General features: G+C 39.6%; 1 protein-coding gene across 1 annotated transcript; it reads left to right on the top strand.

Annotated features, from left to right (window-relative positions):
• Positions 1-4,257: 4,257 nt before the first annotated feature.
• Positions 4,258-31,814, top strand: LOC148163719 (acyl-CoA-binding domain-containing protein 5-like). Its single transcript, XM_088025707.1, has 11 exons — positions 4,258-4,302; positions 5,916-5,988; positions 10,975-11,089; positions 11,185-11,217; positions 15,138-15,272; positions 17,121-17,324; positions 18,953-18,963; positions 19,285-19,546; positions 22,974-23,173; positions 30,900-30,944; positions 31,268-31,814. The coding sequence occupies exons 2-11, from the start codon at positions 5,941-5,943 to the stop codon at positions 31,379-31,381; spliced, it is 1,167 nt and encodes a 388-aa protein (XP_087881833.1). The 5' UTR covers positions 4,258-4,302; positions 5,916-5,940; the 3' UTR covers positions 31,382-31,814.
• The last annotated feature ends 29,134 nt before the right edge of the window (positions 31,815-60,948 follow it).

The raw sequence follows: 60,948 nt of genomic DNA, 5'->3' as shown, positions 1-60,948 counted from the left end.
GGTCCTGGGATCGAACCCCCGCATCTGGCTCCCTGCTCAGTGGGGAAGGCTGCTTTTCCCCTCTCCCCCTGCTGCTCCCCCTGCTCCGGCTTTCTCTTGAGCTCTCTCCCACTATCTGTTGAATGGAGAAATAAAATCTTAAGAAAAAAAAAAAAGCAACTGCAAACGCAAGAAAACTAGAAGTGACCACACATGCCCAGGGAAAGGCTCTGAAAGGACTTGAGAAGAATTTTAGTTTTACCTCAGGCTGATCCTCCCACAGACAGTCTACAACAATCAACAAACCATAACAATAAACAAAAGCAATAACAAAAAACAGGAAACCCTGGGGACAGGGGAGAATCTGATATCCAGAGTTACCACATTATTAGATTCAAATGCCCAGTATTCCACAACAACAACCAAAAAATCACATGGCATACAAAAAACAGTAAATATGGACAATGAAAAAAACAAAACAATAGCAAATATCACTCATAAAGATCTAATTAATGGCACATATACTAGAAAAAGATGTTAAAACAACTGTTTTTAAAGATGCTCAAAGAACTAAAGAAGGATATGGAGAAAGTTAAGAAAGCATTGTGTGAACAAAATGAAAATATCAGTAAAGAAACAGAAAATCTAAAAAGAAACCAAAAACAACTCATTTGCATTTGCCTACTAGTTAGTGATGTTAAGGATCATTTAATGTACTTATTGTCCATTTTCATATCTTTTTTAGAGAACTCTCTATTCAAGCTTTTTGCCCATATTAAAATCTGATTGTTTTTTTGTTGTTGGGTTGTGGGAACTAGTATTTCAAATCAGGGGGAAAAGATGGATTGTTCAATAATGGAGGGCAACTGGGTAAAATTCTATAAAAAATTTAAAAATTGTCAGGCGCCTGGGTGGCTCAGATGGTTAAGCGTCTGCCGTCGGCTCGGGTCATGGTCCCGGGGTCCTGGGATCGAGTCCTGCATCGGGCTCCCTGCTCCTTGGGAGCCTGCTTCTCCCTCTGCTTCTCTCTCTCTCTCTCTCTCTCCCTCTGTCTCTCATGAATAAAAAAATAAAATCTTAAAAAAAATTTAAAAATTGTCACAACTTTCCATGTTTGTTTCTTAAAGGGAAATAAAATATTTGGATGAAAATGCAGACCTTTTATGCACCGTAACCAGTCCCTCTACCCATCAAGGCAATCACTAGCATAGATTTATTGTTTCTCTTTTTATTGAAAAATAACTTTATATACTAAGTTGGTATAAACAATTTGTAATTCTGTTTTGTGTATTTTATATATTCTAAAAATTTATTTTTTCACGTAACATTATCTTCTCAAGATTCATAGAGTCTAGTGTAATTTACTCCTTTTCGTTGCTATATAGTATTTCATCGTTCCTGCGTTCCATATTTCATTATGTACTCTCCATTTGAAGGTATTTTGGTTGTTTCAAACCGCTTAATACTACAAACGGCTCTCTGATGAATATCCTTATATCTGTCCCCATGCACACATGGGTGAAAGTTTCCTAGAATTTATGCTAACAACAGAAATTGCTTCATTAATAGGTATGTGTATTTTCATTTTTGGTAGAAAATACCAAATTGGTCTCCATTAGGTTGTATCAGTTTACATTCTCATCAGGAGTGTATGAGATCTCGGTGTGTGGGTGGCTGAGTCGGTCAAGCGGCTGCGTTCAGCTCAGGTCTTGATCCCTGGGTCCTGGGATCCAACCTGGCATCAGGCTCCTTGCTCAGCAGGGAGCCTGCTTCTCCCTCTGCCTGCCACTCCCCCTGCTTGTGCTCTCTCTCTCTCTCTCTGTCAAATGAATAAATAAAATCTTACAAAAGAAGTTAAAAAAAGGGAATGTATGAGCCTTCTGTATGTTCATATTCTCATCAGCATTTTATATTGTCAGACATAAGATCATTAGCAGGACTGAGGAATAAAAAGTGATATATCGTTGTTTTAATCTGCATTTCCCTGATTATTATAGAGCTTATCTTCCCATTTGTGTTTTTGACCATTTGTTATTCCTCTTCTGCTGTGTGCTAGTCTTTTCCCTGACCCATTTTTCTATGGAGTTTTTTGTCCTTTGGTATTAATTAACTGTAAGAATTCTTCATTCTGTACAAAAGGTTTTTTTGTCTATTACAGATTGCTTCAGTTAGAAATTCCATTTTGCTTCAAGCAATAAAACCCTACGGAAAGACAAATGTCTATATTTTTCTTGGATCAGATTTTGCACAGACCGTACCAGGCCGGTGCTGTTGTTCATGAAGCTACCAAGGACCGTGGCTCCTCTTCCCTTTCAGTTTTCACCAACTTGGTACATGGCTTTCATCACTGTGGGACAAGGCAGCTGCTATACTTCCATCTATTTCAGCATTTCAAGGATAAGAAGGATGCAAGTAAAAGGCAAAGGCTAAAAAGGGCAAAGGGGTGCTCCAGCTAAATCTTTACGCATTAAACACCTTCACGGAATCTTGCCATTTGCAATGATGTGGATGGAACTAAAGGGTATTATGCTGAGCGAAATAAGTCAATCAGAGAAAGACATGTATCATATGATCTCACTGATAGGAGGAATTCTTAATCTCAGGAAACAAACAGGGTTGCTGGAGTGGTGGGGGGTGGGAGGGATGGGGAGGCTGGCCGATGGACACTGGGGAGGGTGTGTGCTGTGGTGAGCGCTGTGAATTGTGTAAGACTGATGAATCACAGACCTGTACCCCTGAAACAAATAATACATTATATGTTAAAAGAAAAGTAGATAGTAGGAGGGGAAAAGGGAAGGGGTGGAAATCGGAGGGGGAGACGAACCATAAGAGACTATGGACTCTGAGAAACAAACCGAGGGTTCTAGAGAAGAGGGGGTGGGTGTTATTAAGTATTGCAACTTATACCACTCATGCATACAATTTGAATTTTTTTTAAAGATTTTATTTATTTATTTGAGAGAGACAGAGAGCACGAGCAGGGGGAAGGGGCAGAGGGAGAGGGAGAAGCAGACTTCCTGCTGAGCAGGGAGCCCGACATGGGACTCGATCCCAGGACCCCGGGACCATGACCCAAGCTGAAGGTTGATGCTTAGCTGGATGAGCCACCCAAGCACCCCACAATTTGAAATTTTTAACATAAAAAAAGTTATATATACACTAGGGACATATATGAAGACTAATTTTCAACGGAATTGATGTGTCCAAAATTACAGAGGTAGGAAGTGAGAAATGTCTTTTTTGTTTTTTAAGATTTTATTTATTTATTTGTCGGAGAGCACAATCGGGGAGCAGCAGGCAGAGGGAGAAGCAGACTCCCTGCTGAGCAGGGAGCCCCACACAGGACTCGGTCCCAAGACCCCGGGATCATGACCTGAGCTGAAGGCAGATGCCTAACCTACTGAGCCACCCAGGTGTCCCAAGAAATCGCTTTTATCTTGGATTAATTCTTTTTCTACCACAGCACACACTGGTTGATTTTAGCCAAACTTCCTTATTCATCAAGAAATTGAAATTTGGCCAAGAAAATTGAGTTTCTTTCTTCTTTTTAAAAATGTTTTATTTATTTATTTATTTGAGAGAAACAGAGATAATGAGAGAGAGCAGGAATGGGAAGAAGGGGGAGAAGCCGACTCCCTGCTGAGCAGGGAGCCCGACTGGGGGCTTGATCCCAGGACTCTGGGATCACGACCTAAGCCGAAGGCAGACGCTCAACCAACTGAGCACCCAGGCGCCCCGAGGAGTTGAATTTCTTAATATGGAAGTTCCGTTAAGCAGAGTGTACATTTAACTTTTTCATTTATGCTAGTCAGTTTGGTTTGTCACAATCTTTGAATAAAAAATACATTATTATAGTTGCATAATGCAGTTATTCTATATTTTCACGTATTGCTTTTTTTAAATGACATTTGCCAGTTATTTTAATAACACCTACGGCCTGTTTGTTCATTTATTCTTTTATTTACTGGACTATGTCAGGCATTGTTATTTAAGTGTAAAAATCTGAGTTCTTTTAAATCAAAAGAGTATAACAACTACCAGAGCCATAACGTTTGTTTCTGTAAGACAAAAATGAAAGGTTATCTGAACTATTGATGAAATATTTAAAAATCACTATTGGTATAGCTCAGCTGATTTCTAGCCTTAGATTATCAATTGTATTCTCCAGTGATCTGTATTTAATATGTTTCCAATAGGTTCATTTCAGCCAACAAATGAAATGATGCTCAAATTCTATGGCTTCTATAAGCAGGCAACTGAAGGACCCTGTCCCTGTAAACTTTCAAGGCCTGGATTCTGGGATCCTATTGGAAGATACAAATGGTAATTTCACATAGAGAGCTATGAAAGGGATTTTATTTTAGTGACATAATTATCATATGACTTATTTATGTGGTTATGTATTAGTCTGAGCAGAAGTGTTCTAATGTACTAGATCCAATTTTTATCTTCCATGTGCTTTTAACACAATTTCATACAAATAGAAAAGTCTTGGGGAAGAGAAGAAGATAAAACCAAAAGGTGTATCAAAGATTAAAAAATATCATTTTCAGTTAGTCTTTCCTTTGATAGAGTTTTTTTATTTATCGTAAGAAGAGCAACTCCCAAAATCAGTTAAACAAACAAACTCTTCTGCCTCTTGTACCTACCAAGAAAAATAATGACTTTACTTGCCAAGTGACACTGTTTGCCTTGAGCCTTTAGACGATAACTAGGCGTATGACTAAGGGACTGCTGTGCTAACTTTTTATCTAGGCTGTGTTCCTCCTGTCCCACTGTACTTGAATAGAAATTTGATTTTTAATATCCTTAAGAAAATCATAAAATAGCCGGAGATACCTCTGTAACATAGACTGTACGTTATGAACAGAGTATGCTAATTGGTGAAGCATGTCTTAAGAGCCACACATTTTGATGGCTTAATATCTTTCTTTTTTTTTAATTCCATTTATGTATTTGAGAGAGAGAGAGAGAGAGAGCATATGCAGGGTGAGGGGCAGAGAGAGAAGCAAGACTCCCTGCTGAGCAGGGAGCCCGATGCAGGGCTTGATCCTAGGTCTCCGGGATCAACCTGAGCTGAAGGCAGATGCCCAACTGACTGAGCCACACAGGTGCCCAATGGCTAAATTTCTTTACACTGCATTGGAAGTCCTTAAACTCTTTTGAGGATTTCTTAGTACTGTACTTTCCTCTAAGTTCTTTATGAATAGTCATAGATAATAGGTCAAATGTAATAGCAGTATGTTACCTAATCTGTTTTAGGAAAGTTGATTTACTTTATGATTTTTCCTCAGAAATGACCATTGGTTGATTTAAACTGCTTCTGGAAAAAATATGTAAAAAGAAAGGTTTTCATTTTAGGCAAAAATTTCAAAGGACTCTTCTCATCATCTAGGGGTTTAAAAATGTCCTCTGCCTCACATTTTTGGTTTTTTAGAAGTAGGAAACCACTTGTATTTTTTGAGTGTATAAGTTAGACTCCTGTTTAAATTAATGGAAACTTTTAAGCAAAACTTCTGTTCATTTAAAACATGGCTGTGATAGTTCATTTCATGTAGAGTTCTAAAATGTTCATTTATGTCACTGTTCTTTATAATATAAAATTTTTGAAGAGTTCCTAGCAAATATTTTTCAACAGTCTATAGTGTCTGCTCTATACTATATATAATATAGTCTCTGTAATCTATAGTCTATAATCTATAGATGGGCTGTGTATTTACTAGTTTTAAATACTATTCAATTTGACAGTTTATTTACTCTGATCCTTTTCTTTAAGATGGTACATTTAAAGTGATCCTTTGAGAGCATAATATCTTTGTGTAGGCTTTAAGTAGAGAGCCCGATTTAAATTAATGACCCTATAGCATTGACTACAAATTGTATTCTGAGCCATTGGAAAATGTGTCTTTTTGTTATTTGGATATTCTCATTTCTAGGGATGCTTGGAGTTCATTGGGTGATATGACCAAAGAGGAAGCCATGATTGCATATGTTGAAGAAATAAAAAAGGTAGGGGAAATAATTCACAGCAGAAAATGAAAATATTCATGGGGCACCTGGGTGGCTCAGTTGGTTAAGCATCTGATTCTTGATCTCAGCTCAGATCTTGATCTCAGGATCATGAGTTAAAGAAAAAAGGAAGAAAATGAAAATATTCAGAGCAGCTCTAATTTAATTTGTTATCAAGCAAATTAGCTGCTTTGTTTTAAGGAACAAAGAGATTATAATATATTAGGATATAACATCTAAGTTATTGAATTTATTAGTGCTTTATCTGTCTCCTCAATGTTCATCTTAAGGTCAATGTTTTTTCCTTAAGATCACATTGTAGTGATGTGATTTTTCTTTTTTTTCCATCTTCTCTCTCTTTCTCCGTTGTCAACTTCTTCAGAAAGTTTGGAAATAGGAATCTTTTGAAGTACTGAAATCCCTTTCTCAGGAATCTGGGAAGTACCTGGGCTGTCTTGAAACCATTTCTGCTTTGGAACTTTTTACTTAGGAGAAATAGTTAACAACCCTGCCCCTCAGTGTTCTCATCAAGTTTGACCCACAAATTGAGATATTCCTATCACAGGACTTCTTAGTAACAAGCCTTTTTCTGTGAATGCAGAGATCCTTCAGAAGCAGAATAAGATAAGGATTCTTTTAATGTCTCATAATTAAGAGGGAGAGCATTCCTTACTGTTGTCTGTTCAAGGGATTGTTTTGAGGAGCAAATTTATGAAGAAATCTTGGATTTTAAAGATACTCTTAGTGTCTGTTTATAAAGCACCGTTTCTATTTTGGAACTGGATCAGAAATTGTGAAATTTAGGTCTGTTTGATAATCTTAAATAAATTATCTGTGAACATAAAGAAAATCCGTAAAAAGGAATACTTCTTTTGCCAGATTGTTTGGCAGTGTTAATTTCTAGAAGTCATTTCTATTTGGTTGATTGAGCTTCATTTGTTTTGTTTTATTTTGTTTTCTTCTACACTGCTCAAAGTTGTGCCCTTTGTTAAATTTTCGCAGTTTATTTACTTAGTGGACCTGGTTTATCTATAACAGAAGGCAGAGTTTAGTCCTTTTGGCTGTTAACTATATCAGTAGCAAAATAACAAAGGCGCCTTTCAAAAGCAGAGAGAGCAACTCTGGCTCCCTTTTTGATTTGGTAACTATTCCTTTTCTTTCTTTAAATATCATTCTAATTTTTAGGACACACTGCTATCATGTAAAGTTGAATTGACACATTGGGTCAAATTTACCCATTTTCCCTATACGATTTGTTTAATTAATGATGTACCACAGTTTAAAGTGAGAGGGAGATGGATTTAAACTGTAACTGCTGCCATTTAGTTGTCTTAAGATACTTCAACTGTGCCTGTAGATTTCCGTAACTGCTTCTCTAATTGAAAGGATACGCCAGCTATTTCCATTCAGACTTTTAAAATTTCATTTTTCATATGGTGAATATAATAAAATTTATAGTAAACTTTTAGAGATAAATCTAGGAATGTTAGGATACCCATCAATTGAAAATTTGATTACTTTTTGAAAGTATTTTCAGAGAATTGCTTTTGTGGACATCAGCAGATAAAATTGTATGCTTTTAAATAAGGATGTTTCAGGGGGTCAGAGGCACCTGGCTGGCTCAGTTGGTAGGGTATGCAACTCCTGATCCCAGGGTTGTGAGTTCGAGCCCCATGCTGGGTGTAGAGATTACTTAAAAATATACATATGTATTAAATAATGGTGTGGGGTAGTACATTGTCCTAAAGATTTGATCACTGAATTTGGGGCTTTTTTTATTTTTTTAAAGATTTTATCTATTTATTTATTTATTTATTTGAGAGAGAGAGGGAGAGGCAGAGGGAGAGGGAGAAGCAGGCTGAGCAGGGAGCCCGATGCTGCGCTAGATCCCAGGAGCCAAAGGCAGACACTTAACCGGTTGAGCCACCTGGGTGCCCCGGGACTTTTCCTAATTGCAATAATTTACTAATTGAACCCGTTTTTATTTTTTTATTTTTATTTTTTATTTATTATTATTATTTTTTAAAGATTTTACTTATTTATTTGACAGAGATAGAGAGAGGGAGAGCACAAGCAGGTGGAGTGGCAGGCAGAGGGAGAGGCAGAAGCAGGCTCCCCGCCGAGGAAGGAGCCTTGACGTGGGGCTCGATTCCAGGACCCTGGGATCGTGACCTGAGCCGAAGGCAGCCGCTCAACCGACTCAGCCACCCAGGCGCCCCTTGAACCAGTTTTTAAATTATATTTGTAAATATGGTCCACTGTGCTATTGCTCTTTAGAATTAATTTTTTAGTATACATTTCATTCTGTGCTTTTGCCTTCAAATGTTTAAGGAACTTATCAATTTAATTTATATCTTTTAATAGGTAATATTTTGTGGAAAATTGCTTTTTGTATTTTATAAACTGTCCAGTGAAATATCACTGAAAAAGTTGCTGGAATCAAAAATTCTTTTAAAATAATTTAATAGGATTTTAGCTTTGAGAGAACAGAATAATGTGGTTTGTGGGAAATAATCCATACTTCTTTAAATAAAGTTAATTTTGATTCATAATCAAAAGGAAATATAAAATTTTATTTTCTGTACGAACTTTACAGGCTATCTTTTTTTGTTTTTGTTTTAAAGATTTTTATTTTTAAGGACCTCTACACCCAGTGTGGGGCTCGAAATTACAACCCCAAAATCAAGAGTCGCATGTTCTACCGACTGAGCCAGCCAGCCGCCCCCCAATTTTATAGGCTTTCTTAATGAGGATTTCTGGAGAATTCAGCCAGACCTTGAAAAATATGCAGTATGTCTTTGGATTTAAAGAGAGATCGGTATACTCAACTCTGGCTGCCCATTGAAATCACTAGGGTGATTTTGTTTAAAAAAAAAAAAATGCCCCAGCATAACCCCAGACTAATTATTTCAGGATTTCTAAGAGGATGGGATAATCGCTATACTAAAGGGAGGATTAGAACAGACTCTCACAAAAGATGGAACCTGAAAGCTACCATGGGTGAGGGTCTGGTCTGTAGGTCTACAAGTCCAGAACATTGGCTTTCTCTTTTTAAGGCTTGACTGATAATAACCATCTTTTGGAGATTTAGAGAAAAACCAGAATGCTAATTTCTTTTTTTTTTTCTTCCCCAGAGCGCTAATTCCTTAAGTTACAGTGGGTGTTATACTCTTCTACTGCACAACAGGCTCAGGATTGAGATATAAGACACTCCTCAAAATGCCAGAGGCACTTGAGAAACTGTAAGATTGTCTACTGAACAGAGCGTAGAACACTGGAGATTTGGATGACATTAAAAGATGTGTTCATCTGACCAAAAAAAAAAACAAAAAACAAAAAACAAAAAAACTGAGGAATTTCATCTTTGCTTGCTTTACAATACAGCATATCTGTACCTTTGATAGGATATTTTCGTCATGCAGAATTGATGTTTCATACCAAGGAAATGTGCTAGAGAAACCTAGAAAAATTATTGTGCTTTGGATGCTGTTTTTCGAGTCCCTTCGGTTCACCAAATAGTCTTCATTTGGATAGGTTACAATCCAATTGACTTGATTTAGTTCACCTATACTGTAAATAAAATCTTCTCTGGGGTTAAGGAGTAGTTACCTAGACTGAGATTTGGCTGGCATAGTTCATTCTGTATAATCTCTCAACACACCCCCGCCTTGTGTATTAAATTCCTTGTATGTGCTAGATGTTGGGAATACAGGAGTGATGAAAAACAGATGAAGGCCTTGTTCCACTGAGCTTACATTGTATTGCGAAAGATAGGCAGTAAGCAAACAATAAAGCAGGGAGAGTGACGGAGGAGTCTGAGGTTTGTTCTTAATTTTAAAGATACAAGTGGCCACTTTAAAACTGTGTGTAAGCTGAAAAATATGCAAAAGTGATAGAGGATTTTGGTTCCTTTAAGTAATAAATGTGTTCATCTTAGTAATAAAAGTAATATATGTAAATGAAAAAATCCAAACATCAAAAAAAAGTATAAAATGAAAAGTGAGTCTTCCCTATTCCTCCGTTTTAATTGTTTAAGTGATAATTACTTTTAAATCTGTTTTGTAGATTGATTCAGAAAACACATATATGTATCTATATCTTCTTATTTAAAAGAGAAAAAAACTAATGATGGTATCATACTACTACTGTTCACTAACTACCTTTGGCCTGTAAAAAAAAAATCCAGATGTTTTCCCAGCAGCGTGCACGAAGCTAACCTTAGTCTTTTTTTTAATTCTTATTTTTTTAAAGGTTTTATTTATTTATTCATGAGAGACAGAATGAGAGAGAGGCAGAGGGAGAAGCAGGCTCCCCACGGAGCAGGGAGCCTGATGTGGGATTCGATCCCAGGACCCTGGGATCACGACCTGAGCTGAAGGCAAACGCTTAACCAACTGAGCCACCCAGGCACCCTAACCTTATTCTTTTTAAATATCTACAAAATATGTCCTATATGGAAATATTTTCTTTTATCAGTTACCAGTTGATGGCTATTTATTTGAATGCCTTTTCAGTTAGTTTACCTTGCTCTTTAAATTTGATGATTCTAAATTGGCCCATAGGTGTGAAGGTGACTGAAAGTGTTGACCATTTCCTACTTCCCTTTTGTGCCCTTTTAGAAACACTACCTTAAAGAACAGACAAATAATTTTACTCTAACCCCAGAATTTTCTGTTGTATTTAACATTAGTGCCCTTAGTTTTTAACGCACAATTTAGAGGTTATTGTGTAAAATTTTAAAAGAAGCCTATGTAAAACACAGTCTTCAAAATGAAGACACTTTTAAATCCTTAATATACTTGAAACTTTTCTAGAAGAGTGTACACTTTAAGTATGTAATTGATATAGATACTTTGGGGAATCTATAAATGAACATCAGATCTCAAAAATATTACTAAATAAATTGTAAATATTATATTATTTGGTACTAGTGTATATGAGATTAGTAGTTTGTGATTTCACAAGATTTGTTTCTTTTGATTACAGATTCTTGAAACTATGCCTATGACTGAGAACGTTGAAGAGTTGTTACATGTCATAGGTCCTTTTTATGAAATTGTAGAAAACAAAAAGAGTGGCAGAACTTCTGATTTAACCTCAGGTTGGACTGTCTTACCTTGTTTTTAATCCAGCAACTGATATATTATGCATGCATTAATATTTATATGTCTAATTTTTTTTACTTTCACATGCCAGTCCGACTAGAGAAAATCTCTAAATACTTAGAAGGTAGGAATAATGACATCCATGTAAACATTTTGTTTAAAATTTACATGCCAAAAGATTTTTCACAAATTTATATACCTTATAAGCTTGTCACTCAAGAGTTTTCATTCCACACAAAAATATATTGCATAAAGTTAAAAAATATTATAAATGCTTAAGTTTTAACCCTTCAATTATTAAAACATGACAGGTGGCTCACTAAATATATACAGAATTGTAACAGAATTCATGATTTTATTTTGATAGATCATACTTTGATTCACTTTCTGGATTAGATTAACAGTGCCATGGCTAAAATGGTTTTCTAGCTAATTTTAACATGGAAATGTTTATAGTATGGTTTAACTACATAGTGTAGTAACCTAAAACAAGACATCAGTGAATTCACTTAGCTTGGACTTTGTTTTTAGATTCTAATTTCGTGTTCTCAGGAAAGAATTGAACGACTTATCTTTTACATACTAGCAGGAGTTGAATAATAGGCAAATTTGCTGGCATTAACTGTAAACATTTGCTCTTTAAATTTTTTTTTTTTTTAGAAAGCAGAGTGAAATGAGCCTGTAAGAATTACTTCAAATGAAAATTATATATGTTTTATTTTTCTGGCATCCCTATTTACAAGGTATCTTTTACTAATTGGCAGAAATTAGGGGTTTGCAAACAGTTACCTCCCTGTCTGTCATAAGATCTACAGTTTGTGTCTGCAATAGTAACTGACATGCTCACTGAGCATAACGCTCATATAACCACATCCTCCATAGCTGACTTGCCTAAAGGAATCAAATTTTAACAAATAATTTTCCATATAATTCATGCTAGTCAATGCAGAAAAAATATTAAGTATTTCCTCTGTGTGAAGCATGTTTCTAGGATTCAGAGGAGAATAAATCTGGATCTGTTTTTAGTTGTATTTAAGCTGGCCCAGAGGCAAATGTTTAAACAACTAATTGTAAAGACAAGGAAAAATGAATAATGATAATAAAGGCTCAGGTCCATAATCCCTAAGCTATAATCTAAAAAATTCAAAAAGCTCGATAAATCAGATTTTTTTTTTGTAACTCATTTGAGAGCAAAACATTTACTTTAGGCAACCAAAATCCTCTATCAGTTTTGCACATTTTTCGGCTTATACACAGTTTTAATGTGGCCACTTGTATCTTTAAAATTAAGAGCTGAACGTGAACTAATTGAGCAGCAGACCCTGACCTGAAATGACATGAGGCTATTTTAAATCTTTATTCAGTGTGACTATTCATATTTGTTGCTGTCAAAACTTTATTTATTATTGTTTTTTAGTGGGAGCTGCCTTAGACTCTGTTGAAGGTGTTATATAATATATAGTACCTATAGTATATGACCTTTGCAAAATTAGAAAACTGGATTTTAAATCATATCTGGATCCAATGGTTATAAGGGATGTGGACCTATACCATAATTTATTTAACCTGTAACATTCTAAGGGAAGGTTGAGTTTTTTATTTTAATTTCAGTAGAGTTAACATACAGTTTTATATTTGTTTCCTCTTCTAATCTTCAAAAAATGCTGCTGAAAGTAACCCTGTACAAATGTCATTTAATATATGGGTAGGTATATCTGTAAGAAATAATATTAGAAATCTAATAGCCAAGGTCAAAGTATATGGGTGTTTCATAGTTTGCAATCTTGACCTTTTTTTTTTTTTTAACAGAGAGTGGTATTAAAAGTAGCCGCTTAGGCCCAGTAGAACAGATGTATCTTTGTCATACAGGCTTTTTCATAGTATACATACATAGTTTTGAAATCAGGAAGTATGAACTGTCCAACTTTGTCCTTTTTCAGGATTGTTTTGACCATCCTGGATCCTTTGCATTTCCATTTGAATTACAGAATCAGCTTGTCATTTTTTTGCAGAAAGGGTCACCTGGGATGCTGATAGGGATTGCAACGAATTGTAGGTCATTTTGAGGAGTATTGTCATCACAACAGTATTGTCTTCCAATCCATTTGTTTAGTTTTTTAATTTCTTTCGGCAATGTTTTGTCATTTGCAGTATAAAATTCTTACACCTTCTTTTGTCAAGTGTACTGCTGAGCATTTTATTCTTTCTGCTGCTATTATAGATTATTTTCTAATTTCATTTTTGGACTGTTCACTGTTAGATTGTAGAAATACAATCTGTTTTTTTTGTTTGTTTGTTTCTTTTTTGTTTTGTTTATTGATCTTGTATCCTGCAGTCTCACTGAACCCTTTGTTAGTTCTAATAGGGTTTTTTTGTAGATTCCTTAGGATTTCATGTATACAAGAGCATGTCATTTGCAAACAGAGGCCATTTTACTTTTTCCTTTTCAATCTGGATGCCTTTTACTTATTTTTCTTATCTAATTGCCATGGCAAGAACTTCCAGTACCATACTAAATAGAGATGGCAAAAGCAGACCTCTTTGTTTTCTTCCTTATTTTAGGAGCGAAAAACATTCAGTCATTTAACATTAATTATGAGGCTCGTTGTGAACTTTTGTAGATGCCCTTTATCAGATTGAGGAAATTCTCTTGTATGTTTAATTTCTTCAGCATTATTATCATGAAAGTATTTGATTTTTGTCAATGCTTTATCTGCATCTATTGTGATAATCATGTGGCTTTTGTCCTTTATTCTGTTAGTGTGGTGTATTACATTAACTGATTTTTGGATGTTGAGTAGGACCTGCTAGTAATTCTCTGGGCTTTCTACACCTCTCATCACAGAACTGCTGTGATGCTGCTTTTGCTGCTCTCAAGTAGTTTTGCTACAACCATCCGTTTGATGGGGGCTTAAGGGGTTCCCTGTTGCTTAGTTTTGTTGAAGATGTCCATGACTGGTGGGTGTTTTCGTTTCTTTGGTTTTTTTGTGTGGTTTTGTTTTTTTGGTTAGTTTTTTTTCTTGTTTTCAGGTTTTTTGTTCTTTTGCTTGTTTGTTTCTTTTTTTTTTTTCTTAGTCTTGCTTTTTCTGGTTGTCAGGGAGAGAACAAGGAGATTCATAAACTATGATGCTGCATGGTTCTCTAAAAGAGAGTAGAACACAATGGCAATGGTAGAGTTGAGTTCTTACTCTTTTGTTCCTGTTTAAGATGTATGGAGATTTTGAAATTTAATATGTTGTTTGGGATGTAGGGAAGCATCCAAAATGCATTTGAGTAAGTGAAAATGAGCCCAAAAGTTTATGGAGGGAGACCACTCTTTTTGGCCAGTAGCCATGTAGGAGGCCTTTATTATCTTAAAGAGTGATGGAAATGTAATTCCCTTATATCTCAAAATGAGGTCCAGTCACCAACAGCATTGGCATCACAGGGGAGCTTTACGGAAATGTAGAATCTTCCATCACTCCAGACTTACAGATTCAGAATCTGCATTTTAACTGGATCTCAGGGGATTCCTGTGCATGTTAATGTTTGAGAAGTTCTGACGTATTTACCCTCAAAATTTGACTGGCCAGTAGGACAATGTATGTGCCTTTTTAAGTGATTGATCACATTAACTGATGCTTTAAAAAAACGGTAAATATAAAATCTTAAAGGTAATAAAAGGATGAAAGAAATTTAAAATGTAGTTCCATTATAATATTGATGAGATTGTTATATTTGTTTTCAGTATGCTAGCATATAGCAACTGTCTCTTCCTTTACTGTGTATAAAGAAGATCATTCATCTCTAACTTTACTATTTTGATTGATAATTAACTTAAAAATAACATTCTCTGTCTTGTTTAGAAAGGATTTAAGATAGCTTTGTCATTTTTGTTGTAAACTGATACTTGAAGAAGTTTATTTATGTAATATATGTATACTTATAGTCAAAGAAAAGAATAAGAAAAATTTTAAGTTTTAGCCAAATGATTTTATTATTTGTAAATTACAGCCTTATTGTAGGTTATAGCACTAGTGATTAAGTGATCATTTCATATTTTAGATCTTGGTAATGTTCTAACTTCTGCTCCAAATACCAAAACTGTTAATGGTAAAGCTGAAAGCAGTGATAGTGGAGCTGAGTCTGAGGAAGTAGAGGCCCAAGAAGAAGTGAAAGGAGCAGAACAAAGTGATAATGGTAATCCTTGGATGATGAGCTAATAATTTAACATTAAAGTAAATAAAGTATGGGGGCACCTGGGTGGCTCAGTCGGTGGAGCATCTGCCTTCAGCTCAGGTCATGATCCTGAGGTCCTGGGACTGAGCCCCGCATCGGGCTCCCTGCTCTGCAGGGAGCCTGCTTCTCCCTCTCCCTCTGCCATCCCCCCCCCCCCCCGACCGCTTGTGCTCTCTGGCTCTCTCTATCTCTCTGTCGAATAAATAAATAAAATCTTTAAAAGGAATAAAATAAAGTAAATAAAATATGGAGCGGTTTGGGCTGATTTGGTGTTGTATGAGAATAGTGTGTATGGTGGGATGTGGGCTAATGACCTTATAACCAAGTTTTTTGCAGGCCAAAAGTATGGGAACAGTCAACTTTGTGCATAGATAGAATAGATGGAATTGAACACTAACAAGAATAGACCACTTCTCCAAATGTAATGCCTGAAACGCTGCATTAGAAATGTATTCATTTTGGGCGCCTGGGTGGCTCAGTTGGTTAAGCGACTGCCTTCAGCTCAGGTCATGATCCTGGAGTCCCGGGATCGAGTCCCGCATCGGGCTCCCTGCTCAGTGAGGAGTCTGCTTCTCCCTCTGACCCTCTTCCCTCTCGTGCTCTCTATCTCTCATTCTCTCCCTCTCAAATAAATAAATGAAATCTTAAAAAAAAAGAAAGAAATGTATTCATTTTATGGAGCGCCTGGCTGACTCAGTCAGTAGAGCATGCAACTGTTGATCTCAGAGTCGTGAGTTCAAGCCCCATGTTGAGCACAGAATTTACTTAAACAAAAGAAGAAATGTATTCATTTTAGGTATTGTTCCACATATGACTATGCATATGTTACCAAGGAGAGGAGACAGGTTAAACTCTCAGACCTTATCAAGAATAGAATGGAATCTAGAGAATTGGATTGATGAAGAGGGGACATTGGAGTCATGGAGTACTGCACAGGGGGGTGGGGTGGGCGGCTTGTTAGTAAGAGTACCAGTGATTCTTGGGAAGACTATTTGAGAAAGGGGAGGCAGGAAGACACTAAAACAAATGGCACAACTTAGTTTTGCTTTTACTCTCTAGAAAGATATGACAAATAATACCTTCTTTGAAGGATATTTTTATTTACTGTGTGGACCCCTTTGTACTGCTGGGTCTTGTAAGGCAGTTTGCCTATGCTTGAGAGAGTGTAAAGACCTTAAGAGGTTATCTTTTATTTATTTATTTATTTATATATCTTTAATGATTTTATCTATTTATTTGACAGAGAGAGAGAGAGACCGCGAGAGAGGGAACCACAAGCAGGGGGAGTGGGAGAGGGAGAGGGAGAAGCAGGCTTCCCGCCGAGCCGGGAGCCCGATGCAAGGCTCAATCCCAGGACCCTGGGATCATGACCTGAGCTGAAGGCAGCCGCTTAACCAACTGAGCCACCCAGGTGCCCCCGCGAGGTTATCTTTTAAAAGGGGTTCTAGGGAAGCCTGGCTGGCTCAGTTGGTAGAGCATGTGACTCTTGATCTTGGGGTTGTGAGTTCGAGCCCCATGTTGGGTGTGGAGCCTACTTAATAAAATATAAAATAAAATAAATAAAATAAAATAAAATAAAATAAAATAAAATAGCTTCTAGAAGATTTACAGGGAACTGAAGCAGTTTTGAGTGCACTCTCAGCATATAATAAACCCCTTTTCAAGGAGTACTCCATCTCTCTGTTCCAAGTAGGAAACTGATCAAAGGGATTATGGTAGGTTGGAGAAATGATTACTTGATATTAGAACATATATACAGAAATTGACCTGCTGTGAACTGTTATGAATCTCCCTACTTTCTTATAAAAGATAGGAAAATGATGAAGAAATCTGCAGACCATAAGAATTTGGAAATCATTGTTACTAATGGCTGTGATAAAGACAACTCTGCTCAGGATACACAGAATGACATTCATGCCGGTTCTTCCTTGAATGGCAGAAGTGCTGAAGAAATAAAGGCTGTAGATGAAAACTTGGAGCAAACTGGAAAAGATGCTGTGTGCATTCATCAAGGTATTGTCCCATCATAATTATCTGTCCAGCCTCTTTCCCATGAATGGAATATTGTTTTCATTATTTTAGGATGTTTAGGAGCAGTTTAGAATTTAAAAACCTCTTATTCAGGGGGCACCTGGGTGGTTCAGGAAGTTGGGTGTTTGACTCTTGATCTCGTCTTGGGTCTTGATCTCAGGGTCGTGAGCACACATTGGGCTTTGTACTGGGCAGGAAGCTTACTGAAAAAAAGAAAGAAGGAAGTAAGGGAGGGAGGAAAGGAGGGAGGGAAGAGAGAGAGAGAAAGGAAGGAAGGAATGAAGGAGTTCCCATAAAAATCTCTTATTCAGGAATATCTTAGGGTTTATTAATATTATAAGGGTGTATAGCCTTGAAAGATAGTGGAATTAGGGGCAACTTTTATATTTTTATTGAGACTTTTTTATTGTGTTGCATGGTATTTTACAATAAAATTTTGAAAGAAAAATTTTTTTAAGATTTTATTTGTTTATTTGACACAGAGAGACACAGCGAAGGAGGGAGCACAAGCAGAGGGAGTGGGAGAGGGAGAGGCAGGCTTCCCGCGGAGCAGGGAGCCCGACGCGGGGCTCGATTCCAGGATCCTGGGATCCTGACCTGAGCCGAAGGCAGACGCTTAATGACTGAGCCACCCAGGCGCCCCCTTGTGTAACTTCTTTTAATAGCAGATGTACATGTTCATCACTTTGAAAATATATCTATAAAATGTTTAAACATTTGTATTTAAAATTATTTTTGTGATTTTAAAAATATATAATATTCCTGAATATCAAAAAATATTTAAATATTGTCATTTATCATATATTTATATTTGTAAATATTCTGAGGGAGGTGGGATGGGGAGACAGAGGGTAAACTCTTAAAGCTAGTCCCTATGTTTGAAACATTGATTGACAGTCAAGAAAAGTGAATAATTTTCAAATAAATCTGTTCTTCACACTGACTTATTTTTTAAAATATAATTAACATACAATATTATATTAGTTTTAGGTGTACGACATGTTGATTCAATGATTCTGTACATTACTTAACTCGGTGCTCACCACGATAAGTGTAGTTACCATACAACTCTATTACAATATTGTTGACTGTATTTCTTATGCTATACTTTCCACCTCTGAGACTTCTTTATTTTCCAGCTGGAAGTTTGTAGCTGTTAATCCCCTTTATCTATTTCACCCAACCCTGCCACATCCACCTCCCCTCTAGCAACCACCAGTTAGTTTTCTGTATTTAAGAGTTGTTGGCTTTTGTTTGCTTTTCAGACTCCACACATAAGTGAAATCATACAGTATTTGTCTTTCTCCGTCTGACTTATTTCACTTAGCCTAATACCCTCTAGGTCCATCCGTGTTGTTGAGAATGGCCAAATTTCATTCCTTTTTTATGGCCAAGTTACTTAGTTCGTATCATTTCGTCTAGGAAGCCTCCACTCAGTCCCAGTACGGCGCCCCTCGCGTGAGTTCCTGTAGCGAGCGCCCATTGTCTGTCTTTTTCATAACACTTATCAAACTATGTTGTAGTGATCTTAACTTCTTTCACTCCCTTACCAAGACTAAGAAGCCTCTTGCAGACAGAGATTTTTAACTCTTTCTTCATCTTATCCTTAGAGTTTAGCATAGTAACTAGAATAAGAGTAGACATTTTTAACCGTCTGAGCCACTCAGGTGTTCCCAAGATTAGACATTTTTTAAAAAAATCTCTTGGATGAATGACTGACCCATGAGAACAATTCATTGTCAAAACTACTCAAGTCTTTGCTCACGGCTAAATCATTTCCGTCCCGTTTCTTCCCGACACAAAGGAAGCAGTAGATGAATACCGTTTTAGAAAAATATTTCCTATCATAACATGAAAAAAGTTTTATAGGAACAGTAATTCTTCTATTATCGTAAAAACTTATGTTTATAGCTTTTACCTAAGTATTGTTTTAAATTTGTAGTCTTTAGACAGCTTTACATCAAACAACGGACCATTTCGATATTACCTGGATGGTGATCCCAATCAGCCCGTGGAAAATTCTGCTTTTCCTGAAGAAGGATCTCCTGGAAATGGCAACATTGGGGAACTGCAGGTGGTAGCCGTTGAAGGAAAAGGTGAAGTAAAGCATGGAGGAGAAGATGGCCAGAGTAACAGCGGAGCACCACACCGTGAGAGACAGGGTGGAGAAAATGGGGACTGCCCTAACGTCAGAAGAGGGAGAGGTGTGTATTCTTTTTTGTTCTCACTGACTCTTTATAAACGAATTAGTAAAACGGGAAAGTTTCAGATGGGAGAGACGTTAGAACTATCCACCTACAAAGGAGATGTTAAAAATTATCCTTACATAACATATGACCATTTTTCTTTATGCCTGGTTCTCTCCTTTGATTCTACGAGGCATAGTAGTTTGGTCTCTGAAGGTACCGGTTGGGGGGGTGGGGAACATCCCTATTTCTCCATTTTTCATGCAGTTTTCCGAGGTAGCCAAATTTATGTTCTGTCACCCCCCTTCCCCCGAGCAATTGCTTACAGGTTCCTCTAGCTGCGTTTCTGCTTTTATTTGCTACTGTAGGTAAAAATTTGAATTCTGTCTTTTCCACATTTCCTTACTTAAATGAAAAGATAGCTGACAAATCAAGAAGTAGAGATAAAGAACATTTAACAATACAAAGGTAAACATTAAGAATAGTACTGTGGTCAGGTAACAGAATAGAGTTGAATGGGGAAGAAAAGTAAGTATGTATTAATTTATAATTGTTCAAAGTTAGGAATGAATAGGTACTGTCCAAAAAGAGAATTAACGGAAAGATAAATACCATATGATCTCATATGTAGAGTCTAAGAAAAAAGACTAAGCTTATAGATAGAGAATAGATAGATTGATCACTGCCAGAGGCCGAGGTGCAGGGGATGTGAAATGGGACAAGGGTCAAAGGTAAAAACTTCCACTTCTAAAATAAGGAAGTCATGGGGATATGATGTACAGCATGGTGACGATCATGAATCATACTGTATTGGGTATTTGAAAGTTGCTAAGATAGTAAATTTTAAAAGATACCACAAGGAAAAACAATCTGTAACTGTATGGTGACAGATATTAACTGGACTTACTGTGGTGATTATTTTGCAATATATACAAATATTAAATCATGATGTTATTCGCTGAAAAAAAGGAAAATCCCTATATAATTTCATGAGAGCATAAAAAGTGAAAGGATTATCTGTGTGTCCGGTTGAAAAAAATCTGCATAAAACAAATGAAGACATAGGGGGAAAAAAGAGAGAAGTGATGGTATTAAGAAAATTATTGTTTAGGGCTCCTGGGTGGCTCGGTTAAGTGTCTGCGTTCAGCTCAGGTCATGATCCCAGGGTCCTGGGATCGAGTCCCGCATCGGGCTCCCTGCTCAGCGGGCAGTCTGCTCCCTCTCTCTCTGCCCCTCCCCTCTGCTCGTGCTCTCTCTCAAATATATAAATAAAATATTTAAGAAAAAGAAAGAAAATTATTGTTCAAATACTAGCCATTTGAACACGTACCAAATGGTAAATATTAAACGAAGAAGAGAAAGATCACAACCTATTACTAGAGCCTTGGATTCAGGTCCCTTTCTTTAAGCAGTTTACCAAAATTGTATGTATGAAAGACTTCCAATTTATTTTTTTTAAGATTTTATTTATTTATTTGAGAGAGAGAGAATGAGAGATAGAGAGCATGCGAGGGAAGAGAGTCAGAGGGAGAAGCAGACTCCCCGCTGAGCGGGGAGCCCGCTGTGGGACTCGATCCTGGGACTCCAGGGTCATGACCTGAGCCGAAGGCAGTTGCGTAACCAACTGAGCCACCCATGCGCCCAAAAGGCTTCCGATTTATAACCTGACTTCACCCCACCTATAAAACACCACAACTCCCGGCAATCACAGGGGTTCATAAAAGTGCCAGACCCTGAAGTTAAGCTTCACGAGCTTCACAGTAAATCTGCCTCAGGATTGAACAAGTATTATTGAGCTGTTCTTTGTCAGGCTCTGTTCTGGGTTCCTGGGGATGCTGTAGAGAACGAGATAGTCCCTCCTTCCACAGAGCTCATGTTCTAGTAAAGGGGAGCTGACAGTGAATAAGCAAATAATTCAGATTGGTTGCAAATGGTGATAAGTGCTCCGAAAGGAAAAAAATGAATCGTTGGATTGTGTGACTGGAGGTGGGGATTACCATCACATGGGAATGGTCTGATTAATCCTGTCTTTGTGAAGGCTGGTTTGAAAGCTGACTGTGACATAGGATATGGTAAAGTGAGCAGAGATGGGACTAATTCTCTAGGGCCTTCTGTACCCTCCGACAGGCCCTCACAGAATATCTCAGGCTCTTAGGGATGCAGGAAAAAAACCAAGCCTCCAACCAGATTTCCCACTTTTTTCCCCCTTGCAAATTCCATACCAATAGCTGAAGTGGTCCTTTCCTGAAAGCTGAAGAACCACTTCAAAACTTACTTCCCTTCAATACAAGAGTAAAGTCTTGAAATGGCATAAACACCTCGGTGTTCTCTTTGGGGTTTCACCTGGTAAACAGCCCCAGTTCCGTTTCTCTAGCAAGACCACTTTTACAAAAACACTGCTTGAAGCAAGCTCACCTTTGGGAATCCTGCTGCCGCTCTAGGGCTCCAGGGTGCCACAGGGCAACGAGGTAAACAGTTTCCTATTTATTATTTAAAACAAACAAACAAAACTTACCTGCTGTATTAGCAAACAGATAAGAACTTGTAATATTCCATTTCTCACAGTAGTACTTTTTATATGCTGCAATGTAAAACTGTTACAGCCTTTCTGAAAAATAACTTGGCAACACTCATTGAGAACCTCTACAAAGGGGCGCCTGCATGGCTCAGTGGGTTGGGCATCTGCCTTCAGCTCAGGTAATGATCCCAGTGTTCTGGGATCGAGCCCTGCATCAGGCACCCTCAGTGAGGAGTCTGCTTCTCCCTCTCCCTCTGCTCCTCCCCCTGCTCATGCTCTCTCTGGCTCTCAAAAAAAAAAAAAAAAAAAAAGAACCTCTACAGAGTTGTCATCCTTTGACCCAGTAATTCTTCTTTTTTGATTCTGTTTTTCCTAAAGAAATCAGAAATTTGGGCAAGAATTTATTTTTTAATTTTTAATTTTTTTAAAAATATTTTATTTATTTATGTGACAGAGAGAGAGACAGCAAGAGCAGGAACACAAGCAGGGGGAGTGGGAGAGGGAGAAGCAGGCTTCCCGCCGAGCAGAGAGCCCGATGTGGGGCTCGATCCCAGGACCCTGAGACCATGACCTGAGCTGAAGCCAGACACCTAACGACTGAGCCACCCAGGTGCCCCATTAGTAAGGAATTTTTGAGAATGCACCCCAAGTATGTAAATTATGTGTGAATTACATGCATTTCGTCATGTGCTAGTGTAATAAGTACATTATAAAACCTTAGCAAGAAAAACATTGAGTATATTAATACAAATAGAAGCTTATATATCTACTTCTTTTCTCTCTGTCTTTTGTGTACTTCCTGATTGCTTCCACTCCACTTTGGAGATTTAGAACTCAAAGAAATAATAGAGGAAAATGAGTAAAACGCACTGTTGCTACTTCTATAACAATTATTTAAAACTCCCTTATTTTGCTGTCTTAAAATAGGGCATACACTGCCATACATGAGCGAAGGACCCAAGGGTCGGCAAGTAGGAAGCAGAGGTGATGGGGAACGCTGGGGCTCCGACAGAGGGTCAAGAGGCAGCCTCAATGAACAGATTGGTCTCGTCCTCCTGCGCCTGCAGGAGGACATGCAGAACATCCTTCAGAGACTTCATAAACTGGAAACACTAACGGCTTCGCAGGTGAGCTTTCGAATTTGTGTTCCTCCACTGCCGATCCTGTAAAACAGCAGATAAGTGTAATCTGTGTTGATCAGATTTACACAAATCAATGTAATGTAATGATTTTTAAAACAATAAAAAAGACAGGAGTGCTTGCCTGGCACAGTCGATAGAACATGCAACGCTTGATCTCTGTGTTGTGAGTTCAAGCCCCATGTAGGGCAGAGAGATTACTTTTAAAAAATAAAGTAATTTTAAAAAATTAAATAAAAAGGATCTACGTTTGAAAATATTGTTTACTTAAGAAAAGACTTACCCAGGGGTGCCTGGCTGGCTCAGTCGGTAGAGCATGCGTCTCTTGATCTCAGGGTTGTAAGTTCGGTCCCCATGTTGGGTGTAGAGATTACTTTAAAACAAAACAAAACAAAGTCTTGAAAAAAAAAGGCTGACCCAAAAGCGAACTGCCACTTAATAAAAAAAGTTTTCTAATGTAAAATTACCAGTACCATGTTGGAGGTAGAAGTAGGGTAGCTTAGTATTAGAAGGATAAGTGCTGTTAAGGGGCGCCTGGCTGGCTCAGTCAGAGAGTGTTGGTCTCTTGATGTTGGGGTTGAGGGTTCAGGCCCCATGTTGGGTGTAGAGATTACTTGAAAGTAAAATCTTTTTTTTAAGAGTTTTTATTTGAGAGCGAGAGAGAGAAGCGGGGAGGGGCAGAGGCAGAGGGAGAAGCAGACTCCCTGCTGAGTAAGGAGTCCAACGTGGGACTCAATCCCAGGACCCCGGGATCATGCCCTGAGCCAAAGGCAGGCACTTAACCAACTGAGCCACCCAGGTGCTCCTATTCTGTGACTTTTTTAAAGAGTATATTGTTTACACTTAATGTTTTTAATGGTATGGAAATTCTGCTAAAAATTCTTTTAATTTTTTTCTTTACAAGTGTTTTATTCTTGGCTTACATAAAGCAAATAAAAAAAAGATTCTGACATGTATAGACTTTTTCCTTAAAATTTGCATAATTCATTTGGATGACAAAAAGAAAGAAATTGATGATAGAATAGTAGCAGATTGTAGAACTGAAGGAAACTTAGTTCAATACCTCTAGTTCAGCAGAGGAAGAAGGTGAGATTGATGCAGAGCCCGCTCTATACCTAAACTTTCCAGATTTCTCATGCAGTGCACTTTCCATCACGGTAAGCTGCCTGAGACTCATGCACTCGATAAATATTTGTTGAATGGCCACACACCGGATACTTTTCTGGGCAGTGGACGCATAAAGGAAATGGGAGATAGCGCTGTGTAGCAGAGCTTGGAACAAACTACCTGGATTCAAATCATAGCTCTGCCACTTACTGTGTGGTCTTCAGTCGGGTTACTTTACTTCCCTATGCCTCAGTTTCCTTATCGATAAAATGGAAATACTGGTAATGCCTATCGCATAGGATTGTTCAGAGAATATTTTTTTAAAGATTTTATTTATTTATTTGACAGAGAGACACAGGGAGAGAGGGAGCACAAGCAGGGGGAGTGGGAGAGGGAGAAGCAGGCTTCCCACTGAGCAGGGAGCCCGATGTGGGGCTCGATCCCAAGACCCTGAGATCATGACCTGAGCCGAAGGCAGACGCTTAACGGCTGAGCCACCCAGGAGCCCCAGGATTGTTCAGAGAATTAAGTAAAATACATAGTACAGTGCCTGGAACACTCATGTGACATTTACCTATTGTCACATGACATGATGATGGTGACGATAATAGCGATGATAGTAAGCCAGCTTGGTTTCCTCCCTCAGGAAGTTCACAGCCTTAGAGAGGACCTCACTTAAATAATTTTCTGTCTTCATATTTCCTTTGCAATGGTTGCAACTGTATGGGATTTTTTCCTTTCAAACATCTTTTCCAAAAAATTCAGTAGGGGCGCCCGGGTGGCTCAGTCGTTAAGCGTCTGCCTTCGACTCAGGTCATGATCCCAGGGTCCTGGGATCGAGCCCCGCAAGGGGATCCCTGCTTGGCGGGAAGCCTGCTTCTCCCTCTCCCACTCCCCCTGCTCCTGTTCCCTCTCTCGCTGTGTCTCTCTCTGTCAAATAAATAAATAAATAAAATCTTTAAAAAAAAAGTCAGTAATCCTTAGGTTAATCTAGCCATAGAATGATAAATAGAACTTCTAAATATGTAAAAGCCACTGATACCAACAAAAATTCATTGGTCGACTAAACTTTTGTCAGACTCCTGCACTTTCTCTCAGGCCCATCTCTCCACTTCTGCCTTGTAAAATCCAGTTTTATCAAGAACCCTGCTCTGTCAGTTGAACCGGGCGGGCTCCTCATCCTCCACCAAGCCCAGGTGATGTCTGAGATCGCCCTGGCTCGTTTTCAGCACGAATCCTGTTAGGTCTGTTTAGCCAGAATCTTCCTTATCCCTGATGTTTCCTGTTAGGATTTTCCATCCACTGATCCCAGCCCTACTCCTTGATACGAAATTCCCCCTCGCCCATGCTGCGTTGGGAGTTGAACCCCCTCCGTCTCCCCCTACTGTAGAAGTCCCTATGCCCATAGTGATAGCCCCTACTCCATTGAAGAAAGTCTTCCTTACTGTGCTTTCACACGTGTCCCTGATTTTTTTTTTTAACAACGTGTATGGATAAATATCATTAAACCAAAAAATTATAATGCTACTTATACAGCTAGTGCTAGTGCTGCGTAGATGGAAGAAAGGGTCCTTGGGAATCTTCATTTATCTTTCCAGGCCTTCATTACATAGAAAAAAAAATCTGCTAATAGTTACCATTTAATAGTTCTGACTCTACCTTAGTATTTGTTAGTAGTTGCTGCTTTGATGAGAATAGTGTCATCACATTGGGATTTGGTCACCTTGAATTCCATTCAAATTCACGTGGACTAACGTGACCTTAGTTAAGTCAGCATATACCAGGGATCCCAATTTTGTAAATCTATCCTTTATTCTGAAGAAAGTGCCATAAGGTAAATCTCCCGGGTAAATATTATTATGCCTTGGGGCATCTAAGTGGTTTAATCGGTTAAGCATCTGACTCTTCGTTTTGGCTCGGGTCATGATCTCAGGGTCGTGAGATCGAACCCCACATCGGGCTCCGCATCGGGCTCTGTGCTCAGCAGCAGTCTGCTCAAGATTCTCTCTCTCTCTCTCTCTCTGCCTCTGCCCTTCCCTGCTGCATGCTTGCGCGTGCGCACTCTCTCTTTCAAATAAATAAGTAAATCTTTAAAATATATCGTTATGCCTGCAAGGTACAATTACAAATAATATCATAAGATCATTCCCTTGTCTAGATTCTTTCAGCACCTGCAACTTGATTATACTCTTCTTTAACACCTTAATGGTCTGTGAGGACTAATGCAACATCTGGAGGCAACTAATTTAGTTGTACCTGTAAGGTATAGTCATCCTGGGTACTGGGGTCCTTGAGATTATGTGACTTCTAAGAAGGAAATTTAAAGCCTGTCTCCTCCTTACCACTTCTGCTGTTGGTTCAGTATACAAGCCTCTGTGCTGTACCTCGAACTTGCCCGCAGGCGCCCTCCCACCCTTGGTCTTTGCACTTGCTCTTCCTCTCTACTGAAGATTGTTCTCCTCAACCCCCTGACCCTGCCCCCTTAGCCACAGAGCATAGTTTTCTTTGTTTAGGTCTTTGCTCCAGTGTCAGCAAAGCCTTCTTTGACCACCCTATTTTTTTTCTCTAAATTTTTTATTGTTATGTTAATCACCATACATTACATCATTAGTTTGTGATGTAGTGTTCCCTAATTCATTGTTTGTGCATAACACCCAGTGCTCCACGCAGAACGTGCCCTCTTGAATACCCATCACCAGGCTAACCCATCCCCCCACCCTCATCCCCTCCAGAACCCTCAGTTTGTTTTTCAGAGTCCATCGTCTCTCATGGTTCATCTCCCCCTCCAATTTACCCCTTCATTCTTCCCCTCCTGCTATCTTCTTTTTTTTTCTTAACATATATTGCATTATTTGTTTCAGAGGTACAGATCTGTGATTCATCAGTCTTGCACAATTCTCAGCGCTCACCATAACACATACCCTCCCCAGTGTCTATCACCCAGTCACCCCATCCCTCCCACCCCCACTCCAGCAACCCTCAGTTTGTTTCCTGAGATTAAGAATTCCTCACTCATATCAGTGAGGTCATATGATACATGTCTTTCTCTGATTGACTTATTTCACTCAGCATAACACCCTCCAGTTCCTTCCACGTCGTTCCAAATGGCAAGATCTCATTCCTTTTGATGGCTGCGTAATACTCCATTGTATATATATACACCACATCTTCTTTATCCATTCATCTGTCGATGGACATCTTGGCTCTTTCCACAGTTTGGCTATCGTGGACATTGCTGCTATGAACATTGGGGTGCATGTACCCCTTCAGATCCCTACATTTGTATCTTTGGGGTAAATGCCCAGTAGTGCAATTGCTGGATCCTATGGTAGCTCTATTTTCAACTTTTTGAGGAACCTCCATACTGTTTTCCAGAGTGGTTGCACCAGCTTGCATTCCCACCAACAGTGTGGGAGGGTCCCCCTTTCTCCACATCCCCGCCAACATCTTTCGTTTCCTGACTTGTTCATTTTAGCCATTCTGACTAGTGTGAGGTGGTATCTCACTGAGGTTTTGATGTGGATTTCCCTGATGCCGAGCGATGTGGAGCACTTTTTCATGTGTCTGTTGGCCATTTGGATGTCTTCTTTGGAAAAATGTCTGTTCATGTCTTCTGCCCATTTCTTGATTGGATTATTTGTTCTTTGGGTGTTGAGTTTGATAAGTTCTTTATAGATTTTGGATTCTAGCCCTTTATCTGATATGTCATTTGCAAATATTTTCTCCCATTCTGTCGGTTGTCTTTTGGTTTTGTGGACTATTTCTTTTGCTGTGCAAAAGCTTTTTATCTTGATGAAATCCCAATAGTTCATTTTTGCCCTCACTTCCCTTGCCGTTGGCGATGTTTCTGGGAAGAAGTTGCTGCAGCTGAGGTCGAAGAGGTTGCTGCCTGTGTTCTCCTCTAGGATTTTGATGGACTCCTGTCTCACATTGAGGTCTTTCAACCATTTTGAGTCTATTTTTGTGTGTGGTGTAAGGAAATGGTCCAGTTTCATTCTTCTGCATGTGGCTGTCCAATTTTCCCCACACCATTTGTTGAAGAGACTGTCTTTTTTCCATTGGACATTCTTTCCTGCTTTGTCAAAGATTAGTTGACCATGGAGTTGAGGGTCCATTTCTGAGCTCTCTATTCTGTTCCATTGATCTATGTGTCTGTTTTTGTGCCAGTACCATACTGTCTTGATGATGGCAGCTTTGTAATAGAGCTGGAAGTCCGGAATTGTGATGCCGCCAGCTTTGCTTTTCTTTTTCAACATTCCTCTGGCTATTCAGTGTCTTTTCTGGTTCCATACAAATTTTAGGATTATTTGTTCCATTTCTTTGAAAAAAGTGGATTGTATTTTGATAGGGATTGCATTGAATGTGTAGATTGCTCTAGGTAGCATTGACATCTTCACAATGTTTGTTCTTCCAATCCATGAGCATGGAACGTTTTTCCATTTCCTTGTGTCCTCCTCAATTTCTTTCATGAGTATTTTATAGTTTTCTGAGTACAGATCCTTTGCCTCTTTGGTCAAATTTATTCCTAGGTATCTTATGGTTTTGAATGCAATTGTAAATGGGATCGACTCCTTAATTTCTCTCTCTTCTGTCTTGTTGTTGGTGTATAGGAATGCCACTGATTTCTGTGGATTGATTTTACATCCTGCCACTTTACTGAATTCCTGTATGAGTTCTAGCAGTTTTGGGGTGGAATCTTTTGGGTTTTCCACATAAAGTATCATATCATCTGCAAACAGTGAGAGTTTGACTTCTTTGCCGATTTGGATGCCTTTGATTTCTTTTTGTTGTCTGATTTCTGTGGCTAGGACTTCTAATACTACGTTGAATAGCAATTCTGACCACCCTATTTAAAATTGTAAGACTTGGGCACCTGGGTGGCTCAGATGGTTAAGCGTCTGCCTTCGGGTCAGGGCATGATCCCGGGGTCCTGGGATCAAGTCCCGCATTGGGCTCCCTGCTCCTTGGGACCCTGCTTCTCCCTCTGCCTCCCTCTCTCTCTGTCTCTCATGAATAACTAAATAAAATCTTAAAAAAAATTAAAAAATAGATAAATTAAAAATAAATAAATAAATAAATAAAATTGCAAGACTCTCCTCTCCAACATGTCTCATTTCCTCTCCTTGTTTTCCTTTATCTTTTTTTCCTCCCTCCTGTTTTATTTTTCTTTATGGTGTTTATCACTACCTGATATACTGTATATTTCACTAATTTGTTCATTATTATTTGTATCTCTCCATTACAGTATAAGCTCCATTAGGGCAGCACTTTTTGTCATTTTGTTCCCTGTTGCATTTCTAATACCCAGAGTAGTAACTGGTACATAACAGACGCTGAGTAAACATTTACTGAATGAATGAATGAATCAATGAATGATCTTATTAATTTTCATACCATTTCTATGAAGTTATAATAAATGGAGAAACTAGAGTAATAAGTTTCCAACAATTAGTATAAGGAAACTTGTTTTCTGGATGAGCCAAGTTGGAATATAAATTTCCTCAATTAAGTTGAAATTTTTCTGCTTAGTTTATACATCTCATTGAAAAACCGACAGTATTCCTCCGCGCAGGAAAGGTAACCCTGTGAGGTCAGGGATGTGTTAATTAACTTGATTATGGTAATCATTTCACAATATGTGTATGTATCAAATTATCACACATATATATTAATTATATCTCAAATTATATCTTTTTTTAAAGATTTTATTTATTTGACAGTGAGAGACACAGCGAGAGAGGGAATAGAAGCAGAGGGAGTGGGAGAGGGAGAAGCAGGCTTCCTGCGGAGCCAGGAGCCCCATGCGGGGCTCTTTCCCAGGACCCTGGGATCATGACCTGAGCCGAAGGCAGATGCCGAACGACTGAGCCACCCAGGCGCCCCTCAAATTATATCTTAATAAAGCTGGAAAAAAATTTAAAAAATAAACCTACAACACTAACAGTTCATTTCTCATATTTATCATACCTCTTGTGCTATAGTTTTTCATAAATTTTCAAAACATCTTTGGATATGATTTATAATTTTTTTAAAGATTTTATTTATTTATTTGACACAGGGAGAGAGATAGTGAGAGCAGGAACACAAGCAGGAGGAATGGGAGAGGGAGAAGCAGGCTTCCCGCCGAGCAGGGAGCCCGATGCAGGGCTCGATCTCAGGACCCTGGGATCGTGACCTGAGCCGAAGGCAGACACTTAAGGACTGAGCCACGCGGGTTCCCCATATGATTTATAATTTTAATAATAATCAAGGCTGCAGTTCTCAGATGTGTTTGTAAATTGGTAATTTTTTTGGAAATTAAAGAATAAGAAAAGTTGATTAAGTAATGTAATAACAGTATAAAAGAAGTAATGGTTTAGATTAGTTTGAGGTTTTATTTTGATAATTTTATATAATTTGAACTATAAAATATAAAATGTCAAAGGTATTTATTTGGCCAGCAATTTTGGGGACCTTGTTATTTGGCCAGTATGGGTTTTAGGACAATTGAAGCATGGTTAGCAGAATAAACTAATATTTTAGCCTTTAAAAAAAAAGATAGGAAATAGAAAAATTACTATTTTTTCTCATTTTGTCCAAGCTAAATCACTTTCATTTGTATTTATAGGCAAAATCGTCCACATTACAGACCAGTAATCAGCCTCCGTCACAGGTAAGAAGTTCTTAAGTCTAAGTCCCAGGGTTTCAAATAACTTAAAATAAATTTAGGTATACAAGGTTCTTAAAGTATTCCAAATGAAACCTACCCTCTAGAGCTTTGAAGTTACAATATACTTGTTATATGTTTAAGTCTGAAGTACTCCTGGGAGTCTACTTACTGAATTATGCTCTTAGGTACAGCATACCTCCCTTCTGTTTAGCAGGACTGAGATTTGTTATTAAGTTTTATATTTTCAAAATTATGAAATAGTATGTTTTTATGTTTATACATGCAGTGTGTAATAGACTGGTGACCAACTTATTTTATTTTCTCAGAGACCATCCTGGTGGCCCTTCGAGATGTCTCCTGGTGCATTAATTTTTGCTATCATATGGTCTTTTATTGCCCAGTGGTTGGTGCATTTATATTATCAAAGAAGGAGAAGGTAATGTAGTTTTATGATTGACAATAGTTTGCAGAGTCTTATAATCTATAGTAGACAGAGCTTTCAATAGCAGTGAAGAGGATAGGTCTGTTTTATAGATGTATTGTCAGACTGGCCATTCTGTACCGATCCCGAGACTGAACTATCTTGGAAATGATACCTAGTGGATTTCTAGTACCTGTTAGACTTAAAAAAATTAAAGTCTGATGGTTATTTTGGGCTCTTTGCTAACATTAAAGGACCACAGACAATAGGTAGGGAAACAAATAATGCCTGCATGCTCTTTGAACTGGACATTGACATTTCAGAAGACTTTTAGCCTGGTGTTGACTATCTCTAGAAATAGAGATTTTTCTAATTTGAGGGCCAATATTCCAGTTTGGGATGCCAGGAGATACCTCAAATAGGCCTGAGAATAATAGATTGGGATCCTTGAAAGGGCTCTGAGATTGTCTAGGTTAGGAATAACCTGAGGCTCAATCTCTTGGGTTCATTAAAGCATTTTTTTTTAGACACTACGTAAACTGAATTACTTCACATGGCTGGGCATATAGACCATCGTTTACCCCACTCATGGCCTCACTTACTATGTTTTTGGTGTTTTCATCACCATGTCCCATTAAATAACAACAGATGGGGAGAAGAAATAGGATATTTGATAATTTTAAGTGCCATCTCAAATATGTGCAATAGAGACACATTTTTAAAAATCTACAAGTTTAAATAATTATGGGTATGCTGTTCTTCTACCAAAGAACCCAAGTCCCTAATTAACTGTATTTGCTATCAAAAGCGGAAATGAGGCATTCGCCCTTCTCTTCTCTGAAAGGGATAAACAGCACACTAGTTAACGTAAGTGCTCCAGTCATAACACCTGATGGCAGAGAAACCGAAATGCATCGGGATTTGGGTGAATCCTTTTAGTCTTCCCGTTTTCTGCTTATGTTAAGACAGTTTGACTTATGTTCGTAAGAGAACTAAATAAGTTCCGTGGTACATTCATGTTCTTGGAATACACCCGCCCACTTGAAAAAACTTGAGTAGGAGTTCAGAAACAAAAACTGCTCTCACACTGTTATTTACCTCTTTTCTAAGTCATTTTTATAGATGTCATTTCAGCTGTGTGGAAGGTGGGTGGCAGGGTTCGATAAACCTTAGTTTAAGTCCTTTCTTTTCTTCTTTTTACACATTTTACATTTCTCCCATGATGGTCGGGTTTAGTGCTATGCGGTAGTTTTTTTTTTTTTCAGATTTTATTTATTTGAGAGAAAGAGAGTGAACGAGGGAGAGCATGGAGGGGAGCGGGCAGAGGGAGAGGGCGAAGCAGGCTCTCCACTGAGCAGGGAGCCTGACGGGGCTCGATCCCAGGACCCTGGGATCATGACCCGAGCTGAAGGCAGACGCCTAACGACTGAGCCACCCAGGTGCCCCTCACACAGTGTTTTAAATTTTAATTTCCCTAATAAATGGAGAGAAAAAGGACCCAACCTTTTCTCACTATTTCGTAAGAATGCTAGATTGAAGCAGCAGGACACAATGGCACTAAAGTTAGGTGTTGACATAATTGGCAATGTATTTAAAGTTCCTTTTCATGTTTCCTCTGTTGAAAGTTGAGGATTGGAGAGTAGAGAAATTTGGCACAAGACAAAAACCCTAACACTTAACTTGGGTTAATAATTTATGTTATGCTTAAGTTTGCAGCAGCTTATCACTTTATTAACGATGGAAAAAACAATGACTTTGCTTCAGCAGTCACCAAAAATTGCAGTTTTTCCAAAAAGTTTTTTTTTTTTAAAGATTTATTTATTTATTTATTTGACAGAGAAAGACACAGAGAGACAGGGATCACAAGCAGGGGGAGTGGGAGAGGGAGAAGCAGGCTTCCCGCTGAGCAGGGAGCCCGATGTGGGGCTCGATCCCAGGACCCCAGGATCATGACCTGAGCTGAAGGCAAACACTTAATGACTGAGCCACCCAGGCGCCTCCTAAAAGTATTTTTTTAAGATATTCCTTCCTGGTAGACATCTACACCATTTCTCCTAAGTATCCCTTTCGATTACTTACAGATGCCTCTGAATGGAGAAACTCTTACCTATTTTTTTTAAGATTTTATTTATTTATTTGATAGAGATAGGGAGAGGAAGAGCACAAGCAGGTGGAGTGGCAGGCAGAGGGAGAGGGAGAAGCAGGCTCCCCACTGAGGAAGGAGCCTGACGTGGGGCTTGATCCCAGGACCCTGGGATCATGACCTGAGCCGAAGGCAGCCATTTAACCGACTGAGCCACCCAAGCGCCCCACTCTTAACCTATTTTTTTTTTTGATGTAGTGTTCCATAATTCATTATTTGCATATAACACCCAGTGTTCCATGCAGAACGTGCCCTCTTTAATACCCATCACCAGGCTAACCCATCCTCCCACCCCCCTCCCCTCTAGAACCCTCAGCTTCTTTTTCAGAGTCCATCGTCTCTCATGGTTCATCTCCCCCTCCGATTCCTCCCCTTCATTCTTCCCCTCCTGCTATCTTAACCAATTTTCAATACTCTACTTTGTTATTGTTGAATCTTCATCAAGTTTTCAGTATGTTAAGTGTTTAGTCCTTCCAAATTACCCACTATTTAGACTGTGCAACCGCATTTTGTTTTAAAGATTATTTATTTATTAATTTATTTGACAGAGAGAGAGAGAGAGAGAGAGAGAGACAGTGAGAGGGAACACAAGCAGGGGCAGTGGGAGAGGGAGAAGCAGGCTTCCCGCAGAGCAGGGAGCCACACATGGGGCTCGATCCCAGGACCCTGGGACCATGACCTGAGCTGAAGGCAGACGCTTAACGACTGAGCCACCCAGGTGCCCCCGCAACTGCATTTTGATGAGATAGTGGGTTTTTTTTTTTTTTTAAGAATTATTTACTTATTTGTGTGAGAGAGCACACGGAGAGGAGGGGCAGAGGCAGAGGGAGAGAGAGAGAATCCCAAGCAGACTCCCCGCTGAGCGTGGAGTCTGACATGGGGCTTGATCCCAGGCCCTGACCTGAGATCATGAAACTGAGCTAAAATCGAGTTGGATGCTCAACCGACTGAGCCACCCAGGTGCCCTGGATCAGATAGTGTTTTATGTATTATTTGTTCATATATGTAACAAATTAACTGGGGTTGGAGATAGAGCCATATTTGATATGGAAATACGTTTTGGCCTTGAGGGGACTTAGACATCTTTTCATCCGAAAATGTGTAGCAATTTTTTTTTTAAGATTTTATTTATGTATTTGACAGAGAACGACACAGCGATAGAGGGAGCACAAGCATAGGGAGTGGGAGAGGGAGAAGCAGGCTTCCGGACGAACAGGGATCCCGATGTGGGGCTCGATCCCAGGACCCCGGGATCATGACCTGAGCTGAAGGCAGACGCTTAACAACTGAGCCATCCAGGCGCCCAGTGTGTAGCAATTTTTAATCTGACAGGTATATAGGAATGAAAACTAGAGAGCAGTGTGTATGGTTTGCAGGAGATGGGTTCTGTGTTAGAGATGAGGAGAAAGTTCCAGAAATCCAGTTAGACTGGGAAAGGTGTGGAAAGGAGTGGGTATGCCCTATTCTTAATAGGAACCATCCTATGCCTCGACCCCTCATACAGTGTCTGTGGGCTTTCAATAAATGTGTGCTGAGGGCATGACTGAAGGCCCACTATTTGTAGGAGTTCACACGGAAGTACCATATGATATAGAAAGTTTTCTTTCTATTTATTTATTTATTTTAAATGTTTTTTTCCCCTATTTTATTTAATAAATATGCATCTGGGTACAAACACACTGAGAGAGTTCCATATATATGTAAAATAAGTAGCTGTCTATTTGCGGTAAGCTTTTTGAAAAGACGTTTGTTTTGTTTCCTTAAACATTCAAAGTAATGTGTGAGGTCCACTGCTTGATTCCCCCCCCCCCCGCCCCAGTGCAGAAGAATCTAAATTCAAAAGTAAATTACTCATGGGGCGCCTGGGTGGCTCAGTGGGTGAAGCGTCTGCCTTCGGTTCAGGTCATGATCTCAGGGTCCTGGGATCGAGCCCCACATCGGGCTCCCTGCTCAGTGGGGAGTCTGCTTCTCCCTCCCCCTTTGCCTGCCACTCCCCCTGCTTGTGCTCTCTCTCTCTGTCCAGTAAATAAATAACATCTAAAAACAAAATTGTATTATCACTCTGCAGCAGATCAGAAAAAAACCAAAAAACAAAAACATTTTTTCTGAATGTGGTATGAAGAGCAACACCTGCAGACTTCTTGTTCAAAAATTGGCCCTGTGCAGCCTCTGTGGTTCTTCCTCTACCCAGTTACCCAGCCTGACCATTCTAAATAAAATTATCCAGGAGTACAATACTAAAAGCAGCCCTATTAAGTCCAAAAGACTACCCTTAAGCTATTACTTTGAAGGGAAGCATGTCTCTAACCTCTTTTCTTTATCATTCTGCCCAGGTTCATAAATATGCGTGTAGTTTTCTTGGGGCTCTGAGCTTTCAGTAGCAGGTTCTAGCAACTAGGTAGGTGTGGGGAGGATTTCTGCAGGAATACTCTTCAGGTGGAGCCTGAGGCAGATGGTCCTGCCTGGAAAAGTCCAGGTTTCTGAGGAGGGGAAAGAATCCATCAGTCCAGCGGAGCAGATCCTTGAGCAGGCAAGGCGAAAGGCATGTTTCCCTCTACCCTTAATCTGTTGTTTTCTGTAACTTTTCTTATCACACCATACCCTACATTTTGCAAGTTAATTTAAAAAGAAAAAAGGACAAAAAGATCCCAGGAAGAGCCTTGAAAAACATTCTAAAGTTCTGAAAATAGTGATGGGGATTTATGTCTGTTTACCTATTACAGGAGAAGATTGAGGATTAGAGAGTTGTGTGCTTTTTTGTAAATCTGCAAAGGATTTTGTGTAGGAATTTACATCACGTGGGTTGTTAGTAAGTGTCGCTAACTGTTCATGCACCTTCCAGCTAACATTTCTGCTAAAACCTCACTCGGGCTGTTAGTCTTCAGAACCAACCCGCAATTGTGGGACGCCTTGGTGGCTCAGTCAGTTACACATCTGCCTTCAGCTCGGGTCATGATCTTGGGGTCCTGGGATCCAGCCCCAGCCCCACTTTGGGCTCCCTGCTCAGTGGGGAGTCTGCTTCTCCCTCTCCCTCTGCTCCTACCCCCGGCTGGTGCTCTCTGTCTCTGTCTCTCTCTCTCTCTAAATAAATAAATAAAACCTTTAAAAAAAGAAGTACCACCCACAATTCTGTTCTGGCTCCAGGCGCCTTTTTTTTTTCTTCATGACTTGAGGGCTGTCCTTATGTTACATAATATGAAAAATGATCTGCTCATTTAAAATGTCACTCCTGCCAAGGAAGTGTACATAAGAGGTTTTCTACAGAAGATAATGGCTGATGGTATTATCTAAAATATCACTCCTGCCAAGGAGGTTGCATAAGAGCATTTCTACAGAGGTGAGGAATGAATCTGTGATGAGAACGTTCCAGGCATTTTGGCATCTTGAGTTGTGGGGAGAGAATAGAGATTTCACCGCTGTGGGACCTTTCCCAGACCTCAGATCATACGTGAATTGTTTTGTGCTGACAAGCCCACCCTTCTCTGATCACTCGTTCATTCTGCTATCCCTAAAACTTGTCACATTATACCTTTCCAAACTTAGTTTATATATCTCCCTCTCACACCCAAGCTAACCTGAGAGCTCTTCTGAGAGCTGAGAGCCTGCCTCATTTATGTTTGAATCCCCAGTGCTTGGCACAGTGCCCAGAAAGTAATAGACACAAAATATATGTTGATTTTTTTTTTAAGATTTTATTTATTTAGTTGACAGAGAGAAAAGAGCGTATAAGCAGGAGGAGTGGCAGGCAGAGGGAGAGGGAGAAGCAGTCTCCCATCTGAGCAGAGAGCCCAGACCCCAGGACCCTGGGATCATAACCTGAGCCGGAATCAGACACTTAACCAACTGAGCCACCCAGATGCCCCAATATATGTTGATTAAATGAGTAGTCTAGGTTGTATATCTATCAACCTTTTGTAATCTTACTCAGCTTTTTTTGTTTCAGAACTTTTCCAAGTTATAAAATAATTCCCAAAACTCTGAATTGCATTAAGCCAACTAGAAAAGGATGAGAAGTAATTTCTTAAGAACTGTTGGTAATTTTATGGTTTGATTCTGAATGTGAATATTATGGTTATGTTATCGTTCAAAGAATTCTCTGGTATGGATGTGTTTTGTATTCAGGTTGCATTTATATTCATAGGAAATTGGTTTTTACAGAAAACTGAACTGAAGAAAATGGTATTTTCCCCAAGAAGACTACTGGGCCTGAATGACCTCAGAATGAAATGGAACTTCCGTGGAACTCACAAGAAATCTTAGTTTGTGATGATTACACTTCTTTTTGTCGTCAATAGTTTGGTTTGTGTACATATATACATATATATATATTTTGCACTACACAAATGATAACATTTTAAGGACTAATATTGCTGATACTTGAATCATTAATCTCACCTAGGTTATAAGTAGCATACATAGATTTGCCCTACCCTTGAACTTGAAGGACATTAAATTATTAATTATTGTTTGGTAACATGTTTACTTGATTATCTCCCATAGAGAACTATAAGCTGCTTTTCCAAGGTATAGTTGTGATAATGAGATGAGATTTGTAACTGGATATTTTTAATTTTCTAAATCAACTATGAGAAAGAATGCAAACCAGGAGTGAATTTCAAATGAGATTAAATCAACTTTCTGTCTTAGTCACTGAATTGCCATGCCAAGGACTAGAAAACTGCTGGAAGAATCTTCTCCACATCCACTCCGTGGGCTGCCCCGAATCCCTCCTGGGCATTCACAACGCTGACTTTAGTGTTTAGGCGCCCTTATTACAAAGTAGAGCCCTACATCCGAGGCGTACTTTTTCCAAACGAACGCAGACTAGACATAACCTGCTGACAGGAATGATGAAGAATCGGCTGCAAGTAGGCCTGGAAGTACACTCTGAGCCTGTAGCTCATTGGTAAGATTTTCTCCAGCCGTATACATTTATTCCTTTGTAATCGCTTTTCTGTAACTGAGGATATCTTGTTTCTGCTTCATAGGGTGCTTTGAAATATAAAATGAAAACTTATTTATACTGTTTTTACAAAGGTCAAAAAGGAAACACATGAAAATCACTTTTCTGCAACTGGTAAACTACGCAGACTGGACTCCTAACCTCTTAGTGCCTCCGTTTTTCTCTCATTCAAAGGCATATAATTCAGTTACTTGCTTCATTTTTTCCCTAAATAACTAGAGATCCGTTTTCCCTTCGGGGTATAATATTTGAGATATACCTATTTCACAGGGGTAATGGAAGGATTCGCAGGCTAGCAGGCCATATGCTTCCATATGAGTAAGGCACACCCAACTAACGTAAACTTAAATGTCCCCCGTTTAGACTAAAAAGAAGACTGTAATTTAGAACCTTGAAGGCTTTGTTTGGAATTATTCTTCCTATATACCTTCCAAAACTCCACTTATTTAGATGTACCTTGTAGTGTAAAAATTTCTCTCATTCAAAGGCATAGTAGCAAATAATTTTTAAGCATTCTTGGTATGTATGATATTGGGTTAAGCATCATGTGTTCAGAGTGTTTTCAGTAAGAAAGTAATCCATCCGTAGGATAGAGGGTGGTTCTTTGTTTGCTTGAAGAAAAAAGTATAAGAACATAATTTGCTTTCCCCAGACTCTTTTTTCCTTTTTTTTCATGTAACTTGGTGTTTTTTATTTTTTAATCACATCTTGACTAAAATGTGTCTATCTAAAGGGATTACTAATATTTGCTTTTTAAAAACTGTTCTCTAGTTATTTGGGGAAAAAAATGAAGCAAGTAACTGAATTGTATGTAAGAATAACATTTAAACCTGTGGATCAGGGATTATTTTCAAAAATTAGATATCAATTTGGTATCAGAAAATGGTGGCTTTTCTCTTTAGTAAGTCAGTTAACTAAATGCCAATTAAGAATGGAAGCAGAGGTGATTCATTACAGGCACTGGGAGGTGACTGACTCCTAGGGATAACCATTTGTATCCTATTCCAAAGTCTTATTTTATAATTTGAAAAGCACTTTGCACACAGTTCTTGTATATACAAGTAAAGATGTAATTATGGGATATAGTATGACTGCTTTGTTTAATAAGAGCCTCATTTAAAATTTTAAATTGACAGCTGGTTTTTTTTAATGATCTACTTCTTTTCTGTTTCTTTATTGTAAAACTACGTTAAAAATAAAAGGTTAATGAGAAGTGCTATGGTTTTTATTACTTGTTACTGCTAGAAGTACATTGATTATAAAGGATTAAACGAGCAGAAATTGTGGGAATTCATAGAACGTAATCATGCCTCTTTCGGAATAAAGCCATGCTATTACATACAATTTCATAAAAGTCCCAACGTGGGATAAAGTAGAACTCCTTTAGTCATTTGGTTAAGAATGTTATTGATCCAGTCAAAGTCTCAGTTTCCATTCTTTCACCAAATAGCTAGCTTCCCCCAGCCACTCAGTGCACCCTTAATCAGCGAAGACATCTTAAATACACACAGTTGGTCTTAGGTGGAATATGGTGAGAGAAGTTTGTGTTTTTTGGTTTGTTTTGTTTTGTTTTTTCCTAAAGATTTTATTTATTCATTTGAGAGAGAGAGAGAGAGAGCGCACAAAGCGGGGAGGGGAGGGAGAGGGAGAAGCAGGCTCCCAGCCGAGCAGGGCGCCCGACGCGGGACTCGATCCCAGGACCCTGGGATCATGACCTGAGCCGAAGGCAGACGCTTAATGACTGAGCCACCCAGGCGCCCCAGCTTATTTCTTTTTAGCACTGACTCATATTTGATCGTATGGATGCACCACAGTTTATTTATCCTTCCACCTATTGAAGAACATCTTGGTTGCTTCCAAATTTTAGCACTTATGAATAAAACTGCTGTAAACGACTGTGTGCAGGTTTTGTGTGGTCATACTCATTTGGGTAAATACCAAGGAGCATGATTGCTGGATCACATGGTAAAGTATGTTAGGTTTTTTTGGGGGGGGTAGTGGAGAGAGAGCATGAGCGGGGTGGGGAGGGGCAGAGAGAGAAGGAGAGAGAGAAAATCCCAAGCAGGCTCCACGGCCAACACATTTCCCAATGTGGGGCTTGATCCCACAACCCTGAGACCACGACCTGAGCCAAAATGAAGAGTTAGATGCTCACCGACTGAGCCACCCAGGTGCCCCAGTATGTTTAGTTTTATAAGAAAGTGCCAAAATGTCTTCCAGAGTGGCTGTACTATTTTGTATTCCGACTAGTAATGAACAAGAGTTCTCGTTTCGTGTCTTTGCCAGCATTTGGTGATGTCAGTGTTTTGGATTTGAGCTGTTCTGAAGGGTGTGCAGTGGCATCTCGAGGTTTCATTCTCTTTCTCTTTGAATTATAGCCTGTAAGGTTGATACTCTAGAGATCTGGGCCATCTATCCTGCAACTTGGAGGAGGCTGAGATAATAAGGCCAACATCTGGACCTAAGAACTTAGACCCCAGTCAGATACAGTGAATTCAAGTGAACTCTGAAAACACTACCCCTCTCTTTATACAATTTGTTTACATGGATTAATAAATTTCCCTTGTTACTTAAGGTAGTTTCAGTTAGGTTTCTGACACTTGCAGCCGGAGACCTGACTACTGTAGGCACCTCTTGATTCTCCGGACGGATGTGGTGTGCAGGCTTTGGAGCTGGACTGTCTAGGTTAGAATTGTTTGCAGTTATGGGAAAATCACTTAAAACTTGTGTTTCAGTTTCCTTGTATATAAAATTTGGATAATAATGTCATAGGGTTAATACATGTAGTATACAGAGAACAGTGCTCAGGACCCGGTAAGTACTTAGTAACTGATAGCTATTCTGCTGGCACTATCCTTTTGATTATTTCACTATCAGTCCTTTTACAGAGGTAGGACGAGAAGACATAAAATCCAATTCCCTTTCACAGGTTTTGAAAGTGCTATAAAAAAGATAGATACTGGAAATGTCAGTGCAAGGGTACAGACTTTTATTTATTTATTTATTTTTTAAACAAGAGCCAGTCTCCTCCACTTATCCTCTGGATATGATCCCTTTCCTCAAGGATTTTTACCATATTTTTCTTCCCCAGAAGCAACTCCTTTCATCACTTTTGGTTGATTTTGGGGGGGGTACTTACCTCCAAGGTCCTAAATAATATGTTTGAACTGCTATTCTTTGATCCTTGTGTTAGGAATTGTTTACTTCCCACTACCGAACTTGAAGATCTCATTCTTTTTCCTTCCTTTACATTCATTGCTCACGTGTATCCTTTTCATTTCCCCACCTTTGAAATACCGCTCGTCAAAACTGAAGGGTCTAGGATTTTATGCTACCTGGAAGCTAGCAAGTTTGCCTGGCACAGTTTTATGGATGCTAGTAGAACGAAGGAGGGTTTATTATACATAGCAATATTAGCAGCGAGAGTATCGGCATTTTGGTACTGGTGCTCCCAGCCCCAAGCCCCACAGGGTGACACAGGAGGTCAGATGGCACCTGCACATGCAGTGGGGGTGCCTTACAGGAGAGGAGCCCTGACTTTAGGGAATGCGAATCTTTTATTTTTTTAGAAGATTTTATTCATTTGACAGAGAGAGACACAGCGACAGAGGGAACACAAGCAGGGGGAGTGGGAGAGGGAGAAGCAGGCTCCCCGCAGAGCAGGGAGCCCGATGCGGGGCTCGATGCGGGGCTCGATCCCAGGACCCTGGGATCATGACCTGAGCCGAAGGGCGACGCTTAACGACTGAGCCACCCAGGCGCCCCAGGAGTATTCTTTTCTTTATACTATACTACATGCAATATCCTTTAAAATCTCTCTGGGGATACTAATGATAATACTTTTGAAGTTTTCTCTCTGTGTGTAGACTGTTGCCCTCATTACTTTTTCTCCAAATTGTTTTGGTCTATATAGTTAAAAAGACTTTCCTCAGGTATCCACTAATCTTGGTTGTTTGCTCATATTTGTGAGTAAGAGACTACAAAGCTGATTGGAGGCTCTCAGTGGGGCTTAGATACACTAGGCTTCACTGAAGGGCTTTCTGTATAAGCCGTTTAAAGTTGGGGAACATCCATGTCACATCTTTGGATTTCTTTTTTTTTTTTCTTTTAAGTAAACTCTATATCTTAATTGGGGTTCGAACTCATGACCTGGAGATCAAGAATCACATGCTCTGCTGACTGAGCTAGCCAGGTGCCCCATCTTTGGATATTTTTAAAGATCTCTTGAGCTGGTTAAATTCCTGATAACGCTCTACTAATCTCTTGCCTAGAGGGTTAGATCATTTCTATCTACATTCTGGGAGCTGACTGAGGGTCGGGGTTAGAGGGCTGGGGGTCTTTTTTTTTTTTAAGATTTTATTTATTTATTTGTCAGCGACAGAGAGAGACCATGAGCAGGGGGGTGGCAGAGGCAGAAGCAGGCTTCCCACCGAGCAGGGAGCCCGATGCGGGGCTCGATCCCAGGACCCTGACATCATGACCTGAGCTGAAGGCAGACGCTTAACCGACTGAGCCACCCAGGCGTCCCATGGGCTGGGGGGTCTTGGCATTTGGAGTACATCTTCGCTTAAAGCCCATTTTAGTGCCATTATTGTATTAGAGACCCAACAGAAACGGCAGATTCATTTGGATATGTTGAGGAGAGTGTAACAAAGAGCCTATTTATACAGGAATGGGTAGGGCATAAGGAAACCACAAGGAATAGTTTAGTGCTATGTCAGTTTGCTAGGGCTGCCACAACAAAGTACCATAGACGAGGTGGCGAAAACAACCTAGTAGTAAAGCCCATTTATTTTCTCACAGTCTGGAGTTTACAAGTCCAAGGTCAGCATATTGACAGGATTGATTTCTTTTGCGGTCTCTCTCCTTGGCTTTTAGGTGGCCATCTTTCGCCTGCAACTTCACACAGTGTAAGCTCTGTATTTGTGTCCTACTCTAGTTTTCTTTTTCTAAAGATTTTATTTATTTATTCGACAGAGACAACGATAGAGTATAAGCAGCGGGAGCGGGAGAGGGAGAAAGAGGCTTCCGCGGAGTCGGGAGCCCGACGCGGGGCTCGATCCCAGGACCCCCGAGATCACGACCCCAGCCGAAGGCAGACGCCCAACCATCTGAGCCACCCAGGCGCCCCCTACTCTCCTTTTCTTATAAGGACGCAGTAATTATTATATGAGTTATATGAGGCCACCCTAATGGCCTCATTTAACTTAACTCCCTCTTTAAAGACTCAATCTCCAAAAACACTTACAGTCTGAGGTCCTGAAGGTTAGGACTTCAACATACGAATTTTGGGATGACACAGTTCAGATCATAACAAGTACCTTCGGAGGTAATAACAGTAGGTCTCCAGTGATAAGGGGAAGGAGCATTATCAGATGCCACAGACAGATTGGTACTGTGGAGACAGTTACTTTACAAGAGCTGAAAACTGGTCAAGAGGCGACCAGCCTACCTGGACCTACAGGGAAGAAAGTGTGGGAATCAGTCTTCCAACCTCCCTCTTTTCCTTCCCTGGGATCTCCTGGTCATACTCCCCGGTAGCCAAATCTAACCGGAAGCCAGAGTATAGGGCCATCTGTTGATGTAGCCAACACTAGTCAGCTTCCCAGGACACACAGCAGGCTGGAGAAGGGTGGAAGGGGATCTGGAGGGGCAAATGAAAGATCTACAGCACAGTCAGTACCCCTGCTTTCGTGTGTGCTTGGGATCCTCTCTGTTTGCCTATAAAGAGGAAAATCCCACACTATTTGGCAAGAGGAAGGGAGGGCATATTTAGAAGGGTGTGTGCAGTTGGGGAGGAGATCTACGATTTGGCTTCTAATATGGAATTCAAGGAATTATTTTAACCACTCCTTTTGACCCTTACTTTGGGATGTTTCTGGTGCCTACACCTGACTGAACCTATTCGAGGACTTTTGTAGTGTAAATTGGATTTACTTTTGGCTATCTCCAAGACGCACTGAGGATTTCGTTTCCTAAGTTTTTACTACTCACCCATTTATTTTTAAAAATTTTTTATTTAAATTCCTGTTAGCTAACATACAGTGTAATATTAGTTTCTGGTGCACAATGTAGTGATTCAACTTTTTGGTACATCACCCGGTGCTCATCACAGCAAGTGCCCTCCTTCATCTCCACCACCTATTCCACGCATGCCCCGCCCACCTCCTCTCTGCTAACCATCTGGGTGGTCTCTGTAGTTAAGAGTCTGTTTCTCGGTCTCTTCATCTCCCTTTCCCATTTGCTTGTTTGTTTTGTTTCTTTTTTTTATTAAAAGATTTTATTTATTTATTCATGAGAGACAGAGAGAGAGAGAGAGAGAGAAGCAGAGGGAGAAGCAGGCTCCCCACTGAGCATGGAACCCAATGCGGGACTCGATCCCAGGACCCTGGGATCATGACCTGAGCCGAAGGCAGACGCTTAACCATCTGAGCCACCCAGGCACCCTGTTTTGTTTCTTAAATTCCACGTATGAGTGAAATCATATGGTATTTGTCTTGACTGAGTTATTTCACTTGGCATAATACTCTCTAGTTCTATCCACATCGTTGCAAATGCCAAGATCTCATTCTTTTTTGTAGCTGAGTAATGTTCCTCCCTCCCTCCCTCTCTCTCTCTCTCTCTGATGTGGAAATGGAGAAAGATGTGGAATATCACCACATCTTTCTCCATTCATCAATCAGTGGACTCTTGGGCTGTTTCCATAATTTGGTTATTGTAAATAATGCTGCCATAAACATAGGGGTGCAATAGCCCTTTGAATTAGTATTTTTGTATTCTTTGGGTAAATTCCTAATAGTGCAGTTGCTAGATCATAGGATAGTTCTATTTTTAACTTTTTGAGGAACCTCTATACTGTTCTTCAGAGTGGTTGTACCAGATTGCATTCCCACCAACAGCATAAGAGCGTTCCCCTTCCTCCACATCCTCACCAACACCTGTTGTTTTTTGTGTTGTTGATTTTAGCCATTCTGGCAGGTGTGAGGTGGTATCTTATTGTAGTTTTGATTTGTATTTCCCTGATGATGAGTGATGTTGAGCATCTTTTTACGTCTGTTGGCCATCTGGATGTCTTCTTTGGAAAAATGTCTATTCATGTCTTCTGCCCATTTTTAATTTGGATTATTTGTTTTTTGGGTATTCAGTTGTATCAGTTCTCTATATATTTTGAATACTAACCCTTTATCAGATATGTCATTTGCAAATATCTTTTCCCATTCAGTGGGTTGCCTTTTAGATTTGTTAATTGGTTTCTTCGCTGTGCAGGTTTTATTTCGCTGTAGTCCCATTAGTTTATTCTTTGGTTTCCCTTGCCTTTGGAGACATATCTAGAAAGAAGTCGATATAGCGGATGTCAAAGGGGATACTGCCTGTGTTCTTTTCTAGGATTTATATACTTTCAGGTCTCACAGTTAGGTCTTTATTCCATTTTGAATTCTTTTTTAAAAAATTTTTTATTATGTTAATCACCATACATTACATCATTAGTTTGTGATGTAGTGTTCCATGATTCATTGTTTGTGCATAACACCCAGTGCTCCACGCAGAATGTGTCCTCTTTAATACCCATCACCAGGCTAAACCATCCCCCCACCCCCTCCCCTCTAGAACCCTCAGTTTGTTTTTCAGAGTCCATCGTCTCTCATGGTTCGTCTCCCCCTCCGACTTACTCCCCTCCATTTTTCCCTGCCTGCTATCTTCTTCTTCTTTTTTTTTCTTAACATATATTGCATTATTTGTTTCAGAAGTACAGATCTGTGATTCAACAGTCTTGCACAATTCACAGTGCTCAGCATAGCACATACCCTCCCCAATGTCTATCACCCAGACACCCCATCCCTCCCACCCCACCGCCACTCCAGCAGCCCTCAGTTTGTTTCCTGAGATTAAGAATTCCTCATATCAGTGAGGTCATATGATACACGTCTTTCTCTGATTGACTTATTTCACTCAGCATAACACCCTCCAGTTCCAACCACGTTGTTGCAAATGGCAAGATCTCATTCCTTTTGATGGCTGCATAATATTCCTTTGTGTATATATACACCACATCTTCTTTATCCATTCATCTGTCGATGGACATCTTGGCTCTTTCCACAGTTTGGCTATTGGGGACATTGCTGCTATAAACATTGGGGTGCACGTACCGCTTCGGATCCCTACATTTGTATCTTTGGTGTAAATACCCAGTAGTGCAATTGCTGGATCGTATGGTACCTCTATTTTCAACTGTTTTCTTTTGCTGTGCAAAAGCTTTTTATCTTGATGAAATCCCAATAGTTCATTTTTGCCCTCACTTTCCTTGCCTTTGGCGATGTTTCTAGGAAGAAGTTGCTGCGGCTGAGGTCGAAGAGGTTGCTACCTGTGTCCTCCTTTAGGATTTTGATGGACTCCTGTCTCACATTGAGGTCTTTCAACCATTTTGAGTCTATTTTTGTGTGTGGTGTAAGGAAATGGTCCAGTTTCATTCTTCTGCATGTGGCTGTCCAATTTTCCCCACACCATTTGTTGAAGAGACTGTCTTTTTTCCATTGGACATTCTTTCCTGCTTTGTCAGAGATTAGTTGACCATGGAGTTGAGGGTCCATTTCTGGGCTCTCTATTCTGTTCCATTGAACTATGTGTCTCTTTTTGTGCCAGTACCATACTGTCTTGATGATGGCAGCTTTGTAATAGAGCTGGAAGTCCGGAATTGTGATGCCGCCAGCTTTGCTTTTCTTTTTCAACATTCCTCTGGCTATTCGGGGTCTCTTCTGGTTCCATACAAATTTTAGGATATTTGTTCCATTTCTTTGAAAAAAGTGGATGGTATTTTGATGGGGATTGCATTGAATGTGTAGATTGCTCTAGGTAGCATTGACATCTTCACAATGTTTGTTCTTCCAATCCATGAGCAGGGAACGTTTTTCCATTTCTTTGTGTCTTCTTCAATTTCTTTCATGAGTATTTTATAGTTTTCTGAGTACAGATCCTTTTCCTCTTTGGTCAAATTTATTCCTAGGTATCTTATGGTTTTGGGTGCAATTGTAAATGGGATCGACTCCTTGATTTGCCTCTCTTCTGTCTTATCATTGGTGTATAGGAATGCCACTGATTTCTGTGCATTGATTTTATATCCTGCTACTTTACTGAATTCCTGTATGAGTTCTAGCAGTTTTGGGGTGGAGTCTTTTGGGTTTTCCACATACAGGATCATATCATCTGCAAAGAGTGAGAGTTTGACTTCCTTCTGCCGATTTGGAAGCCTTTGATTTCTTTTTGTTGTCTGATTTCTGTGGCTAGGACTTCTAATACTACGTTGAATAGCAGTGGTGATAGTGGACATCCCTGCCGCGTTCCTGACCTTAGGGGAAAAGCTCTCAGCTTTTCCCCACTGAGGATGATATTCGCTGTAGGTTTTTCATAGATGGCTTTTATGATATTGAGGTATGTACCCTCTAACCCTATACTCTGAAGAGTTTTGATCAAGAAAGGATGCTGTACTTTGTCAAATGCCTTTTCTGTATCTATTGAGAGGATCATATGATTCTTGTTCTTTCTTTTGTTAATGTATCGTATCACGTTGATTGATTTGCGGATTTTGAACCAACCTTGCAGCCCAGGGATAAATCCCACTTGGTCATGGTGAATAATCCTTTTAATGTACTGTTGGATCCTATTGGCTAGTATTTTGGTGAGAATTTTTTCATCCACGTTCATCAAGGATATGGGTCTGTAATTCTCCTTTTTGATGGGGTCTTTGCCCGGTTTTGGGATCAAGGTAATGGTGGCCTCATAAAATGAGTTTGGAAGTTTTCCTTCCATTTCTATTTTTTGGAACAGTTTCAGGAGAATAGGTATTAGTTCTTCTTTAAATGTTTGGTAGAATTCCCCTGGGAAGCCATCTGGCCCTGGGCTTTTGTTTGTTTGGAGATTTTTGATGACCGCTTCAATTTCCTTAGTGGTTATAGGTCTGTTCAGGTTTTCTATATCTTCCTGGTTCAATTTTGGTAGTTGATACATCTCTAGGAATGCACCCATTTCTTCCAGGTTATCTAATTTGCTGGCGTAGAGTTGCTCATAATATGTTCTTATAATTGTTTGTATTTCTTTGGTGTTGGTTGTGATCTCTCCTCTTTCATTCATGATTTTGTTGATTTGGGTCATTTCTCTTTTCTTTTTGATAAGTCTGGCCAGGGGTTTATCAACCTTGTTAATTCTTTCAAAGAACCAGCTCCTAGTTTCGTTGATCTGTTCTACTGTTCTTTTGGTTTCTAGTTCATTGATTTCTGCTCTGATCTTTATTATTTCTCTTCTTCTGCTGGATTTAGGCTTTATTTGCTGTTCTTTCTCCAGCTCCTTTAGGTGTAGGGTTAGATTGTGTATTGGAGACCTTTCTTGTTACTTGAGAAAGGCTTGTATTGCTATATACTTTCCTCTCAGGACTGCCTTTGCTGTATCCCAAAGATTTTGGACAGTTGTGTTTTCATTTTCATTGGTTTCCATGAATTTTTTTAATTCTTCTTTAATTTCCTGGTTGACCCATTCCTTCTTTAGTAGGATGCTCTTTAGCCTCCATGTATTTGAGTTCTTTCCAACTTTCCTCTTGTGATTGAGTTCTAGTTTCAAAGCATTGTGGTCTGAAAATATGCAGGGAATAATCCCAATCTTTTGGTACCAGTGGAGACCTGATTTGTGACCTAGGATGTGATCAATTCTGGCGAATGTTCCATGGGCACTAGAGAAGAATGTGTATTCCGTTGCTTTGGGATGGAATGTTCTGAATATGTCTGTGAAGTCCACTTGGTCCAGTGTGTCATTTAAAGTCTTTATTTCCTTGTTGATCTTTTGCTTAGATGATCTGTCCATTTCAGTCAGGGGTGTGTTAAAGTCCCCCACTATTATTGTATTGTTGTCAATGTGTTTCTTCGCTTTTGTTATTAATTGCCTTATATAATTGGCTGCTCCCATGTTAGGGGCATAGATATTTACAATTGTTAGATCTTCTTGTTGGATAGACCCTTTAAGTAGGATATGGTGTCCTTCTTCATCTCTTATTACAGTCTGTGGTTTAAAATCTAATTTGTCTGATAGAAGGATTGCCACCCCAGCTTTCTTTTGGTGTCCATTAGCATGGTAAATGGTTTTCCACCCCCTCACTTTCAATGTGGGGGTGTCTTTGGGTCTAAAATGAGTCTCTTGTAGACAGCATATTGATGGGTCTTGTTTTTTCATCCAATCTGATAGCCTGTGTCTTTTGATTGGGGCATTTATCCCATTTACATTCAGGGTAACTTTTGAATGATATGAATTTAATGCCATTGTATTGCCTGTAAGGTGACTGTTACTGTATATTGTCTGTGTTCCTTTCTGATCTATGCTGCTTTTAGGCTCTCCCTTTGCCTAGAGGACCCCTTTCAATATTTCTTATAGGGCTGGTTTCGTGTTTGCAAATTCCTTTAGTTTTTGTTTGTCCTGGAAACTTTTTATCTCTCCTTCTATTTTCGGTGACAGCCTAGCTGGATATAGTATTCTTGGCTGCGTATTTTTCTTGTTTAGTGCTCTGAAGATATCGTGCCAGTCCTTTCTGGCCTGCCAGGTCTCTGTGGATAAGTCTGTTGCCAATCTAATGTTTTACCATTGTAGGTTACATATCTCTTCTCCCGAGCTGCTTTCAGGATTTTCTCTTTGTCTCTGAGACTCGTAAGTTTTACTATTAGATGTCGGGGTGTAGACCTATTTTTATTGATTTTGAGAGGGGTTTTCTGTGCCTCCTGGATTTTGATGCCTGTTTCCTTCCCCACATTAAGGACGTTCTCTGATATAATTTGCTCCAATATACCTTCTGCCCCCCTCTCTCTTTCTTCTTCTTCTGGGATCCCAATTATTCTAATGTTGTTTCTTCTTATCGTATCGCTTCTCTCTCGAATTCTGCCCTCGTGATCCTGTAGTTGTTTTTCTCTCTTTTTCTCAGCCTCTTTATTTTCCATCATTTGGTCTTCAATATTGCTGATTCTCTCTTCTGCATTTATCCTAGCAGTTAGTGCCCCCATTTTTGATTGAACCTCATTAATAGTCTTTTTGATTTCAACTTGGTTAGATTTTAGTTCTTTTATTTCTCCAGAAAGGGTTTCTCTAACAACTTCCACGCTTTTCTCAAGCCCAGGTAGTATCTTTAAAGGCATGATTCTGAACTCTAGGTCCGACATCGTACTAATGTCCGTATTGAGTAGGTCCCTGGCAGATGGTACTACCTCTTGTTCTTTTTGCTGAGGTGATTTTTTTCATCTTGTCATTTTGTCCAGAGGAGAATAGATGAAGGAGATAACAAAATGCTAATAGGTTAACAACGTCCCCAGCAAATATACTCTATACAAATCAGAAAAGACCTGAAACCAGGGGAAAAGAAAGGGAAAGAAAGAAAAAAGAAAGAGAAAAAAAAAGAGAAAGAAAAAGACAAAACCAAACAAAAACAGAATAAAATTAAAAGAACAGAATATGATTAAATATGATCAGGCTAGTGCACAGATCAGTGCCACACACTAGATTTTGGGCATATTTTGGTCTGTTAGAAGAAAGTGCCTCCTAAAATTTTAAAGGAAGAAAGACTTATATATGTACAAAATAAGGGTTGATACAATGAAGGGATGGAAGATGACTGTAAAGATGAAAAGTATAAAAGATTTTTTAAAAGGAATTGATAACATAATAAGTTGTTTGAAAAAAGAAAGAAGATTTAAAAAAGAAAAAAAAAAGGGAGAGAATATGATCAGGCAGGAGACTAGAACAAAGCCATACACTAGTGATTTAGGGTATATTTTGATCTGTTACAAGATACTGTATCTCAAAATTTTAAAGAGAGAACAACTTATATATATATATGCCAAAAATATGGGTAACTACTATGATGGGATAAAATATGATTCTAAAAATGAAAAATAAAAACATGTTTTTTTAAAAAAGGGATTGATAAGATGTTGGTTGAAAAAGGGAAAAAGAAAAATTAAAAAAAACAGTTAAAATATTAACTTTGAAAAACTAATGATTCGTGGTAAAAAAGCCATGAATTCTATGTGCAGTATTCCCCTAGCGCTGGAGTTCTCCCGTTCTCCTTGATCGGTAAACTTGGTCTTGGCTTGCTGGCTGTTCGTGCTGATCTTCTGGGGGAGGGGCCTGTTACCGTGGTTCCCAAATGTCTTTGCTGGAGGCGGAATTGCCCCGCCCTTGTGGGTCCGGGCTAAGCAATCTGCTCCGGTTTGCTCTCAGGAGCTTTTGTTCCCTGCAAGCTCTCCGTACAGCTTTGGAGGCCCAGAGTGAAAATGGTGGCCTCCCAATCTCCACCCGGAGGAGCTGAGAAATCAGGGCCCCGCTCCTCAGTGCGCCCCCAGAGAAAAGCAGTCACTGCCGTCTCCCCGGTCTCCGGCCACACTCCATGCTCACCCAGCCTGTGACCGAGTGTTTCTATCTCTGGTACCCGACCCCGTGTGGAGTCTCCAAACCCAGCAGATCCCTGTGGTGCGTTCCCGCGCCGCTCCTCCCAGGGAAGGAAGGGGAGTCTCCCCGGATCTGCCACCTGTTGGGTCCCTGCTGGAGGAGCAGTGGCACGACTGGGCCGCGAATCACAGTTTATGGCAACCCCGAGCTGAGAGCCCGCGCCTCAGCTCCGTCTCTGCAGCCGGCGTCGCCGCTCCGATACCTGGGAGCTCTGCCGCACTCAGGCACCCCTGGTCTTTCTGTGACCCTGAGAGTCCTGAGACTACACTGTCCCGCGAGGGTTCCACCGCCCCGCTTAGCCACTGGAACGACGTCCTTCAGCGGAGCCGACTTCCAAAAGTTCCGATTTTGTGCTCCGCGGCTCTATCACTTGCCAGAAGCGGCCAAAGGAGGCCCCCTGCCCCGCCGTCTATCCTCCCGAATATTGCCTCGGATTCACTTCTCCGCACGTCCTACCTTCCAGAAAGTGGTCGCTTTTCTGTTCAGAGTTGTTGCTATTCTTCTCTTCGATCTCCTGTTGAGTTCGTAGGTGTGCAGAATGGTTTGATCCCTATTGAGCTGAATTCCTGAGACCAGACGAAATCCAGGTCTCCTACTCCTCTGCCATCTTACTCCGCTCCCATTTTGAATTCGTTTTTGTCTATGGTGTAAGAAAGTGGTCCAGTGTCATTCTTTTCCATGGTGTTGTCCAGATTTCCCAACACCCTTTATTGAAGAGGCTGTCTTTTTCCCACTGGATATACTTTCCTGCCTTGTTAAAGATTAATTGACCATATAGTTGTGGGTTCATTTTTGTGTTTTCTCTTCTGTTCCATCGATCTATGTGTCTATTTTTGTGCCAGTACCAGTACATGTTTTGATTGTAATATAACTTGAAGTCCAGAATTGTGATGCCTCCCACTTTGTTTTTCCTTTTTAACATTGCTTTGGCTATTTGGGGTCTTTTGTAGTACCATACAAATTTTAAGATTGTTTGTTTTAGCTCGGTGAAAAATGCTTTTCATATTTTGATAGGGATTGTATTAAATGTGTAGATTGCTTTGGGTAGTGTAGACATTTTATCAATATTTGTTCTTCCAATCCGTGAACATGGAATGTCTTTCCATTTCTTTCTGTCATCTTCAATTTAATCAGTGTTTTATAGTTTTCAGAGTACAGGTCTTTCACCTCTTTGGTTAGGTTTGTTACTAGGTATCTTCTTATCTTTGGTGCAATTGTAAATGGGATTGATTTCTTAATTTTTCTTTCTGTTGCTCCATTATTGGTGTATAGAAATCACCTGGGTGGCTCAGTCAGTTAAGCAAATGCCTTCAGCTCAGGTCATGATCCCGGGGTCCTGGGACTGAGCCCCACGTCTGGCTCCCTGCTCAGCAGGGAGCCTGCTTTTCCCTCTCCCTCTGCCACTGCCCCTGCTTGTGCTCTCTCTCAAATAAATAAAATCTTTCAAAAAAAAAAGATTCATTTTTATTGCTTTTATGTTTCCTGCTTCTATACTGTCATTTTTGGTCTCTCCTTTCCAATCAAAAAGTACCCTGTAATATTTCTTACATGGCTGGTTTAGTGGCCACAAACTCCTTTAGTTTTGTCTGGAAACTCTTTAGCTCTCATTCTATTCTGAATGATAGCCTTGCTGGATAGAGTATTCTTGGCTGCAGATTTTTTCCACTCAGCACTTGGAATTTATCACACCACTCCCTTCTGGCTTGCCAAGTTTTTGTTGAAAAACGTCTTGCTAGCCTTATGGGTTTTTCCTTGAAGGTTAATGACTTTTTTTGTCGCTTTTAAGATATTTTTATCACTATATTTTGCAAATGTAATTACAATATTTCTTGGTGTGGGCCTCCTTTTGTTGATTTTGATGGGAGTTCTCTTTGCCTCCTAGATCTGCATGTCTATCTCCTTCTCCAACTTAAGGAATTTTTCACCTATTATTTCTTCAAATAAATTTTCTGCCCCCTTTTCTCTTTTTCTTCTGGGGATCCTATAATGCAAATATTATTACATTTGGTGGAGTCACGGAGTTCCCTAACTCTAGTCTCATTTGGCGTGATTCTCTCTCGTTTGTTCAGCTTCATTGCTTTCCACTGCTTTGTCTTCTGGGTCACTAATTCATTCCTCTGCTTCTTCCAGCCTTCTAGAACCATGTTTCTAATCTAGTTTATGGCACTCTTCATCTCTGATTCTTTTTGAACTTTTCTCTACCGTAAGGATCACACTGATGTCTTTTTTTCCTTTCTCAAGCCCAGGGGGTGTCCTTATGATTGTTGCTTTCAATTTTTTATTTTTATTTTTAAAAGATTTTATTTATTTGAGACAGAGAGAGAGAGAGAGAGTACAAGCAGGGGGAGCAGCAAGGGGAGAGAGAGGGAGAAGCAGACTCCTCGCTGAGCAGGGAGCCCGACGAGGGGCTCGATCCCAGGTAGGGATCATGACTTGAGCCGAAGGCAGACACCCAACTGACTGAGCCACCCAGGCACCCCCTGTTGCTTTTAATTCTAACAGGCATATTACTTACATTTCATTTAGATCTTTGCCTGTGGCCTTATCTTGTTTTCATTTGGGATAAATTCCTCTGACTTCTCATTTTGTCTAAGTCGCTGCCTTCTTGTCTGTGTTCCAATTATGTCTCGTGCTCCTGACAGTAATGGCCTCTTGAAGATGTCCTGTCGAGCCCACAGCCTGGTGCTTCAGTGAGTGCCTCCGGTGTGTGTTGTGCGCACTCTGCTGTTTTGTTCTGACTGTTCTGTCCTTGAGGCCAGTCATCTGCAAAGGCTCTTTGCCTGTGTTTGGTACCTGGCTTGAATGTGGTGAGTTTTAATTAGGTGTTCTTTGGTCTGCTTGTGAAACGAGTCCTGTCACCACCTCCACTGGAACTGAGGCCCTGCAAAACTCTCTGGTTGGGAGATGTGGTATGGGCTAGGCTTTGTGCTGGTCTTCTGGGGGAGGGGCCCCCCACAGTGGGACTGAGGCAAGCCTAACTGAGAAGGGTGGTTCCACTGGAGTGCAGGGGGATGGTGCTTGGCGTAAGTAAGTTAGGTAGCCAATATTGGTGCCACAGGGCTTCCTACAGGTGGCTCCCTGTTTATGCTGAGGGGTAGGGGAGGTAAATGGCACTAGCTGGTACCTCTGTCCCCGGAGAGATGTCTGCATGAACTCTGCCTCTCAGGGGCAGCTCCAAGAAGAGGGAGTAATCTCCCCACCATGTGCCCCAGCACTCTTTAGATCGTTCTTTCCAAGCTGTCTGCCCCCAGGGTTGTCTGCCTTCTCTCTAGGAGCCGCATAGTGCCTATGGGCTCTATCCCAGTCAATCCTGTTGAACTTTAAAACTCCAGGCTCTCAGCCCTCCTAGTTGCAAGAACTCATGAAATTCAGCCCCTCTTGTTTTCCGAGCCAAGTGGCTATGGGGAAACCTCCTTGTGCGATCCAGTGTGCTCCTCTCTCTCACCCTTCTCTGTGACCATGGCTCCTTCCCCTCCACGACAACCAGGATCCATTTTCTCTCCGAAACCATGTCTCCAAACTTCCTACCATCTGCGATGTGGCTTCTTCTCTCCCTTTAGTTGTAGCGTTTGTTCTGTTCGTCCTCAGGTCTGTTTCTGGGGTATTTAGGATGATTTGATCGTTATGTAGTTCTATTCATGGGACGAGGCAAGACTAGGGTCCTCCTACTTTGTCACCATCTTCCTTTATCTCTGACTACTCACCCATCTATTTACCACTGGGTAACAAATTATTATAGTGAAGTTGAATCTTAGTGTGTATATATATTTAATAGAAGGATGTTGACAGATAATATACTTGAAGTGTTACATTTATTAAGCAAAAAGAAGTTGTTATTTATTTTTAAGGATCAGGTTGTTTCTTGTAATGTTGCACGTTTTAAACAAATTCTTTTAAAATGTAAACCACCACGTTTTATTAAAATTGAATAAGCTGTTAAAATTGCTACAGCATATCACACCTAAGCTCTCCAGTACAATTTTAAGCAAATATGTATTGTAGAGAAAGCACCAGAAGTAGTCAAGGCAGCAAGACTGTTTCAAAGTAAGCTAAAGCCTCTATCCTTTTTATTCCTCATTCCCTAAAGGAGTTACACTACCAAGTGAAGGAGTTTCCCAGCTGCAGTTTTGAAGCCACAAGTGCAAGCTTAAATGATTGCTCTCAAGACTTCAGCTTTTGCAGGCAATCATGTCCAAACAAATCACAATAAAACCGTATGATTTTGTTATTTTAACACCAAACTGTGAATGGTGGACTGAAATCAACATGTGAAAGAAAGTTAGGCTCAAAGCTTGTTCCTCTTCTAACAGAGTAGTGTCATTCTAGTTTCACTGATGCATGAATTTTCATAAGGTGCGGTAACAAAATAAAGTGAAAAAAGTTTTGACGATCTATATACAACTCTGAGATTAAGATAAGTTATTGACTGTATTCTCAGAGATTTTAACTCTGTGGAAGCTGTAACATACATTAAAAACTCATTGATCCAAGTAACATAATGATTCTTCTTCCCCCTTAGATCACTCTCTTATGAAGGAGTATATAATTATGATAGCTTATAAGCCAAGGTTAGATTAAAAGGAAAATTTATGTGCTATAGACTAAATCCAGATACGGTCAGGTGCTGAGCATTATTTCTGGCTTCAAAGTAGGATGTATCTGTTTCGTCATCTGGTTGGGGTATGAAAGGCATAGTTTGATGCTGCAGATTTTCCCAGTCCACATCACTGAAGAGAGGATGACGTTTCAGCTCTTAGGAAAAATATAAAACAAAACAGAGCATTATAACACTGTTACCTAAGTAAGTACTGTTTTACAGGAAGTAAGGGAAGATCTCAGATATATGTTGCCCTGTTTTGCTTCATACATATGTGTTCAATGTCTGTCTCTCTGGGCAACCATGTACTTCACAATGGCTCACATTATGTCATTTTGTATAACACTTGACACATGACAGGTGCTTGGCCTGTATTTGTCAAATGAGTGAATGAATGGTTTTCCTTAATAGAAGCCTATATTATCTCATGCCTCCATCTTCTCACACAATCCCTGACTTGATGGGACAGGAGCTTGGCCTGCTTCCTGCTCCCAGACACAGCTTCCGCACCACTGATCTTCATGATTAATGCTCCACTTCTCATTCCAAGTCCTTGCTACCTGTTTCTATCTCTGCAATCCTTATCACCACCGATTACCCTCGGTAACTCTGGTAAAAACGTCATCCTCCACTACCTTAATTTCTTTCCTATGCCCCATCCTTATCCTTCATGGTGATTTCAACCCATACACTGATGACATTTGTGACATATTCTCTTCATGGTTGAGTTCTTTGATTTCATTGATTGTATCTCGACTACATGTCCTTTTAGCAGCATGAATATATCTGGAGTCTTTACGCTTCACTTACAAGATCTCAACTTTGCTCATCTCTTTAGCTACATTTGCAGTACCTGTCTTCTTTCCTAATTCCTTCTACCTGCTAAAATGAAAACATGCGGGATGCCTGGGTGGCTCAGTCCGTTAAGCGTCTGCCTTCAGCTCAGGTCATGATCCCAGGGGCCTGGGATCGAGTCCCGCATCGGGCTCCCTGCTCCGCGGGGAGTCCACTTCTCCCTCTGCTGCTCCCCCCGCTTGTGATCTCTGTCTCTCTATCTGACAAATAAATAAATAAAATATTTAAACAAAAAATAAATAAAATGAAATGAAAACATGCTCTTTTGATCACCCTGTGATATTTGGTTGCTAGACACAACCTCCCGTATCCTCAACCTTTCACTTTATAAGACAAATATAGGGATGTTAGCAAAAAAAATTAGGTGACAATCAAGGCATTAAGTAGTTCAAAAAACCAACAACCGAATTTAAGGAAAATATTGGGAGAAGACTACACAGACAGGAAAGAATTATGTGTCTATATTTGGAGTGATGGCTTGGGAAGTCAACATATCTACAAGTTGGTTTTTCCCTAAAGTAAGAGACTGGTAGGAAAACAATAAAATAGCAAAAAGAATCTGTCTCTTAATTGTTCAAAATAAATGTCTGAGCATGGATTAAAGTTACTTATAGCAGTAACTCTTAAACTGATATCTGGCTGCGATGTGACGCTTTATGACTCTCTCATCATAACTATTTATTTAAACTGAACTCACAAAAGAATTCTAGGCCAGTTTAAGATTAACTGTATAAACAGTTGTTGCAACAACTGTTTTTTAACCGAAGACCTCTCCTGTCATCTGCTTCCCTATGTAAACTCTTCATTAAACAAACAAACAAAAATCTGAGGTCGTTGGTACAGAAAAAGCACTTGACAAGAAACATCATCTGTTCTTGATGAAAACCCTCTACAAAGTAGGGATAGATGGAACCTGCCTCAATATCATAAAGGCCATATAGGAAAGACCCACAGGTAATATCATCCTCAATGGGGAAACCTGAGAGCTTTTTCCCTACGGTCAGGAACAAGACAGGGATATCCACTCTCACCATTACTACTTAACAGTACTGGCAGGCTTAGCCTCAGCAATCAGACAACAAAAAGAAATAAAAGGCATCCAAGTCTGCAAGGAAGAAGTCAAACTTTCACTATTTGCAGACAACACGATACTCTATGTAGAACACCTGAAAGACCACCAAAAAATTGCTAGAACTAATACATGAATTCAGCAAAGTCACAGGACATAAAATTAACATAAAAATCTGTTGCATTTCTATACACCAATAATGAAATAGCAGAAAAAGAAATCGAGGAATTGATACCATTTGCAATTGCATAAAAAATAAAATACTTAAAGAGAATACTTGAAGAGGACACAAAGAAATGGAACAACATTCCATGCTCATAGATTGGAACAAGCATTGTTAAAATGTCTCTGCTACCCAAAGTAATCTACACGTTTAACACAATCCCTATCAAAATCTCACCAGCATTTTTCACAGAACTCGAACAAACAATCCTGAAATTCATATGAAACCACGAAAGACTCTGAATAGCCAAAGCAATCCTGAACAAGGGAAAACAAACCTGGAGGCATCGTGATTCTGGATTTCAAGCTCTATTACAAAACTGTAGTCATCAAGGCACTATACTGCTGGCACAAAAACACATAGATCAATGGAACAGAATAGAAAACCCAGAAGTGGATCCACAACTACACAGTCAACCAATCTTCAATAATACAGGAAAGAATATCCAATGGATATTCAACAAATGGGTTGAGAAAACTGGACAGCAACATGCAGAAGAATGAAACTGTACCACCTTCTTACACCATACATAAAAGTAAATTCAAAATGGTTGAAGGACTGAAGTGTGAGACAGGAAACCATCAAAATCCTGGAGGAGAACATTGGCAGCAACCTCTTTGACCTTGGCTGGAGCAGCTTCTTACTAGACACATCACCAGAGGCAAGGGAAACAAGAGCAAAAATGAACTATTGGAACTTCATCAATATAAAAAGCTTGTGCGCAGCGAAGGAAACAAAACTAAAAGGCAGCCTATGGAATGGGAGAAGATATTTGCAAATGGCATATCTGATAAATGGTTAGTATCCAAAATTTATAAAGAACTTACCAAAATCAACACCCAGAAAACAAATAATCCAGTTAAGAAATGGGAGGAAAATATGAATAGACAGTTTTACAAAGAAGACATCCAGGTGGCTAAGAGACACATGAAAATGTGCTCAACATCACTCCTCATCAAGGAAATGCAAATCAAAGCCACGATGAGATACCACCTCACACCTGTCAGAATGGCTAAAATTAACAACACAAGAAACAACATGTGTTGGTGAGGATGCGGAGAAAGGGGAACCCCCTTGCACTCCTGGTGGGAATGCAAACCGGTGCAGGTACTCTGGAAAACAGTATGGAGTTTCCTCAAAAATTTAAAAATAGAACTACCCTATGATCCAGCAATTGTACTACTTGGTATTTACCCAAAGGATACAAAACTACAGATTCAAAGGGGTATAGTTCCGCTGATGTTTATAACAGCATTATCAACAATAGCCAAACTAGAGAAAGAACCCAAACGTCCATTGACTGATGAATGGATAGAGAAGATGGGGTATATATATATATATATATAATGGAATATTATTCAGCCACCAAAAAGAATAAAATCTTACCATTTGCACCAGTGTGGATGGAACTAGAGTGTATTATGCTAAGCAAAATAAGTCAGTCAGAGAAAGACAAATACCATATGATTTCACTCATATGTCGAACTTAGGAAACAAAACAAATGAACATATGGGAGATGAAAAAAAAGAGGGAACCAAACCATTAGAGACTCTTAACTATAGAGAACAAACTCAGTGGTGATGGAGGGAGGTGGGTGGGGGATGGGCTAGATGGATGATGAGTATTAAAGAGGGCACTTGTTACGATGAACACTGGGTGTTGTATGTAAGTGATGAATCACTGGATTCTACTCCTGAAACCAATATTGCACGGTATGTTAACTAGAATTTAAATAAAGATCTTTAAAAATGTGTAATGTGATGAGTTGATATATGTATACATTGTGAAGATTCTCACAATCTAGTTAATTAATGCATTCTGCCCCTACCTACTTATTTATTTATTTATTTATTTATTTATTTATTTATTTATTTATTTATTGGTGAGAACACTTGTTTTAGTTTCTTAGTAAATTTCAATTATACAACACAGAATTATAGCCACCACATTAGACATTAGATCTTCAAACCTTATTCATGTTATAACTAAAAGCTTGTGTGCTTCTACCAACCTCTACACATTTTCCCCACTCTCCAGCCCCTGCAACCACCATTCTACTGTGTTTATATGAGTTCAAGTTCAAAAACAGTTTTTTTAGATTCCACATATACATGGTATCATGCAGTATTTATCTTTCTCTTTCTTACTTAGCATAATGCTTCTGGGTCTATTCATGTTTTTGCAAATGATAGGATTTTCTTATTTTAAAGGATAATATTCCTATCTATCTATCTATCTATCTATCTATCTATCTATCTATCT

This window comes from Eumetopias jubatus, unplaced genomic scaffold (genome assembly GCF_037043125.1).
Source record: "Eumetopias jubatus isolate StellerSeaLion01/CBP00866 unplaced genomic scaffold, mEumJub1_p1.0 scaffold_8, whole genome shotgun sequence".
Classification (NCBI taxonomy): Eukaryota; Metazoa; Chordata; class Mammalia; order Carnivora; family Otariidae; genus Eumetopias; species Eumetopias jubatus.
The sequence above is the reverse complement of the archived record's forward strand: the minus strand, read 5'-3'. Positions and strand labels throughout refer to the sequence as shown.

What these genes read in the sequence shown, in the direction of transcription:
- LOC148163719 (XM_088025707.1), top strand. Translation starts at nt 5,941, where the DNA reads ATGACCAAAGAGGAAGCCATGATTGCATATGTTGAAGAAATAAAAAAG. An exon ending in AGCAGAACAAAGTGATAATG is followed by an intron (nt 15,273 to 17,120) that starts GTAATCCTTGGA and finishes TTCTTATAAAAG; the next exon opens with ATAGGAAAATGATGAAGAAA. An exon ending in GTAATCAGCCTCCGTCACAG is followed by an intron (nt 30,945 to 31,267) that starts GTAAGAAGTTCT and finishes TTATTTTCTCAG; the next exon opens with AGACCATCCTGGTGGCCCTT.